The 72,089-nt window shown below is 36.7% G+C and overlaps 1 long non-coding RNA gene across 1 annotated transcript; it reads right to left on the bottom strand.

Annotated features, from left to right (window-relative positions):
• Positions 1-32,446: 32,446 nt before the first annotated feature.
• Positions 32,447-69,241, bottom strand: LOC113953841. The gene is made up of 5 exons (XR_003530035.1): positions 69,159-69,241; positions 67,402-67,559; positions 43,144-43,210; positions 37,902-38,059; positions 32,447-32,600 (listed from the first exon to the last, which is right to left on the bottom strand). It is a non-coding gene; the product is annotated as an uncharacterized LOC113953841 (long non-coding RNA).
• Between the last annotated feature and the right edge of the window lie 2,848 nt (positions 69,242-72,089).

Here is a 72,089-nt window from a genome sequence, read left to right as displayed (position 1 = left end):
AAAAACATTATATAGTTTGTCTATAGTTTGGTTTGGATTTTGTGGTTTGGTTTGTTTGTTGTGGTTTTTTTTAATGTTGATTTTAAGACTTTTTCAGCTTAAAAGGTCTCTGAGTGGAGTCTTCTCTAGAAAGAATATCTTGTTTTCTCTAATGAAGACCAAATAGAAATTCTAAATTCAAGTTTCCTCTCCTATGGTGTTTAATGTAAATATGCTACAATACATGGCATCACAATCTATGTTTGTCAGATAAAATTTGAAAATATTGCTATTTTTAAACATGAAAACATTTTTTTCATTGTCACTGTTTTATAAGAAACACCTGTTTAATGGAATTGAACTGATGCTCAACTCCTCACAGAACTGATTGGGTTCTGTGAGGAATAAAAATGAAATTTTATAATCCATTATACAGTAAGGCATCAATAATGTGTTGCATATTTTTGGTCCTTCAAAAATAACTTTGTTTTGGAAAGACAACAAAAAAACATAAAGTTAAGGAAATCTTTTCTGTCAGCCTAGATATTTTTAATATGTTTGGCATAATTACTAAATTAAATAGAACTCAGAGTTTGGGTGTGTCATTACACACTAATTCAAGAAAACGGAAGACATTTTACTCTTAAGTAATTCCTTTCAAAATCATATTTTAATTCAAGGGAAATCATAAGTGCTTTGCTAGAGCAAGATTTTATCAGATACCTAGAAAGTGCAAACCCTCAATCTAGAATTTGAAGTTACAGAGAGAGATGCAGGTTATTATTTTCAAACTCTTGTTTCATTTTCCCCTTTGCCCTTTTTCTTTTGTTCATTCAGTATGTCTGAAATCAGCCTTGGGAGTCTTTCTAATTTGTAATTAATTTCTATTAATAGCTAGTCATTTCAACTTCTCTAGAAATTGGAACTTGATTCTACACTCTCTGAAACAAACTCCTGGGTTAAGGGATCTTTTCTCATATCCCCCAAACATCACAGACAAAGTACCATCAAAAGAACCCTTATTTGCGTCATTTATTTAATTTTAGGATTCCATTTATTTCGTTTTAGGAGGCCACAGACTGACAGATATAGAAGGGAAGAGTCAGAAAGGAAGGCAGGAATTATACAGAGGCAAGGATTATACTGCTTTAAGACATGGATATAAAGCATTAAGATCAAATCCTAGCACAGTCTACTCCTTGTTGCTATCATGAAAGAGCAAATTGTTTTAAAACCTTTTTCTTACTCCAAGGAAGGCACATAGAGCTGACATAGTGAAATATCACTTAAATTATCCTATTTCTTTACCTCCCCATCCATCTTTTCATTTTATGTATCATTTGTACATACACAAATGTGTAATTAGAGATCAAGTATAGTTGTAAATAATTACGTACAAGAAACTTTTACTTTCTCACATTAAGACAAGTAACCAGTGAAAAAAAAGAAACATGTTTACATACTCGTTAAAAGAAAATCAGAATTTCCAGGGTATATTCCACTCACTTTTATCCTTTGCTGGAGGAAACGACAAAGCATTCAGGTTAAGAATCATTATGGCACACCACAGTACCCCAGGTCAATTCAACCACTGAATATGTCTAAATGAAATGAATTATGGCTTGACTTGATTGCTTTCAGAACAGAGATGAAAATGGTACGTAAATGTTACATGGACTTAATACATAAGTGCATATGTACATGTATACTGCACACATTCTACCTCTTATACATGATATTTACTTAGGTAAAGGATACAACAAACTCAGTCCCATTCATTTTAAAGCACTAAAACATTGACATATCTATTCTTTAAAAACTAACCACTGAAGAAAAGGGTTAAAACATATGGTTAATTGCTCTGATAAAGTTGAAAAAAAGTGATAAAAGGCTTACATACACCACCTTGTTTCTTATGACACAAGTGGAAGTAATTATACCATTCCTTTAGAACCTCTACAGGAGTCAAATACTCCCACTGTCTGTGAACTGAATTATTATCTATTCAATATTATTGTAATGTATATGGAATATGTTTAAAGTCAGCAAATTATTTGCCTGTTTTGAATACCTGTCACAAACTCTGTTTTCAATAAAGTTAGTAAATGATACATAGAAATATCATCATCGTAATGGAACTTCTTGGTGAAATAGTATAGAAAAAACAATTATTTTGAAGAATACATAAAAAATAAATCTATAACAAGTTATTATCCTGGGGAAAATATGTAATGATTAATCAGTTATTTGATTATGAGAAAAAACTAATTATATTACTAAGTTTTCTAGTGGAAACCCATTAGTAACTGAATAAATCTATCATCACTGGGGAATCCATCAATTGAAACTACATACACATATATTGAATTTTCTTTATTTTTGGCAAGATGGCTTAAGTAATTATGATCATGAAAAGATGAACATTTTAGGTTTCCTAAATGATAAATTATATGCCAAAAAGATTACCTGCAACCAATAAAGATTGTGATAATATATAAAATTGCAAGGAAAATGTTGACAATCCATATTTAATACATGATGACAGAATGAATACTGTATTCTCAGGAAGCCATTCAAAAAAATAAGAGCAGACAGATTTGGAATTCAGTGGCAAAAAAGCTGTGACTTTTTCTCTCTTACTTGGAATAACTTTTTACTTTCAAAACCAAGCCTGACCAAAGCCCAGTGAAGATAATAGAGCCTTCTAGGCTTTGGATCAGACTTTGAAGAATATTGTTGTGCTGGTTTTTACAGGGGTAGAGTTAATTTTCTTAACAGTGGCTGGTATGGGGCTGTGTTTTGGATTTGTGTTGAAAACAGTGTTGATATCAGATTAATTTCCTGGGGAGATGGTTAGAAGTATATGTCATTTTATTTCTTCCTCCTATTCTGAAGTGGTAAAAGTATACCTTATTCTTGTGTTCTTATGAATCCTTGTTGGGTAAAAGTGTTCTTTTCAGCTGACAAACTGGAAAACTTGATTTTAATAAGAGTATTCACACTGTTTGATACAATATGTTCGATAGCCAGACCACTTAACTGTTTAGGTGGACTGTTAAATACTGCATGGTAAAAACAAAAAAAATATAATCTTATTTTTTTGTTATGCTAACAAATATTTGGCATTATTTTTTCAATTTCCAATAAAAAATGGCTTATAGCGATCACAGTGGAGCTTAGTAGGGGGCATTAAGAACCAGAACCTGGTTAGGAATTTATTGTAGTTTCCTTACCCTAGTAAGTATGCCAGAAGAAAAATAGATTTAATGTTTCAATCATTTTAATTTGTTCAAATGAGTAGACTTACTTAAGATACACTCTTAGGTATAATTATTCTCTGAAGATATCTGTTTCTTTTTTACTTCACTTCACAAGAATCAGAGTCACTAATTTTACAAAGTAATTTACCCACATGTCTTTTCTCAGGTAAACTTAGTTTGCATTTGGAGATTAAGATAACTTTATAGATTATGTTAAATTCATGGTCACTGAAGAATTTGTGAAAGTAGTATAATCATATACATATCAAGAAATATAATTTAATTTGCACATTGATAGGTTTCTGCTCACAATCAAGCTATTGTGGAGACTTGTGAAAAGAATCAATAGATTTGTTTAAAATGGAAAAGTCATTAAAACTAAGTCATTCTGATCATCCTTAAATCTTACAAGCTTTGATATTTCAGCAAAATTTTCAATTAACAATGTTTTATATCGGGTCTGATTGAGGAGTCTGCAGCTCTTGAAAGCCTTTGGAATAAACAAAATTAATAAATAAGAAATTGGCATATAAGAAGAAATTTTTTCAACTATGTACATTTTGAAAAGTTTCTGCATGCAATTTCCCTGCTGTTCTTAGTAACATTTCTGTGCCTAAATCTCCATTCCCTGCTTGTGTGTGTACTACTATAGGGAGTATTCATCCAAAGACAGTGTTCATTCTTCTGAAAAGTGACTCTCTTTGGGCAACAGACAGTGTAAAGGTATAAGCATGCAAGGCCTTGTTTCCTTTACAGTGAAATAAATAAGTAGATGCTGCAGAAAACCAGAAATAACATTGTCACATGAGATTACTACCCATCATTAAAGCTATGAATTCTACTCTGTAAATCTAGCCATCAAATAGACCAACTCTAGGATGTTTTATTTCCCACCTATGTGGTGTGACCTCAACAAACCTTTCTGAGCTGATTGATACTTTGGTGTTGAGAATGAATTTATTTTCCAAGACTTAACTACTACAGCTGTCTGCCACTGGCAATAGATATGGATGACCATCATTCAGCTAATTAAACAAAAGTTTCTATGTCATTAATGAATCTTGCATTCTAAGAGGAAAGTAAAATGAATCTTCTTGGGTTAGTTGATTGGATGTTTTCACTAAGGAGTCAAGCTAACAGACTACCTACAGGTTTTTTGTGCAACCTTTAAACAACCCATTTTTTGAAATGGGTTTCAAATAGGACCATTCAAGTAAATGCTTAACCCTCTGTGCATGACTAAATATCACGGATTTCTGTGGACCTGAAAGTCCTATTTAATTACTTTTCCATAACGGAGGGGCTCAGGTTACTGTTTAAAAGTTGAACTCATCCAGAAGCACTTTGCTTAACGCAAGATGAGGCCAGGATTTGACAAGAAAAGTTAGTAACCACGTTCAGTTTTCAAAACTCTTGTCCTTTGGGTAACTCTTTGGGTAACAGTGCAATGTTCTGTTTCTACATTCATTTACTGTGCACCAGTACAACCAGTCAGTGAGTGGTGTTTATATAAGGATGTAAACAATTACAACTAGATGATGGCTAGAAAATTTGTGTGCGTAGCACATATGCCTACCTTGCACATGCTTTCATTGATTTAAAAATTCTTTATCTATAGCATTCTGGGAAAAGCAGTAAGGAAATAATAGAATTAAGAATAGCTAAAATTAATGCAATAACTTGTTTGTCTTCAAAATGCAAATCAGTCCAGGGATGCATTTTTTCATGTTAATAAATTAACCAATTCTCTTTAGTTGCACTATCTTCCTTTTTAAATTATAATTCTATATTCAGGGAAAAATATTCAAGCTTCACAGGCCATTCTTACATATTAGTTGATTTCCAACGTAAAAGAAATGTACTTCAGACTTCAGAGTCCATCAGGGCTACAGAGATCTTATCACCTTTCAAGAAATTTAAAGATGCTCTTGCTAGCAGCAGGTTAGATAGGTAGATAAATTAAAACTGAACAGATTGTAGTTGAAATAAGAAATTGGCAGAAAAATTATCTTAATTATGTGGACAAAATATTAAAAAAAAAAAGTTCTTCCCTAAAACTCACCACATTTGGCCAGTTTTTAGGGTCTGTACTTGTATTTTTAATTAAATGAAAAAGTCTAGTACAGTTTGAGATCAATAAATAGATCTCAAAGAACTTCATACAATTTGGGTTTTTTTAAAATGAAAATAAATTCCTTTAAAAATAAATACATAATACTAATTTTCATTTTCCTTTATACATTTTACATGGATTTAACTGGCTTCTGACTGCCAACGCCTCTAGGTTTTTATACTGCAAAACAGTACGTGCTTTCTCATATCCAACTCATTAAATAATCACCTTGTAATATTGTTTGTGATTATATTTTCATTAAGTGACTGCTGTGATACAGCATAGAAATGTTTCCTATTTGCTTTTTGGAAACCAGCTGCTTTCACAAGAGGAAAAAAGCAGTGCTATGTAGTGCTGCAGTTGCAATTTAAGTAGTACTACAGGTTTATTGTATGACTTTATAAACAGGATCATTTTTCAAGGTCTATGCCAATTCAAGTAAAATCTGTGGACATGTAATACAAAGAAATGGGTCTTCAAGAAAAAACAAAATCTCTTAATAGTAAAGAATGTGCACATTTCTTCAGCTCTGGAGAATATTTTTAACATTGGCCACATTGGTGAGTTATTGTGCCTTTTATACATAAAGGAGGAAAAAAAAAAAAGGAAGATAATGGGCACAATAGTCATCCTAGTAATACCATAATCTGAATTTCAACTTCTAAGCCTGTCTCCAAAGCTAAAAGTTAACTTCCAAAGCTTTTTAAGAGCCTGCTGCCCTTTTCAAACCACATTTCAGGTGCATCATTCTTGCTGATTTATACATGCTAAATGCTGTGTGCCCTATTCCTTCTGTGCAAAGCTGAAGAAAGCTGTGTAATTTCATTCTGTACCCTGGCAACCTCATTCAGCTCAGACTGGTCGAAAAGTCTTAAGGCTAATCATGTGAATATTGGTTATGGGCTGAGCTGGGGATAGGTAGGACCTACAGCTAGTGCCTAACACACACATGGAAGATACAGGCATACTAGTTGTCTACAAAATATTTGAGACCCCTTTGCCTTCATTCAGAACTATTGAGATAGCGCAACAGCAAGAAGACATGGCAAGAAGAATAATGGTAAAAAAGTCTAGGGCACCACTTTAGACAGTTTGAAGTAGCACAAGCAGAAGCACCTTTTTTGTTGTGTTTTTTTGGTTTTTTTTTTAAAGAACAAATTAAACCTGTTTGATCACCCTGAATTATGTTAAACATACAAGATAGAAATAATTGTCACTTTAGAGGAATATGAATAAAGCCATGGGTAGCAGAAAGATGAAATTGTTTATATCATAACATGAAACTCTGGAAAAAAGGATTAAAAAATTAGTTGACTCACCAGAGGACAATACTATATCCATCACCTCTATATCCATCACCTTCTGTGAAGAGTGCAGTTCTTAGGAAATATGTACTTTGCTTAAATACTGTTCCTTATGCTATTTGCACAGTGGAATCTGTTGCCACATCTGACAGTGTTGTGATACATTCAAGTTAAAGCCCAATTGAAGATCTTCTGAAAGAAATAGTCCTAGTCCTTTATGGTTGCAATTGAAATACAGTAATGTGACAATATTGAGAATCATGCTTCTGTGGTATTATTGAAAAAAATGCAGATTAAATTGTCAAGAGACTGCACATCCAATTAACCAATGTAAGCAATTAGAAATTAATAACTCTTTGAAATTGATATGGCAGAAGTGTGTGACACTGTTTTCCTGATTCAGCTTCAGACTTACTATGATTTTTTGAACAGCTCTTCTGACAAAAAAAGAACTAAAGCCACGAACTGTACTTTCGCCATTATCAAATGGACAACTTCTAGTCGTGTTATCACAGAATTAAAAAGAAGGAGAATAGCAGAACACTGGACCTACTGCTGGTATTTTTAGTCAGGAAAGACATGATTCCCTAAATTATATTACATATTTTTTAAACTCTAACTCTTGATATATATTTGGCTATGCTGGTCTAGATGTCAAACTGGTTGGAGGCATAAAACTATATGTTGTTGCCAGTTCTGCTACTAATCCACTATATGATCTTGGACAAGTATTTAACTTTCTCTTCATTTCCTCTCTGACTTTCTGATTCTCTCAGGTTTCTTTATAATTATTCTTGCCTGGTTTTGACTAGATAAGAACAGGTAATACCTATCGTCCTAGTTAGAACAGTTGGGACCGATTCACCACTGGATGGGTGTAGCCCAAAACTGTGCATTCTATAGCCCTCCATGCCGTTTCCCAGAAACTGTTGTCAGTAGAGGCCTGCGAGGTGGTGTCCCCCCCCCCCCATGCTCCTGTCCTCATGCCCTTTTGTGGAATTCCCTGACTGAGCACCCTCACACCCTTTTATGGAATTCCCCACTCTGAGGGAAGGACTGAACATAATTTTATGGAATTCCCCGCTCTGAGGGAGGGACTAATCATTCCTGCCTGAGCTGGAGAATATATAAACCTGGAGTTTCAGAACCTTTCTACCTCTCATGGGATCCAGAGGAGGACTGCAGCTCACCGTTCTCAGCCGGACTGAGACCACCACCCTCAACTGAACTGCAATCACCACTTTGGCCGGACTGCAGCAGCTCTCCCACCAACAGGTTTTTCCCCTCTCCCTTTGTTTTGGACTCAGGGGGTGGCCCAGGGAGCACCGTTTTGTTTGTGCCCTGGGGTGCTGAGTTGTATATTTGGGCTTTGTGGGTTAGGGCCGGTTGCTTGTTTGTGTGGTCGTACTTATTGTATTATTTTATTAAATTGTTATTCTGATTTGTAATCTGTCTTTTGAGTTGGGTTGGTTTCCCCTGCTGGTTAACTTTTAAACCAGCACACCTATCTAAAAAAAATGGCTGTAGTTTTGGGGGTTTAGTTTTTTGTTTCTGTGTTTGGTTTTTTTCTGAATTTGCTGGTTTGGGTTTCTGTTTTGAGTTTGTTGCCCATTTTCCATTTGTTTTGTTTTGTTTTGGTTTTGTTTGTTTGTTTGTTTTGTTTAATTTTTTAAACTTTTATTTTTGTTTTTGTTTGTTTTTATTTGGTTTTTTTTTTATTTGATTTTGCTCTTAAATTTATTTTAAGGACTTGCTGGCTTGATATTATACTGCCTGAAAACATTTTGATGTCTAGAAAGAGGCTGGGCACTTGGAAGCAACTGGAATCATTACCTGCAATGTTCTAACAAAACTTTTCATTTTTATATGAAACAAGAAGTGATAGCAGTGACTACAACATGGCATTAACAGTGATGTCTAAAGAAAGTGTTGTTGTTTGTATGGATGAAAGAGGAATCTACAAGCACTTAATGAACTGAATCTTGCTCCGTGTGACTCAACATAAGATGACTATCAGTATTTTTGTGTAAAGATATTCAGCTGCAGAGCCAGCAGCTTCTCAGTGCTGAATGCTGTTCTTACAATGAAAATCATAATGGAAGGTAAGCCAAAGGGACCCTTTGGAAATAACAGAGACACAAGTTTGAGAGTCAATCACTAAATGGGAATTTCTGTACAGTGGTATTTGTATATTCAATGAAAACGTCCCTACGCGACACCAGCCAGGAGATGGTTGTAATGAAATAGGACATGCTTTACACTCTGCAGTCAGCTGCCAGCCTCCTTTCATTTACAAGCAAGGGGAGATGGTAAATACCAATATTTAAGTGCTTGAACCTTAGTGCTGAGAATTTTTGCATACAAGAAACCATCTAGTGTCAACTCTAATTAGAGTCTCTAGTCATTTCCAGAAGGACTATTGGTTCCATTTTGTCTAATATGGTTGCAATTTTTAAAGTTATAGAAAGCAAGTCTAAAAGAGGAAGAAGGAAAGAACTATTTTGGCTGTGTTCTCATATTTAATTTTTACCAAGCAGCTTCCCCTTAGAAATGATCTATCTGTTATTTAAACATCTCAGGGAGTTCTGATAAACTTGGTCTCAAATACCAATTTAAGCCACCCACGTTCTAAGTAAAAGCAATTAATTAGATACAGGAAAGAGAGGGAAAGTTTTTAACAAATACACTGTTGCCCCATCAGAGAAAGGGTTGGCACATTTCTTCTCTGTAGAGCACAGTACTAAGAATTTGGAGAAAAGACAGGATGATCCTAAACTGACACACATCCTTAGGTACAAAGTATTGATATCATGGGTTCTCTACTTCAGTGGGCTCTGGGTCAAGACGTCAGATTTCACAACATGAGCAAAGAACTTTAGAAAAGGCTGAGAGCGCTGACCTAAAGCACAAGAGGAGAGAAAGTTACAGATCCCCCCTCTCCATGCAAGCCTTGTACAATTTTCTTTCATGTATAAATAATACCCACACTGCATCAAAAGTGCAAGATAGACCATCTTTAATGGCTTAAAACAGAAGCCAAAAATAGAATCTTAGGGTGTTTTTTCAAGTCCTTTTAGCACATTTTAGGACAAAGCCCTTGTCAAGAGGAAGAGACATTTTTGGACAAGCCAGCGCATTTGTTCCCATCACCTCAAATGGAAAATCCCAACCACCCGTGAAATCAAAGGGAAGACAGGTTCCTCCTACAAGAAGACATTTGTAATTATATTGCTTGGGATTAGCATTCTCTCTCTTTTATACTCCTACTCCTCCTGTTCTTTCTTATGATCTCTCACTAGGTCTCATTAGAGGAGAAAATCAGAAAGAGGAAAATAGACACAAAATATGCAGCACTTACTTAAGCTAACTTACAGTATGAGAAATCTTTCAGTTGCACAGACAAGAGAGTTAATCTGCACTTACTGAACAAATAAAAAACCCAAAACATTTCCAACAAAGTAAATATTAAAAATCAATTTCTATATGCAACAATTAACACAGTAGTAGTCAGTAACCTTATAACCTGAAACAATACATAAGTCCCACATTCCCTAGACAGTTACAGTTCATATATATTCTAATTTAAGCAGATTTCATTTTTACTCTGAGATGAAATATATATGGAAGACTGTTCTGCAGTTGAAAACTGTATTTAGTGAATACTGACAAGAGTACTACTGTTGACCATTCTTGATACACCACAAGATTTTAATCTTACATATCAAATTAATTGCATTGTTCTTGTTCAGACTGAAGGGACTTCTATACCGTGTTTCATATCACCTGGGTAGTTTAAGGGAAACTATACCTGTGTCTTGTCAGTGACACGTAGAAGTCGTGGCTCACCTGTGTTCACTGAGGAGAAAAGAAGTGGATTGTGCCTCTTCCTACAACAGTTACAGGAAGAAAAGAAAGTATCATCTGACTAAATATGGGTAAAATTCAGAAATGAAAAAGACCAACAAATTTTGTAAAGAAAATAAATTACTTGTGCATAAGCAGGTTGAGAAGGAAGTCAGCAGTATAGGAAAGAAAAAGCATTGGGAGGCCCTAGACTGGACTAATAGTTATTAGATTATAGTAGAAAAGTAGGTATTACCTTGTATTTGCCCTTCCTCCTATGTGTGTATGGAGTTATGCATGCTACCTTGTGAGTACCAGGACCCATATGATGGAATACATCTAAGAAAGACTATAAACTCTATTTCAAGTTTGTGATCCAGTATATGGCAAGGACAAGGTAACTGTTCTGTTAGTGGGATCCGAGTGTCCTTTCAAATCCCTGGATATGTGATAAGATTTGGAGGGCATATATTTCATATTTTACATGGAAAATTATACAGAATACTCCTCCCTTTCTGTATAAATCAGACTCTGGAATTTCCAGAAAGTAACCTAAATATCTCTGAAAAGAGGAAATGCAGACTTAAGGTGTTTGTCATCCTGTGAATTATGGGTAAAAGAGACAGTTCCCCACACAAGAAAACTTTCTTACCTCTTTACTGCCACAACTGACTCAACAGAGTAGGAAATAAGGGGTATCAGGTATTTCAGAGTGTACATGCTCCTTTCTTTCACTTTTCCCTTCACCTTCCCTCCTGCAGTCCTCCCAGATTCTTTTTTTTTCCTATCATAAGCACAGCTCTGTCAATCTGTTGCAACTAATCCCCGGATCAGTTCAATACAGCTGTATCTAACAAGGTGTTTACCTCTGGAGCATTTGCAGATAATTCCCATTGGCTATGGACTGCTTCAGGAAAGGCAGAAATTGTGTATTTCCTGGCTTTCAGAAACCAGCACCCTGAAAAGTCAGAAAATACACCAGAAAACCGTCCATCTGCTTAACTTTTTGGCTTTTTGTCATCGAATATATAAGATGAATAAACAGGCTTAACATAGAATCAAGTTAAAATACTAACATCAAACACAGAAGAGGCGATCATGTGTCCAAATGGGCAAAAGAGGCACCAGAAGGTTTGTACAGAGCCAATAGTAACTGCACTGTCTAGCAAAGATAGGCAATCAGAACAGCACAAACAACGCCAGCTCAGCTGTTTGGAAATTCTTTTCCTCTCCTCAGATAAAATAGGAGCATGACAATATTTTTTCATGTTTATTACAGGAATACTAAAAGGTTCTGAGTGAAATGAGAACTACACCATGTTTCCTTTTATATCTGTGTAGCCCAATTAGACAAGAAATGGGTAATTATTCTCATTTTACAGATGCAAAACTGAAGTTCAGTGACAAAACCCCTTGATTTTTCTGAAAGTCTGCAGCAAAGATAAGGCAAAGAAGTGAGATACCTTGAATCCCAGAAGTTAATGTATTGCTATTTTCCTCTGCTCTCACAGAAAAAGGAGTAGGCGATCCAATTTGATGTTTCATCCTTCTGTTTCTTCATACAATACAAATGATTCCCATGATGAATTTCTATGTTGATACTCCTACTCAAGGTTTGATACAACTTCAGTTTAATAATTTTTCCTCTATGTGTGTTTTACTTACTGAAAGTGTTTGTGAAATCTCATCTTATTTTCTTGTGTAAGATGAAATGTGTTCGGGAATCAAAGATCACCCCTTCGTTTTTTCTTCACCTTTGTGTTATCAATAAACTTCAGGATAGCATTTGAACATTGATGCTGTGATTAATTTTCATTGCGTGATGAAGAGGTAAGTTTTCTAAAATGTTAAGTGACTCCTTACTGAGGGCCAGATACCATAAATCTTTTACTGTGTTGTGAAAACACATCCTCCTTTGACAGAAAGATTCGTTTAAAATACATAAAAGCTCATAGAAACCTGAAGATTTGAACTCCTATAGCCATATGTGTTATTAAGTAGGCTTTGTGCAGTGATAAGTGAAAGTATTTGTGAGACACAAACTTTTTCAGTAATATGCAGAACAGATACTCTGATGCTTTTCATTACCTTTATGCACTGATGGAAAATCAAAGAATAAAGTTCAATGAGATTAAAGTACATGGATTTACTTCCTCTTTCTCAAAGGCAGAAGATCTGTAGTCCTGGAGCTATTCATCCCCTGGATCAACTTTCCCTGTACACCCTCCACAGATACCAGGATTAGATCGTCTGTCATGAAGATGGTCCACTTATATCCAGGTTGCTTTGTAGAGCATGAAAAGAATTAGCTTATTTAAGGCAAATCTAGAATAATTCCACTGAAACCAATGTGATTTCTCTGATTTTTTTTTTCCAATATGAATGAGAACAGTATATATCTCAGTTAAGAAAATTCTGATATCCCTGCATTTTAAGTCTAAGAGGAGATGAAATGTAAAATTTAAAGGTGAGACACCTAATGAATCCATGTTTCATGATCTGTACTACAGATGTGCTGTGAGTGCATGTTCTCATAGTTATTTTTATTAATCTTATGCTTTTTTTTTCTTTTTAAATTTCTATCACTCATTATGATTTAACTCACTCAAAAGCAGTTGAGCTGAAATCTGAGTGACAACAAAATTATTTGAAGCAGAACACTCTTTTGCTCCAGAAAGAGAAGTCCACTGTTTTTCCACACTGGAGTACGTTAATACATCTTAGGGATAGACATGACTCACCAGTTGATATTGCAAAGCAGGACTAGGAAAGAAATCACAGCAAGATTGAGTTTTGCAACCTTTATGTGGGAGAGCACTTACAGAAGTAATTCCATTCATTTCACTGTGCTGCTGTGCATAGTATGTCAGCCTCTTAAAATGGGTAGGTTGGGTATTGGCATTAATCAGCTCAGCTATATGCTTTGTATCCGGACAGAAAAGTCCAGATCCAAATTTTATGAAGATCGTATAGCATTTATGTCATAAAGTGTGCATATTTCTGACAGGGGCACTTTCCTCTCCAAAATGCAAGTGTATATGACTAGGATAGGATCTGACTTGTAGCCTGGTTCATCTGCAGAGAAATAACTGTTTTCTCTAACCCAGAAATAAAGATCATAAATGAGCTACTCTCAGTTCTTCTAGGAATATTACCATAGTACATGATGGGTTTTTTTTGGTTTTTTTCTAATTTTCTCTATAAGCTGTTGTTTTTTTTTTTCCTATGGTTGAAATTCTGGGATTCTGAAAACAAATGTCTCATGTTCACATGGCAAAGGAGCATCCCCTCCTGCAAATCCTTCATCATTCAAATAATCCACAGATATTAATAGTCACCTTGATTTCAATGGTATGATGAACATCAGCAACGTAAAAAAACCTCTTCATCTGCACCTGGCTGCAACCAAATTCTTGCTGAGCTATCCTTTAACCCATAAATAGTCCCACTGAACTGAAGAGGAATAATTATTGTGTAAAGAACTCCCAATAAGCATAAGTATCAGAGCTGGTCTTACCCAAATAAGTCCCAACCCTTTAATGAATTTTGTGCAATTGGTATCCTAGAACCACATACAACCCCATTAGCTTCAACCAGGGACTCATTGCAAGACTAGATCTTAAAGGCAGGCTGCCAAGAATGAACAGGGATGATGTTAAAATGATTTAGATTGACAGTTAAATTAAGTGAAACTACCTGTGTAGAGACACACCAGTTTAGTATGACCCTGTAATTTGCAGTTTAAAACCCCAGGAGCACCCACACACCACCTCACATGGGCTTAATACTGCAACATAACAGACTTTGTTTGCTAACAGCACTCGAGAGAGATGTGCTACCCAGCAATTTCTCCCTGCTCTGTGAATCAAGAAGTCAGCGCATACCCTATGCCTAATGATGAGTTTCTTTTCTTCATCAGGATGCTGCACCCATCTGTCCTGTCCTGTCTGCCCCTGCACTCCCCAGTCACCTTGGACAGCTGTGCAGGGAGTAGGCTGTTCGTTTCTGACTATGTTTATTCTTTTCATGATCCCATTTGATCTGTAAGAAATCAGTGAGCCTGTGAGTGTTGGTTTTTGAAATCTCATCAGAGGTATTTCTGAAAGAAAATAGACTTTTTAAATCTTACATAAATAAAAAAAAAAAAAGATCCTTTCCCAGCCTCTCAGTCTTGTACTGCATTCAGTGAACTGCCTTCCATTTCTTGATACAGTATAATCTGAAAACTACATGAAGAGACCAGTGCTGACTTCAAACCCTGTGCCAGTGATTTTACTGAGCTGTGGAATAAGACCCAAAGGTAAATAATTTGTTGTGGATATAACACAATGAAATGTTTTTCAAGTATCCTCGTTCTCTGTATTTCTCTTCTGGATTTGGCAAAAAATTCCTGGCCCTTGATCTTGCGGTCCTTTATCTGTCACAAGTCTGTGCCAGCTACACACAATATCTGTATATCCAGACTATGGTCTGGTAGGTAGCTCTGTAATATCTGTAACTCATAGATATCCTAACCTGGGTTGATTTTTTTGGTTTTGTTTTGTTGGTTTTTTTTTCTTGCTGTAGAAAAGGTTGGGCACTTCTGTGTTGAGTTCTTGAATGAATGGGAAAAAATGGCTTGAGCTAGACAAGGGGGTTTGTTTGCTTTCTTTTCCTTAACCTCTCCTTACCCCCCAAAAAAAACCCCTACAGACATATTTCATGTTGATTATAATAAATATATAGAAATATTTCAAAGTGTGAAGGTAGGACATAAAAATTCAGTGGCTTATACTGCACTCTCTTCCTCTCCTTCAGTGGTGTGTATCTAAACCATTTAGTTTCATAGTAAGTGTTCAAACTAACTAGAAGTGTCAATGAAAAGGGTTTTGTTTACAAAAGATTTAATAAACCTCTAAACATAGAGAAGTAGAAGGATATGCTTTTCTTTGAATACGGATATATAAGGTCAGGTTGGATGGGGATTTGGGAAACCTGGTCTAATGGGAGTTGTCCCTGCCCATGGCAGGTGGTTTGGAACTAGATGATCTTTAAGGTCCCTTTCAACCCAAATAATTCTATAATTCTATGATATGATTCTTTCAACCATTTTAATCTCTTCTTCATTTCTTTTGTTTTCTCTGATCTGTATTTCCACATGTGTATTATTTCCCCTTTTTGCTCTGGCACAGCACAGAAATTCTGAGGCAAACTCTGTTCTATGCAGAATGTTATACAATGTCCATTACCTCCAAATTGCACACATCCTCTCAGGGAAAACTGGATCCTGAAATAAAGGCTGGAACCTGTGGTCAAAGGTAAGTTGAGGTTTTCCTAGAACTAGAGTAAGTAAGTGCAATTTGTTTCAGAATTACAATTGACCCTAACAATGGAAGAACATGAGTAAGCTAGATGAAAACTGTGTTAATTAAATTGTATTAATATTCAATAATTTTTCATCCATTTATTTCTCTTACTTATATATATAGAAACCTATGATCTTCACATTTGCCATAAACACTTTTTAGTTTTGTTCTCTCTAGCTGACCTTAAAAACCCCCAACTCCAGAGACTATCTACAGGTCTTCTGAACTATATTAGCAGGCTTAGTTTCTACAATCTGGTATAAAATTATGCACATATTTAAGAACTTCCCTGAAACAGAGACAAAAATCCTGAAGCTGGAAGCAGTTTTCAAGTCAACAGTAATTTAACACTATGAAGTCCATGAAGTTCATGAAAAAATACATGTAACAGAAAAAGAAAAACCATATATAATATGAAGAAGAAACCACACATAGAAGAACAAAGAAAAGGTATACACATATGTAAAATCTTCTATTATCCCTATAGGAGAGGAGTCATTTGAGGGTATGAAAATCTGTGCAATCAAGAAAAGAAAGATTATAATCTACATGCTTGATGCAGTTTTCATATTTATTGAACCAGCCTAAAAAAACCCAGCAGATAACACCTGGTGTACAATTTATAGTTAGGTATCAAAAATCTTATGTTCTAAGCTTGTTTTATTTCAAACTTTTATTGACAACAAAGGTAAAAAATGTTTATAGTGCTGTATTCTTTCAGAAAAAAAAAGAATCATCTCTTTAACTCACTCATGTCTCATCTCATCAGTTGTAACCTGCATGAATAATAATAGATTCTCAAAGCTCTCTAGTTCTCTGTGACAGTTCTAATAATGCAGCGACAGATGTTTAAAACTTTTGCAATACCCAAAGGTTGCAATGCAGTGACCTCCATGATCTCCCATTCAATGAAAGTGGTTGATAAATCTAAACATAATTACAGTGTAATCCATTTATAGCAGGTATGATTGCAATATAGCAAATAAAAGCCCTTACAAAACTAAATATTTTAAATTAAATGTATTTTTTTCTGGTTATGATAGACGCTCTCTGGGTGTCTACTATTAATGCCTCCCCAGACGAGTACAGTGAAGGAGCTATGAGCATGTTTGAGAAATGGAAGAACACCAAGGAATACAACCTTTGTGCTTTCATTCACACAAGCTGTGTAAACCACTGAGTAAAAGCAAAATTTTATTTTTTTTTGCTAAGCCTCTGCAACAGCACATTGGGCATGTTCTTACTGTCCAGAGTCCTTGACAGATAACTGGAAGAGCAGCATTTCCCTTATCACATTTCACCAGCAAACTTGCTGTAATAATACGATATTCTCGCTTTCAGAATTAATTTAGTAAGCATGCAGAATTAACATACAGCCTTTTTCAAGACCCAAAGTCTGACCCAAACCAAAGGAAAATAATTCCCTTTATCCTTGATATTAAAAATTCCTGCTAAATAAAAAAATAGAGCATGTATTGGCCTGTGTAAGTGGATGTTAAGTATGCAAGTATGTAAGTATTCTAAGATATGAGAGTTGCACAGCTGGCACCAGTGAAATGATGACATGACGGCTGACTGTTGCAAACTGTACAAACAGTACAGTTTGTAATGACCATCAGATTACTGTAGTTAACTGTTCTGTCCATGAAAGCAGTAAACACTGCATCTATTGCTGTCACATTGTTGTTACAGAGTGGAACTGAAGAGACATTCTTTTGGTTCAATACTCATTGCACAGAACAGCAAATGCCAGTGTATGTTACGATGGTGTTTCGGCCACCCCTACAGCCTGACCACAGAAGAGTGGAGGGGCACCTCAGAGGAGGCGATGCAGTAATGTAAAATTGAGGAAACTGGTAGATTAGTGGTCAGGGCAGGTGTTCCCTTAACTGATTCTTCTTATCCTCCCTTTTCCCTTTATGCTTCATGAAATTTCTGTGAAACTACCAGTTGCAGTGCTTTCCCAGAGCAATTCAGCAGATTATTAGCTGTTCCCCCCAGCCTGCCTTCTTCCCTGTGGAACTCAAGGGGTTAATTATTTGATCTAGTGAAGTTTCTCTTACATTCTAGTGGCAAAGTTCCCATGATCACACTTCTAAAATGTTGCCCTTTCATTTTTCAAGGGCCCTCATTGACTTTCAATGTTGTATTTTCCTTTCAGTCCCAACCAAGGACAGTGTTCAGACCTTTTTCTTCCTCCCTACTTTAGTTATATTGCTAACACCATGACTCTGAGGGACTCAGGAGAACACCCTGCCACCTCCACTGTCTACCTCATTGCACAAAGCAATCACTGCTGACCCGGTAACCTCTATCTTTTAGACATGATGTGCTCTCACTGATCTACCTTCCCCACCTTGCCATCTTCTCTCATTTACAGCCAAGTTAGCCCAAGCAAGGTCTCAGAGCTGCCTTCACACACACATTTTCATGACTAAGAGGAGCATTTTGCCTCTTTCTGCTGTTCAGAGGCATCTGAAGTGCCTATCATATTGCACGCAGAAACAGTGACTCATCTTTTCTCACTATGAAGTAATTTGATATCGGGGTACTTCTTGGGGCATCAGTTTGTGTAATTTTCCCCAAGAAATCTAGCTTTTATTGAGCTTCCTTACCACAGAAGGAAATTAAAATTCCATTCTGTAGAAACTTTCCAAACAGCAAAAAGTACTTCATGCTCCTCCACCATTCCCTCTAGGATCAAGGTCTCATTGATCAGGTTTTCCTGTTTCCAGATGTGATCATAAAAATTTTGTCATAGATAGCTGCCCACTTGGGTTCAGGGACAAGTTCACAAATTCATCAAAAAACCCAATCTCTCATGGAGAGACAGACAAATTTTCAGATACTTGTGCTGATAAGATACTGTGAACACAATATGTGGATCACTCTAAAGCCAAGTAACTTTTACTTTGTAGAGTTACGGTCATGCTTTCATAGATATGGGGCTATACAATATAAAATGGAGTGTTGTTTTTACATCACTGAACTATTTTGGAAAGCTAGAGTTTGAGGAAAAAATGTGTTTGTTTTTGTTGTTGTTGTTTTTTTCAGATACCTTAATAATCTTCCATTTAATTTATATACCCACAGCTGACAGCTACCTCCAAACCCTCTTAGTGCAATGATATGGAAACACACTTTTACTAAAAACTATTCAGGAATACCTCAGAGACTTCACATTCATATCTATTTAAGTGAGTAGAAGAATAGAATCTACCTAACCTAATTGGGGTAGTGGAAAAAAATCAATAAGCAAGCTTTCTTCTTATCAACTCATATCCTATTTCTTGTTGGTTATTGTTTGCTCTGTAGATTATTTGGAGGAAACCTTTGGAGTTTAATTCATTCTGCTCATTCTGTAGTCACGTCCCTTGGATATAAGGGATATATACTTCTTATATAACTAAGAAGTAGTATATGGAAATAAAACATTATGAAAGACATTTGATGACATAGTACATCCACCTAGCAAACAGCTTCATGAAGTGTTTTGTTGTAATGGGAAAAATGTTAATTCTTCTGTTTAGTTAATTAAAGCACATCAGAGGAAATTCAACCTAATGTCATACAATAGTTGTTTGTTTTGGGGTTTTTTTCAGTATTGCCACTAAATATGTTTGTCTTTTTCTTATAAGATCCTGCGTAGCGCATGATATCTACCTATTGACATTCATAAAGTCAATGAAGGCCCTCACAAGCAAATGGGATGCATTATTCCTGGAGGCCACATTTTCTATAAGGATACATAAGAGGAGGAAGTGTCTTAGCCTTGGTTTTGGAAAAAATTGGTTCTCTGTGTTATAAAGTTTCTAGAATAATTCCACCAGATATAAGTTACCTAACCCTGTACCAAAAGAGAGGGATTCACTTCTGTGAAGTTGAAGTTTCCATTGGATCTGAAGACTATCAGCTTCTCTGTTATCACCTGGCTTCTCTAGCTTTCTCCTGATAGTGTTTTTCTGGCTACTGTGCAAATCATGCTGCTGCAACATCTTCTTTTGAGGCATTTCATTTATGAGTCTTCCTGAATGAAGGTAAAAGTCATATAAATGGCAGTATCGACTCTGTATGAAATATTCTACTTTTGAGTCATCCTGCCACAGCTTAGAGCATGCAACAACTAGCTCATCAGCTTCTACTATAGCAAAGGAAAGGAATACACTGCACTTGAAACTGCAGATCAAATTCTAGGATAATGACAGACAAAGTAGAAAAAGCAGTATTCATCATGCCCTGCTTCCCCAGGTCAGATCCATGATTCTGGGGGGAAAAAAAGAAGCAAAAAAAAAAACAAAAAACAATCAAATCAGGGGCCTCAAAGAACCTGATATAATCTTTGATTATCACAGTCACAGGTGTTGCAATGTGGAATGCAACATAATGCTGCATAGAGAAATTGCTTCAAGGAAATACCTGTTAGACTCATGAAGTATTGTCTAAGTGATGACAGAAAACGTATCTGGTTTGTTATTTTGAACTAGACTTCAAGGAACAGGATGGTATTCCAAGACTGGTGATATGCTTGCTGTTGTGGATACGAATTCCCAAATAAACATAGACTGACACAGTGGATGAAACACAGCAGATCATTCCCTAAATGCTCCCAGTTCCCTCTCTTGCAGTAGAGTGCATAAGATTTAGTGCACTTTTATTGCCTGGGAAAATAAAATAAAATAATGTAGAAAAAGAAAAGGGGATACAAAACATCTCTCCTTGTGCATTGTTGAGGGAGAAAACTTGGCTAAATGACTTTAGATTGTGTTGCCATCAATTTTATGAATGAAGTTGAACAATCCTTTTTCATAAACATATGTAACACATTTAATTACAAAGATATTCATTTGTATGTGTTTTTTCTTCTTCAAAAAAGAGAGTATTACATCCATTTAAAGGTTTAATATAAAATAAAAAAACCATAAAATTGATATAATGATAATCCTTTGTGTTCCTGTTAGGGGAAAGTGTGATGAATAATGGTGTCTACTTTATGTCCTGATGTGTTGCCATGATACAACTGTCCTTATCTCCATGTATTTTAATTTTCAATGCATAAGCAATTCTCTGGAATGAGTTACACTTTAGTTCCTGCAATGATATTTCCTACTTGGAGAAATGACTCACTCTGCCTGATTTCTATATGATTTTTTTCTATCACTTGTTGCTAGGCAAAATCCCATAGGCACTTTGGAGAGCAAATCATAGAATAAAATAACCAGCACTGCAAATCTTACAGACTTCTTCCCTAATTTAGAAAATGGGGTATTTTACAAACTGTACTGTATTTCTATGCCTATTTTTAAGAAAGCTGCTTGTAAGCTTATCATAATATCTAGCAGAGTGTAGTTAAAAGGACCTAAGGAGATTTGGTAACATGAGATTTCTGATAGATCTCCATTGTGAATTCACATTGCTTAGAAGTTATCTGAAATGATCTATTTTTATAGTAATTTGATTGTTTTTATGCTGGTCTGAATTCTGCATCAAAAACAGGCTTCATGGTACTGTTAGCACTGCTAGCACTGCTAATTCTTCTAAAGATTTGGCTGTATAAAGTTACTTGTTCATGCTATCTGTATAATGAATTGTCCTTTTCAAGGTGATAAATTATGTATTAGTCTAATGAACAAATCAATCAGTAGAGCTGGATAACTGGAACACACAGCTTTTGGCAAAGTAAGGTCTGAATGTTTACATTTATCACAGAAAAGCCTTGACTTTGATGCAGACCTTTCAGAGGGGTTTATTAATCATGATCTCATTACAGTTTTGGTAGACTAATAGCTTTTTATTTGTCAGAATTGTTTCTGATGATGTAGTGCTGTTGTCCTAAAAATACAGATCTATTTACACTATTTAACCTTCTGTAAAACTCTTCAAAGGTAGCTTACTTCTAACATTGTACTTTATAATAAAACAAATCAAGATTAATACCTTAAGTCAGAGTGATTTCAGAGCTGGTGTCTGTGAAATGTTGTGGCTCTCAGGTACCAAAGTCGAAAGCACCTCAAGGGTTAGCTGCAGAACATGGTAGTGATTCACTGCAGAATTGAAAATATTACTCTGGGAACAGGTCCAGTACTTTTAGAATATGGCAGGGAGCCTCTAACTGCAGAAAGATACATATTGGGTACATTAAGCATATTTTAGTGTTTATTAGTGAGAGATTTGGGATTTAGACTAGAATGTGCTCTGAAAGTAATCTAAATACACATCTTCAAAAGGGTGAAATGGCATGTACTGTAACTCATGAAAATAATGAGTGTGAATTAGCTTCTGAACCGCAACTCTACAACTTATTCACATCAGATTTGGTAGGAATTTGTTAAAAGGACATATAATGAAAGGAGTTCATTCAGATCTATGTAAGAATTGCCACTAAATCAAGTGTTGTCTGATGAAAAACTTTTTAGCTGTTTTGGAACTTTGCAACCAATGAGTTCTATGTTTCCTTTTGTTCATTTATTTGGTTTTGATGAAAAAAATTTCTGGAAATGCCATTTTGTATTGCTATGGCAGAAGATGATAAGGAAAATGAAATATGTTGGGAGGGAATCTTCTGAAGTCAAGCTTTTAATCTGTACCATGACATTAAATTTGCAGACTGGTTAACTATGAGACCATATATTAGACATGTGAAATTAGTCATGTTAATGGGTACAACTTTTCTGATGTCTGTGTTTAGCAGTAGAATTACTTGGTTAAGCAAAGTTGCCTTAGCAAATAAACTAAGATACACTTAGCTGTACATACAAATAATTGCAAACATACAAAGTGATTACAAATTGTAGCCCTCGGCATCAATTCATCTTGGTGGCACATATTATTGATGATGAAATGCTGTTGATATATACCTCGCTTTGACCTGTATTTAGGTGAATATATGGAACAATCTGTTTCCTTCAAGACATCTTACTGCTGGAGTTGAAATCAAATTGAAGTTTTAAGTTGGAATCAGGACATCTAATGAGAGTTCATGGGCAAAGCTCTATCAAAATGAGAAATGTGGGCATAAAGCATTGATCAATGAACTGTTCCCTCTTGAAAAACTAAATGCTTTAATCCTGAGGCAGAATATGCACTTTGTGTTGGTCTCATGCATATAAATAGCCTCTTTTGAGTCCCAGTTTAATCTGAGTGAAAATGTCTCCACATAACTCTGAATGTGAAAGTTTCCCTCTACTCCCTTCCCCACTTTAGTGTGATCAATTGGGAATTGACTTGAGTGGAAGAAGGGTCTGACCTACAAATTCAATTAAGCAAATTCCTGGTTGATTGGTATGGCATGCAAGACACCATTTTTTATGTTGTTTTATTTTAAACCAGTGGTCTAAGTGAACATGTAAACACATTTCTACAACCTTGAAGCACTAAAGTAAAAGAGGACTAAATCTGCACATCCATTTGTAATTTAGGGATAAGGTATAAGCAAACTTTTACCTTTCTTGATACTTCTGGCTAAATGTATATCCTTGTCTGACTTCTTTTGGTGCTTCTGCTTCATTTTGGTGCAACTTCCCTCAGAATTATGAAGTATACAACACTTATCATCACTGCTGTGTTGTAAGTGCTGGTAAAGCAAATAATGAGTTGTGGTCTTCCTAGGCTGATGTGTAAAGGTCTTTTAAAATAAAGAACTCATTTATAGCACTTTGAATGAACACATAAAATAGTCTTGGATTGGCAGAGCTCACATTCATGTGGACAAATAGTGGAACAGACACAGCAGCGGAAAGTATTTGTGTGTGTGGTTTTTTGTTTGGTTGGTTTGGTTTGTTTTTTGGGGGGTTTGTTTGTTTCTTTGTTTCTTTTAACAGGGAATCTGTGTTAAATTGCATGACTCACATAGAGAGTTTGTAGCAGATATCACACAGTAAACACCTTTACTTGACTGTCTGTCCTTTTATTTTTAAATTACATGTTTTTGTGTCATTTGTTTTTTCAGCTACGTGTAGTTTCCACTCACTGTACCTGAAATTAGTTGAAGTGGCAATGTCTTCAGAGAATCCAACACCCTCAAAAGTCAGGTTGACACGGTAGAGCTGTAGATCGCAGCATTAGCATTTTATTTTCCAATACTTGTGAACCATAGTCTCACATATTCATTTTAGATAGTGGCAGTCCCTTTGAAATCCTCACACAAGGCACCATACTGCATTTTAGCCTTTTATTATCTCATGCTGCAGTCAATTAACATCCCTCTTCTTTGCAGACTACTTGATGATCCCTGTGGGTGCCTTCCAACTCGGGATGTTCTATGATTCTATGGGTACAAGAAGAATTAAATAAGAGCATACAGGATAGGAGGGAAAAGAACCAGCCATATTCTCATGCCACTTGAATTCTGGGCTTCACAATTCTTACTCCCAAATACTATAGATATAACAAATTCTAGTTCTCTTATTAGATTAACATTTGCTGGTTTATTTTTTCCTTTCTACAGTTTCATTAAAACACTGTGATTTACATGATGCTCAGGTTCTCAATCTGCTTATACAGGAGAACTGAATAAAATGGACTTTAAATTATTTGCTTTCCACCTCTCAGACTTCACCATCTTCGCAGTATCAGTGTGGTTTTTTTCCTGAGTAATGAGTAGTTTCTTTTTCTCTGGTGGTGAAAACTCTCTTAGTAGTTCTCCCTTGATTAAACTCGATGTCTACAGAAACACATCCCTCTGTTATTTTCCTGAAGTGCTCAGAATATCAAATATTACCTGGTCAGAAGTAGTAGAATAGCTACTGAATATAACTCAGAATACTGAAGTATTCTGAGTTATTACTTAGCAAGGATGGACATATTAGTAGCTGACAGGGAAAGGTATGTTATTGTGTTACTGCTTTTCAGAGCTGTAAGGGGAAAGGAAAGGAGAGTGTAGGAAAAAACAAGTCTTTTGTGTGATTCTACTGTATTAGTTGGCTGCGATGTTGCTTAGAAATCCTGATACATAGAGGTAGGTTCATGACACCAATGAAAATGTGTATGAGGTGCCTATAATTAAATCAGACATCTGTTAAGCAATGGTATTGAACTACACATAAACCAATGTATGCACTGCCATCATTCTGCTTAAGTACTGTCCTGCTGAAAATACTCGGTAATTAAGAAACTACTAACTTCAGACTGAAAAAAAAAAGAAGCACATTTTTCGTAAAGTTATTATTAAAGTGGTAAGCTGGAAGACTACAAATTACACAAGTGCATAAATATTTGCAGGCTCAAGTTTTAGTACTTAATGATTAAAATATAATACTCTGTTACAATGGAATATACCAGATGTTTACATCCATGAACATATTATTATAATCAATATTTTTCTACAATTTCATACTGGATAATCAGTATTTCATAGGATAATCAGAATGAAGGCCTTTATGTTTCAAATTAACCCAACATAAAAAAATGTATCAAAGAAGCATAAGATTCTGACTCACTTGGGTGAGATACCAGTTACTCAAAACCATACATCTGTCTGTAACCTTTAGTTAGGCATATAAACATATGCAAACATACAGGTTGGAAGAGACCACTAGAGATTTTCTGATCCAATCCCCACTATTCAGATTAGATCCAGTCAGAGGAGTTGCTCAAAGCCATGTTCAGTGATGTTTTATTATCTCCAAATGTAGTAATACCACCACCTCTCTGGGCACCTCTTGCAGTGTCTAACCACTACCACAGTCTAAAATACTTTTCTTGCACTTATTAAAATTTACCATGTTTCAGCCTGTGCCTGTTGCCACTCATCCTTCTATTCTGTACCTCTGAGAAGACTCCATCTTGGTTTCATCTACACTCTCCCCTATGTAGTAGAAGACAGCAATAAGATCCTCCACAGTTTTTTTCTACCTCAGATTCTCCTCAGGTGTCCTGTGCTTCAGCCTGTCTCCTGACTGTCTTTGTGGTCATCGTCTAGTTATGTCCATATCTCTTTTCTACTGGGTAACCAAGAAATGGACGTAACACTCCATAAGTGTCTCACCAGAGCTGAGCGGAGGGGAAGGATCAGCTCCCTCAACCTGCTGGAAACACTCTCCCTGATGCAGATCAGAACGCTGTTGGTCTGCTTTGCTGCAACCGTGTATTGATGGCTCATAGACAACGTAGGTTTATGGAACCCCAGGCCATTTTCTATAAAGCTTCTTTTCCAGCTACTTGGTCCATAGTCTCTGCTGGTACACAGGGTTGTTCCTTCCCAAGTGGAGACCTTGGCAATTCCATTTGAAATTCCTGAGGTTCCTATCAGGCTATTTTTCCACCTCACTTACATCCTCACTCCAGCTCTGCCCTCTGATGATTAGACAGTTTGGTATTGGCTGGAAATGTGTGGAGTGTAATGTATTCCATCATTCAGTCATTAACTAAAAAAAACCATTAAAGAGAAGTGCCCTCAGTATCTACTGGAGAGAGCAGCAATAGCCAGATGTCTGTCAAATTTTCCATGGTTGATCACCACAGTTTGAGCACAGGGATACAGTGAATTTTCAACCCATCTTATATCTCACAAACTTGACTCTAAGTACATGGTGAAAGATTATGTTAAAACCATTTCTTAAGCAAGTTATTGAAATATACAAGCAGGGAGCCAGCTCCAACCCCAAATCTGATGAGTGAGATAGAAATGTGAGAAACTGTTGGGCACTGCAAACCCAAAAAAATGGGAAAGAGGTTTGTGTACCACAACTTGAAGCTAAAAAAATAAGAATGAATGTGAGAAATTACAATACATTATGAATGGTGAAAAAGAATACCAGGTTTAGATTAAATATTAGGAAGAAATTCCTCACTGTGAGGGTGGCGAGGTACTGACACAGGTTACCCAGAGAAGTTGTGGATATCCCATCTCTGGAAATGTTAAAGGCCAAGTTGAAAGGGGGTTTAAGCAACCTGATCTAGCTGAAGGTACCCCTGCCCATTGCAGCAGGGTTGTAACTGGATGATCTTTAAAATCCTCAAACATTCTATGACTCTATGACTGCTTCTGGGTGGAAGATGTCAAAAGACAGGGAAGCTCAGGTTTACCAGGGTCAATGTCTAAGACCAAAATCAACATATAAGGGTGAAAAATCTGCAAAACCAGTTAAGCAAACAAAGAGTAAAAAGGACAGGTTGTTTGTTGAGAAAAAGGAAAAAAAAAAAGAGAATATTGAAAAGCCCCATTTGCTTGGGCTGTCTTAGAGTCATGTTAAAGAGAAGCAAGGATAGTTCTGTTGCAGATAGGAAGGAGAACTGGGAGTTGAGACAAAGCTGGCAGGGCTGTACCCTCACTGACAAAGGCAGCCCCACTGAACCTCAACAAGAATAGCAAAGCGGAACTAGGGATGATAACCAGCCAAGTGTCCAGATCACCAGATATGTCCATGGTGACAAGCCAGATCTGAGAACAAGCTGGAAAGTCAAGACTGTGGGTCAGGATCAAGATGAACTGGGTACATGATCAGGCACAGATATATTGACAATACAGCTTGGGCAAGAAACCCTCAGTGCTGCTCCAAACAATGGGCAAGAAACCCTCAATGCTGCTCCAAACAATGGGAGAAGCAAGAACCTTGCTTCTTTCAAAATTATCATCCAGATCTTTCTCAGCAATCTGATCCAAGATTCCACAGCTGCATTAAATCAGAGTTGGCCTTGAACACTGGTAGCCAAAGCCTTGAGAGGAGAGATGAAGGAAAACATTGTAGATCCCATTTTGCACTCAAGACCTTGATGAACCATTGAAGAGCCCTGCAGCTTATCAGTGTGGCCAGCAGTAGGACAGCAAACCTATACTGACTGTACCCCAGGTGCGCAATTTTCTTCCCTGGTTGTTGGACCTAGTGCAGTGCCAAAAGGGACAGACTAGATGCCCTAACACAAGATAAACAGTAGCCACTGCTTTTCTTGTGTACACAGTCAGTCATCTCATATATTGAAAAAGAACTTCTTCAGAAGCAATATGCCTAAAAGCTTCCCCTCATCAAATAATGCTTGCTTTCCCCTTGCATCCTTCCTACCTTCCAATAGTCTCATACATATCCAAAGACTTCTCCCTCTATTGCAAGAGACTTGGTATTTCCATTTATTTGCAGATGTGTAAAGATACCTGTTATCCAAGGACTTGCTTTCAAGCAGTGCTTTTTTGAAGGGTGAGGTTTTATCTTTTTTGTTGTGGTTTTTGAGGGTTTATGTATAAAAAGTATGCTAATTTTATTCTTAAATCACAGGAAGTGTATTATAATTTTAGTATATTGACCTGAGAATGTCAGTGTTGGGAATGTCAATACTATAGATAAACTGTGTCTTTGATAATATTTGCATGATAACCTAATCAGAAAAGATAATGATATTAGAAGAGCACAGAAAGTCTTTTTCTTCACATCAATCCAGTCTACCCAGCAGTTTTAGGTATAAATGCTGTTGTATAAGTGAGCTCCACAACATGTCCTTCACACCTGCTGGTCTACAAAAAAGGGGTGTTTGTGTTCTGAGGATGTCATCAACAGACTTCCTGAGGAGACTGCTGAATCCGTACTGTGATTTACTTTTTCTCTTCATTTAATGTGAAAAAAATCGTGGTTGCTGAACTTCAGTGTCCATATTCTCCAAAAGCACAATTCCTAGCACCAGCTCAAATTCATATAGCCTTCCTAAGTGTGCAAATGACTGGCTCAGATTCACCGTTCTCTAACAAAAAATCAGTTGTTGATGAATTGTACAAAGAACTAAATGCAGTATTTTTTACCTAACTTCTCTTTTATGGGATTTTGTGTAGTACAAGCACCTTCCTTGAATTTATACCATCAATATATATGCCAATATCTATGTAGGTTAGTGTATATGTAAGTATATATATTTGATACTGGCATTTCTTACAGATGAAAGGTGTATCTGTTATACAAGTCAATACAGAATGATAGTACTTCCAAACTCTGCTATTGCAAACTTTATCCCACCTGTCACCCCTACTCTTACTACAACAAAAATATCTACTAACACCAACCTTTGAGATACAAAGTGTCCACAGCAAGGCAGCTGAGGATAGTCTTTCGCTGCAGCAGAGGAGGGCGCAAGTATGGGATATGCACTGCCCTATTGAAATTGTTTTTCCAGAAAACCCCAGAGAAATCGTAAAGAAGTAGATCTGTATGTTGGGTGCCTAGTTTCTTTGGCAATAAGTTTTGTTGGAGCTGCATAGTTACTTCCATACTTCAAGCTATCATAAGATTTTCTGTAAGATCACAGGCCTGGTCTAGTTTGGACAGGTTAGTTGGTCTCTCTTCACCTAATTTTTGGCAGGGATTAAGTACTATATTCTATGCAAAATGACAGGATAGTCTCATTTAAGCTTACTGTTGCACAGGTCCTGAGCTGCACAAATCAGAATCACAGAAACAGAATGGTTTTGCTTGGAGGGGACCTTAAAGATCATATAGTTCCAACCCCTCCTCTGAGTGCAGGGACACCTCTCACTAGACCAGCTTGCTCAAAGCCCCATACAGCCTGGCCTTGAACACTTACACGGATGGGGCATCCACAACTTTTCCAGGTAAGCTGTGCTAGTGTTCTATCACCGTCATAGCTCTTCCTTACACCTAGGGTGTAGAGATGAGTAAACAGTGCTGCAAAGAACATTTCTATGCTGACCGAGACAGAATTACTTGTGGATAAGGAAGACAAAGAGTGTAGAAGGAAGAAACAGGGAGGTGAATGACAGTGACACAAGCTGGTCTTACAAGCCCTATTCATGTAAACAGCTCTTAATTGGTCAAGTAATCTTAATGAAGTAACTGGAAATTCTGGCATGAATTAAGATCATCTGTGTCAGGACTACACACTTGGGTGTATATAACAAGTGATGAAAGTAATGATTCAGAGTATCAGGTCTTTAAAATAGAATAGAATTATAGAATCATAGAATAGATTGGGTTGGAAAAGACCTCCAAGATCATCAAGTCCAATCCCTGATCCAACTCCAATTACTATACCATGGCACTAAGGGCCACGTCCAATCACTTTTCGAAAACCTTCAGGGATGGTGAATCCACCACCTCGCTGGGTAGGCCGTTCCAATGCCTGATAACCCTCTCTGTAAGGAATTTCTTCCTAACATCTAACCTAAACCTCCCTTGGCAGAGCTTGAGTCCATGTCCCCTTGTCCTATTGTTGGTTGTCTGGAGAAGGGACCAACCCCCATCTGGCTATAACCTCCCTTCAGGCAGTTGAAGAGAGCGATGAGGTCGCCTCTAAGCCTTCTCTTCTCCAGACTAAACAACCCCAGTTCCCTCAGCCTCTCCTCGTAGGACTTGTGCTCAAGTCCCTTCACCAGCCTCGTTGCTCTTCTCTGGACCCGCTCCAGCACCTCAATATCCTTCCTGAACTGAGGGGCCCAGAGCTGAACACAATACTCAAGGTGTGGCCTCACCAATGCAGAGTACAGGGGAAGGATCACTTCCCTGCTCCTGCTGGCCACACTGTTCTTGATCCAGGCCAGGATGCCACTGGCCTTCTTGGACACCTGGGCACACTGCTGGCTCATGTTCAGCCTCCTGTCGATCAGCACCCCCAGGTCCCTTTCCGCCTGGCTGCTCTCCAGCCACTCTGTGCCCAGCCTGTAGCGCTGCAGGGGGTTGTTGTGGCCAAAGTGCAGGACCCGGCACTTGGCCTTGTTGAACCTCATCCCGTTGGAGCCAACCCATCTCTCCAGTCTATCCAGATCCCTCTGCAGAGACCTCCTGCCTTCCGGCAGATCGACACTCCCTCCCAACTTGGTGTCATCTGCAAATTTGCTGATGATGGACTCAATCCCCTCATCTAAATCATCGATAAAGATGTTAAAAAGGACTGGGCCCAGCACTGACCCCTGGGGAACACCACTGGTGACCGGCCGCCAACTGGATGCAGCCCCGTTCACCAGCACTCTCTGGGCCCGGCCCGCCAGCCAGTTCCTGACCCAGCACAGAGTGCCCCTGTCCAAACCATGGGCTGCCAGCTTTTCCAGGAGTATGCTCTGGGAGACAGTGTCAAAGGCTTTGCTGAAGTCCAGATAGACCACATCCACAGCCTTTCCCTCATCCACCAGGTGGGTCACCTGATCATAAAAGGAGATCAGGTTGGTCAGACAGGACCTGCCCTTCCTAAACCCATGTTGGCTGGGTCTGATCCCTTGTCCATCCTGTAGCTGCTGTGTGATTTCACACAGGATAATCTGCTCCATATATGAAGATGGGAAATTAAAAGAGACCTTAACCTGACATAAACTGACTCCTAATTACTTATAATTCTGAAGAATCATATTGACTCTCTGGACTAATGCCCTGATTTAGACTAAATAACAAAGTATTTGGGAAATGGTAAAAATAAATTAAATTAACTATGCATTTTTATGTACCTTTTAATTCAAACCGAAGGCACGATTCCTAGAAAAATTATGTCCTGCTAACAGCCTGATTCATTTTAACCTGCAATGCGCAGAAGGAAAACAACACTACCTTTCATCAAAGAGTTGAACCAGTATTTGAAAAGCAGACATCTGTTGTCTTGTAAGCCTCTGGATTTTTTCTCATCTCAATGTGACTAAGTAAACAGAAGAAAACTGTTTGCTTTGTGTAAGAAATAGAAGGATTGTAAAAATGCTTTAACTTTGCTTGGAATTCATCCAAACTAAGGAAATTAAGTTTCTTTCTGTAGCAAAACTGACATTCCTCCTTCTTTTACCCGTTACCCTTTGTCAAGAAATCTTAAAATGTCAGCTTGAACTGCCCACCCTTACTCTTTGGAACTTATTAGGTTAGTTATCAAAACTGCCTTCGTTTGTATCTGCTAGATAATTCCTATGAAGGGCATATGCAGTCTCCTCAGCTGCTGTTCACAAGAGGTGATGTGCATTTTATATAAGAAATGATGTTCCTTGCACTCCCACAACTTGAAATATGGTCCTTTGAAATTTTTTTATTACCAAGGTGTTGTTGCTTCTTTTCAAGCTTTTGTACCCCGTGGGAACACCCTAGTGTTTTTCTTTTTTTTTTTTTTTTTGCTACAAGAAGTTAAAGTAGAAGATCAAAGAGAAACAGCATGAATAGAACAGTCATTAATTTATGTTCTCTATTTTAAAATGCAAAAACCAAACCTAACCCAAACAATAATATTTTCTTATATTTCAAGAAGATATTTTAAAGTAAGTAAATAAAATTAATAAAACCCCAAAATTTAGCATTCAAAATTTATTTAACTGTAATTCTACAGTGTTTGAAGGGAGCCTACTATAAACCCAACAATTTTCATATTGTTCTGAAGGGGAACTTGGTTGAATTCCCCTCTAAAATGTATAAGAAAATATCACTGATCTATATAAACAATGCCACTGTTATTTCCTAATTATCCCTTCATTTGACAAAGCTGATCTTGGAGGAACCCTGCCATGACAAAGTCACAGAGATGAAATCTGGTCTGTACAAGTATGTGTGCATTAATATAAGTGTCCTTTTTACCATTCAAAAGTGTAGGAGATTGTCAATTGTGTAATAGTTTACCTGTACGACCTGGAACAAATGAGGTAATGAAATGGAAAAGAGAACATTTTCTCCCATCCTATATCTTTATTTGTAGCAAGGTATGTGACTGTACAAAGAAACCAGAGGGGGGTGATCGATTTATTGTTTCAGTCTTAGCCCTTATGAAGCTTAGGGTTTCAAATCAGGCTACTGTGAGCTGTGCCATACTTCTGAGCTGGCTTTATGGTCTGTCATCAACAGCACAGGAAGAGTAAGACGCTGAACTGTAAAAAAAAAAAAATGAAAAAGTGTAAACATGTTAAGTAATACCCATTAAAATGCACTTCCACCCTTTCAAGCTGTTGTTTCCTCTGTTTTGGTTTAAAATGTCTTTAAATGCTCTGAGTTTTTCCTGCCTTTATTTGTATCATCATTCATGTGCTCTGTGCAGCAAAGGCTCTGTCATTTTTAAACTACTGCTAATCTTCAAATAGTCAGCCTTGAAAATTCATTTCAGGCAATGGTTTTGCATAAATGATCTTAGCTTAAGAGGTTAAAATGAGTTGCCTAATTGTTGCATCCTCTTTCCCCCCCTCCCCAAGAAATTCAGTCACACACACTTTACTGATTGAAGGGATTAGGTTTACCATGTTTTCATATTTTACAGCTTTAAGAGGGGAAAATCTAAAAACAGTGTTGAACATAGGAACTGCACAAGTCTTCTTTCCAACTTTTATCCTTAGCTGCTTCTAATTTCTCCAGTCAAAAAATAAAGACTATAATTTGGATTTATTTTTTTTTAGCTGAATGGCTGTTTAACATACCCTCAATCATTTAGCTGAGTATCTGATAATCACTATACTTGCCCCACAGCACTGGCATCTGTGCTTCTCTAAAATTTTTGTACTGTTTTATATTCTGCAGTATAACTTAGCAGATAAATAATTTCTTGCCAGTGAAACAAATAAACCAACCAACAAACAGAAAATCCCCAGACCAGCATTGTGACTACTTCAGTGCCTCTGCAACTTTTTTGCTTGAGAGGAAGAAGAAGGTGCTTGAAAGAAAGTATTAGTAGATTTGCTCCTCTGATTGAATATTGTTACAGAACCAGAATTCTTCTTCACTTAAGACATAGTATAAATAACAGTGTCAAAAGTAATTTTGTCATGATATTCGCTAAGTATGTTAACTTTTTGTCAGCCTGTTAAAGAAGACTGCTCACAAGGGAAAGTTCATTTGAGTTTGGGTTTCACATGCCTTTAAGAAAGGGTTGCTTGCCTAAGAAAAGTTAAACTGTGCACATTAAATCACTCTCCTGAGTTTATGTTCCAGAAGGAAGTAAGGAAATACTTTTCTTAATATGTTTGTGTCTACAGTGGAAGGTGTTAGTGGATTTATTTCTTTATTCTCAATTTGTTCCCAACAGAGTATTGATAGGAGGGAAGAAGAGATGCTGCTGACAATGAGAGGGAAGGCAAATGCCCCTCTGGGAGAGGACGTTCCGGCTTCAAGGAGTGTTAAGAAGAAAGAATCTCATCTAGGACTTAGGAACCTGGTTCTTACAGACAAGGACCTTGGCAAGGGGATCACAGTTGCATCTTGGAGGGGATGAAAAAGCTTTTTTCTGGGAGTAGAGAGCACTGAGAAAGTTTGTTGTAATCTGGAAATGCTTGTTAAATCTGAAAGTAAGAACCTGACTTTGAAGAAGAAAGAAGGAAGGAAAAATGTGGTTTGTAAGTTTTCCTTTTCAGATTTTTTGCCCTGCCTCAGCTACTCTTTATAAGTTCTCTCAATGTAAGAATTTAAGTATTCCAGGTTATGTTCTAATTAAACCTTGTTTCTTCACAAGCTTCTGCTGTTCTTTAAGGAAGTCCTTCTAGAGAGAAGATCAGGGAACATAACTTGCAAAGTCAATTAAATCTTCTCAAAAAAATCTGCGTTCATCAGTACTAATTTTAAACTTATCTAGAACATGTCTTAACATATTTTACCAATCTGGGCATGTATACATTCCAAATACTTAATTTGCACGCATGGTCTCTGTAAGAACATACACAATTGGACAAGTTCTGTGTGAACAACTCTGCAGGTCTCATTCTGGAAAGAAGGTCTTAAAATTTTATATTAGAAACATTTGTTTTCTGTATTTTCAGTGTTCCCTTCACATTGCATATTTGTTCAACACTCAATGTAACAGGTTCCAAATTTGGACTCTTACAGGCTATTTATATTCTGAAGCAACAATAAGTATTTTGTTAAAGTCAAAAAAAAAGGGTCGATGTTAATAAACATTCATATTATTTTATAGTTATTGTAAGTTGTATGGAAGAAAAAACAATTTTCTGCCATATTTGCAAATAAAATCATCCTGGGCCTCTCACCAGGTCCACACCTCTCACAAGTGTTTCAGATTTCTTCCAAAACAATAAGGTAGGGTATTTGTTGTAGTGATATGAACAGAGAGATGTCTTTCATTACTCCCAACCTTACCATCAGACACAGCCTAACCATGTTAAAAATGTTTTCTTCCTTTACCACATAAATTCCTTGAGCAGGGCTAAGGATATTTCATGACAAAAAGGTATAAAACCATGAATGGAATGAACAAGAATTGCAAGTCCCTGTACTTAAGCTTATGAAGATCTAGTCAAGGTTACACTGGTATTTGCTGGATATGAGCTAGATTGCCCATAAAAGTCACTGTGAAAAAGCTGTGCATGTAACACAGCTCATCCTTTTTTTTTCAAATAGGTATGAATTAGATATAATAATTTCTTTAAAGTTGCTCTTGTTTGACCACTTTGGTATTATTCATAGAACTGTACAAATGTCTGTAAAAGGCCAGGGAATCAGCCAGATTCCATACAACACTACAGAAATATATAGGCCAGTTTGTACGAGCAAAATGTTTCAGGCTCATAGCTTCAGTGAAATCATCCTGAGTTTAGTATCAGCTTCTGCTTCAAACTGTCCAAAACATTATTTGGTAAAATTTTCAGTAATCTGAAATATCCAACCAAAACAAGTAGGGAGACAAACAAAGAAAATCTCTTTTTCTTTACCATTTTTTTTTCTGAAGGCAACCTGTTGCTATGTGATATAAAATTTAGAGGTTAATTTTGTCTCAATCTTTTTGAAGAAAGTGCAAGTCTAAAACTATAAGATTTAAAATTGTGACAGGTGAAGAAAATGGCAAAAACTGTCTTCTTTTTAGTTCTCCTCTGTCCTTTCCCATATTCAAGAACACAAGTAAAAGTAAGGTTGGACAAAGGAAAAGAGTGTGGGAACGGAAAAACCACACACTGTAAGTAGAAATAAGCACAGATTAAAAGAAAAAACTCTAGCTGTAACTATTCTCTGGCTTTGGACAGATTTACACAAAGTTAATTCCTTTATTTATTCAAGGGTATGAGCTGAATCCAAGCAGCTGAATTGTACAGTGTGTAATCCAAACATTTCAACTACTCAGGTCTTCTTTCCTATCCCAAAAGGATTCTAGAAATTCCCTTTCAGCTCTGATGATTTCCAGAAGGAAAGGAACTTTTTACTCCTTATTTAGCTAGTATCTTACCTCCTCTCTGTTCCTGACCTTTCTGTGTGTGATGATTTATGAAGCAGAGAGAGGGTAAGAAAAGAATGCCAAGCACTACTCAAACACCAGACGCAAACTTCAGCTGACCTTTCCTGTAAATGGGCAATGTGAGGATGGCTCCTTTCTTTCAGTTCACATAAAAGAATATTTGTAAAATCTAATTATTTAATAATAAAAGCCCAAAGTTTGGACATCACTTTAAGACATTGCAAATAGTATGTATCTCTGCAGGTGACAGGATTTCATAACTACAGAAAATGTAGTTTTACTTAGATAATGTAGCATAATTTCCTTACTTTGTCAAATGCAAAAGGTTGTTAACACTGTCTCAGCCCAGCATATCATCTGAAATGAAAAGCATCATTGCCTATCTTTTCCAACTATAATAGTCCTATCTGCTGAAGTATTACCTTTGTATGAGGAAGCCAAAGTCATCATCATCCATTACTATGGTGGCTGATATTATATTTATCTCCACCAAAACGTTGGATTTTTAAACCAGTGAAGAGACTTCAAAGGATAAGTTACGCCTGGAGTTTGACAGGATCCACCTGTCCTAGTGAGTAAAATGGATCTTTGGGCATAAGCTGTCGGGGCTGAACGAGTGGACTTTAAGCTGGATACTGAGGATTGCAGTAGGTAGGCCAAGGGCTGCCATTGCACTGCCCGGGGGTGTCAATACCACTGGGAACATTCACACTTCTGGGAGCACAGAGGGCTCAGGAGCATATCTGAAATACTTGTACACCAACACATGCACCATGAGAAACATACAGGATGAATTGTAAGCATTGGTGAGCTTCCAGAGCTATAATATCATTGGCATTAGTGAGACTGGGTGGAATGAGTCCCACAGTTGGAATGCTGAGATGGAGGGTTACAGGCTGTTCAGGAGGAATAGGCAGGGCAGGTGAGGTGGAGGTATCACACCATAGTTAAGGGAGAGGTTTGATTACACAGCCTTTACAGTTAGTGGTGATGGGGTTGAGATCCTCTGGGTGAGGATTAGGGGGATGGAAAACAAAGGAGGTGTGGTGGGTGTCTACTACTGATTATCCAGCCAGAAACCATTTTCTCAACCATTTTCTGTTGAGAACTAAACAAAGGAAAATGTGCCTTTTTTACTTACATGTTCGCTTTAAAATGACTTGATCTCCTTTTGAATGGAGAGGTTGCATTTGCTGCATATGTAAAAGACTAGATGTCTGGTGTAGGTCCTTTTCAACTGAAATAGTCTATTCTATTTTAAATTTTGTGTTGATATTTAAGTGAAAATATTTTGCGTGGGGTAGCTTATTCCTTACCCCTTCCTTCCAATCCAGTATCTGTCTGACTACATTTCCATGAGTTCTTTTAGTGGGGTAGATGACCACACTGCAGAGTAGATTGTAGTTGCCACAAACATATCAGAATATTTCATGCTCATGCCCTTCCTCTCTTTTACCTCCCTAAAAATAAATATGGGCTGCATTACTCCAGTGTATATTGCTACCATTTTTGCCCTCTTGAACACAGAAATTCTAGGAATACAACCTCAGTAAATATGTAATTTCCCATCAAATAGCAAAAGAAAAGCAAGGGAGAGAGAGGGGAAAATGGAATAAAGTGAAGACATTGAAAGTTCTCAGAAAAACTTGACTTTAATGATTTAGTCTTCATTGCAATAGGCTGGGGAAAAAGCTGTGGAAACAAATGGACTAGCTTTACACTGTTACAAAGTAGGAGCAATGTGGGTGATGACAAGTTTGCAGAAGAAAACTCACAGTGGTCACTGAATTTATCGTTATCTACCAAGATGTAATAGGTCAACCAGTCTTTTTCATATCGACTCTGATAAGAGTTGTGGCATTTTTTTCATTTTCAGTTCTCAGGTACAATAAGAGACATGCTTACCACATATATTAGGTCATTATTCTGTTTATTTTATAACTGGTGAACAACAGAAATAGTGGAACAATTTGCTCAGATCCATTTCTCTTGATTTGCATACCTTGACTAATGCATTGGTTTGGATCCACCTTAAATCGCCTAGTGTTCTCAAGTTGAATGTTACTATTAGGTCTCCAAACTTTCATAAATTCCACGTTGGAAATACACAGTTTGCTACTCATTATTTCTTTTCCTTATACCACTATTAAAGATTTAATTCTGCAATAAAACATCAAAACTCAGCCAAAAATTACTCATTGAAATGAACAGCATGATAGTACACAATGCAACAAATAATAGACTTTATCCTGGAGAGAAAATCTGATGATCTTTTTGCAAGCCATTTTTGAGATAAAAGAGACGCAAAATATGAAAATGTGATTTTAATCAATAGCCATACTTATATAAATATCAATTTTGTATCTGAGTTTGCTGAGAGGTATCAGAGAAGACTTATACCTTTACCTCATATAAATTCTGATGAATTTGTTCTGATGGAAAATTGCTACCTTAATATCATAAGCAAAGGCTAATTCTTTATTTTCCAGCTGTCATGGAAAGTTTTACAAAGTGCTTAAAAATTTATAAAGTATACTTAAAAATTCCGGCAGATTTTGGAAAGCATTAGATATTCAAAGAGAGCATCTGATTTAGAATTTATAAACGAGACAGACTATGACTATGAAGCTTCTTGACATTTCTTAGTCACCCCGACTTCTCTCTGAGGGAGGTGCAAGTTATCATGACTCTGTCATGGGTCTGAGAATCTTTCCTAAAGTTTAAAACCTCAACCTTCCCCAGACATATCAGGATTTAAGATTGTGAACCTGAACCTTCTTTCTGATATGACACCGTGTAGCATAAAAATATTGTCTCTACTTTCTTTTTTTCAGTATTGTTCATTGTCAGCTTTTAAGGAAGAGTCAATGAATCAGCTCAGAAAACATGACTTTCCTAAAGTTGTCACATTATCTTTTTGGCCACCTGGCCTAAAATTCAGACAGAACAGACAACATTTGAGTTTCTCATTTTAAGGGTAATGCCATTGTTACTTCAAGGTAATGTAAGGCTGTTTCTGAATTTTGGGAGGAGATGACAAAGAAGAGTAAATTCATCATAGTTAAAACTCTAAAGACAGCATTACTCTGACCTTGACTACACATTTCATTAACCATGAAATATTTTCAATTCACATGACTTTCAATATCAAAGCTGCAGTTGAATATTGTTCTTCCTCCTTTCTTTTCCCTGGGGGGGAAAAAAAAAGATACAGTTGTTATTTCTTACGAACTCTGACTTTAGGGAATCAGTTTTTATATGGAAGTAGATTAAAAGTAAACATTTAGTTTCATTATTATCAGCATATAGGGTGAAGGAAAATTACTTAAACCTCTTAAAATTCTTGCTTTGGAAAGTTGTAGCTTTGACATAAGAAATATGCGGCTATGTTTGTTTGATTACACGTGTTACATGGTGTTACTCCTGCTTTAGTTTGGCTGAAAATACTTCAGCAGTATTTGTATTGATTTCCCCACCGTACAGCAAGGGAGAATACCTCTATAATTATGCTATTTCTTAGTTGGATTTGGGATTTGGGGAGGGGGTTAATTTCTTCTAAATTCAAATTAATGCAGAATTATAATTCCTAGATGAATAAAATATTATATTTAAATAAGTCATATAAGAGTCCAAACCGACATCTGTTGTGGTGTATAAAACTGAAATTAAATTATGTAAAAAAAAGTATTTTTATCAATTTTGATGGCTTTTAAATAAGTCTTCATTCAAATGAATTAATCAAAACTACATAGAATGAATGGCAGTCTGCGAACCCTCCTTATTTTCCAAGAAACAGAGTCTCTCATATTTTCTGTCTTTTGTTACGAGGACTAAAAGTGAGCATGCGAGGAACATAATTTTCATGTCGATTCCTTATGAATTACGTATATATACATATAACTTAATGCTGACCTAAGAAAATTTGAGTGCTTTTCAACCGAAGTCATACATTTAAAAAAAAAAAAAAAAGTAGATTTACAGTTGGTAGTAAAAAGTGTATGGTCATAAAATGATGTATTGATTCAATACTGCTGGCAATGCACACACAACTTACTGGAAAAGAAATATTCAAAACACTGATGAGGTATGTAATGAAAAATGAAGGAAATATGTGAGCATGGTATTTAGTAAAATCAGACAGAATATTCATTAAAATAATTGCCTAAAAACATAGGGTGTCATTAAAATGTTGCAGTATCAGCTTTCCAAATGGGCTTGGATATAACTATTGACTGTCTTAATAACTGGCTTCTTCAATTTTGATGCATGGACATGAACAAGATAAACGTAACTAGCTAATTGTTAAGAGAAGAAAACTGGAGTGGGGCATCTGTTTGTTTGCTTCTTGTATTTTCATACACTGTTGCTAGTATTTGTGAAAAAGCAGGGCTGAGCTATTACATCTTTTACCAGTCAAAACCACAAGAAAACACATGGGTATGTGAAAGCAATTGGAAACTTTCATTTTGCACCATGAAAATTAAGAAGAAGGAAGTAAAAGGTGTAGGCTTAAGAATACCTCCTTGGCAAGATTCATCAGTGATTCTGTACTTTGCTTTACTTTGCTTTGATTTGAGTATACATGACTAGCTTTCATTTTTAGGACACTAGAGGAGGCTCAGGAGTCAGGATTGTTTCCTTTTTTTAACAGACTGAACAAATTAATAAAATAACAACTGGATGGTGTGCTGGAAGAATGTACCTATTGTTCCTTGATGCAACTTTAGGGCCTTCAGCTGAACTGCATCAAGATTAATTCTGATCTTAGAGGACTCTGCTCAAATATATGAATAAATACTCTGCAATAATTTTCATTTCCATGAAAAATATACTCCTTGGCTTTTTCTCTTTCTGCTGCAAAAGGCCTAGGAAGGTGTTTGGCATTGGTTTAGTTTTTTGCTGTGTTATTTTGTTTGTTTGTTTTTGTTTTTGTTTCTGTCTCTGTTTCTGTGTTATTGCAATGTTGCTGGTTTTCGGGTTTTTTTTTTCGTTTTTAGTTTAACACTTTCATCTATGGCTCCGTGTTTTAAATTTTTTATCACCCTACTTTCTTGTTATGCCTGCTGCTTGTAATTTTTTTTTTTTTGTAAAACATCATTTAAGACTAGATAGATATATTGTCTCCACAGGGTATTTTAACAAATATATTTTATACAGACACTACCTTCTAGGTGGTCAGCATTCTGGAAGAGTTTAGCAGACCTTAATGTCATAAAGGTTTCATGCTATCTAGGTATCTAGGAGTTAAAGAGATGCATTCTGCTCAAGAGAATTATGATATATAATCTGTTAACTGTAAAATATAGATAAATTTTACAACAGAATTCAAGTAAATCTATACCCTACAGCACAATTACCACCATGACTGTTTTCCTTAGAATATAAAGTTTGTCTTAAGCATTTCTATATGATCACAGGAAAACATAGGTTGGGAGGGACTTCCAAAGACCATTTAACCCAACTTACCCCACCACACTATGATCAGGTTACTCATGATAGTGTGAGGTGAGTTTAAATTATCTCCAACAGAAGAAATCCCACAGATTATCCAGGCATCTGCTCTACCTGAATGACCACCACCTTTATGATGAAAATGTTTCCCTTGTATCTAGTTAGAATTATCCTGCTTGTGTCTGTTGCTTCTCCTTCTTCCACTGTGCACCTTTGAGAACAGCCTGGGTCTATCTTTCTATATTGTTCCAGTGCTAGGTCAATGTTTTCTATCAAAGAGCCCCAAGCTGAATACAATACTTTGATCACATAAGAGTGGGGCACAAAATTTACTGCTTGAACTGTTGGCTGTCCTATTTCTAATCTAGTCAAATATGAGGGTGGCCTTCATTGATGGAATGGTGCACTGCTGACTCCTCCAGTTCATCTGTTTTTTTGCCTAGAAACCCGGGTCCTGCATTCTGTGAAGCTGCATTCTAGCCAGATGACACAGTCTGCAGTCTTGCATGAGCTTAGTCCATCCCAGGTGCAGAAATTTATATTTACCAAAGCTGAACTTCAGTCAGTTCTTTTCATCCCTTTTCTCTGGATTGTGTTGTCCCTTGAACAGCACACCCATATTCCAGCCTTTCTTCAGGCCCCTGTTGTCCAAAAATGTATGGAAAGTGTACTCCGCATAAGCATCCAGTTTGTTAGTGAAGACTTCGTAGGACATGAGGTGAGGCTGACAGGCCTGTAGTTTTGTGGATCTTCCTTCTTCCTCATCTTCAAGATGGAGTATCATTTCTCTTTTTCAAATTATCAGCAGCCTCACAACAACAGCAGCTAAGTCCCCCAGCACCCTTGTGTCCCCGTGACCTTGTGTTTGTCTGTATGGCTTAAGTACATCTTCACTTGATCTTACCTCTATTGTTGGTAATACTGTTCTCCCACAGACTTTGCTAACAGGCCTGAGGACCTAGAAGGCATGTGGGCAAATCTAACCAGTGGAAAAAGTGAGGTAAAATAGTATTGGGTACCTTGACTTTCTCCATAACATTTGTCACTATCTTTCCAGCCCCACCAAGAAGTTGTCCCACATTTCTTTCACCTTCCTTTTATGCCAGCCTTCCTGGCTGTCCTTCACATGCCTCACAAGTTCCAATTCCAGCTAGCTGAGCTTTGGCTTTCCTAGCTCCATCTCTGCATGCTTAGGCAATGTTTCTGTATTCCTACCAGCTACTGTATCTCTGCTTCCAGCTTTTGAGTTCTTCCTTTATCTGGTTAGGCTCAATCAGAAGTTACTTGCTGATCCATGTTGGCCTTCTGCCATCCTTGCTATGATAGTCCTTGAAATATCAGCTCTCACATTACACCAGATTCTCTACATCTCTTTTAAATTTTAGCTCTTCACAGTCCTTTGATTTCCTTTTTTCATTTTTTTTTTTAAATTTTGCTTTCATTTTAATTGCAGCTAATTTAATTTGGCTACTGGGTTAGCTACAGAGAAATCAATAGTTACGCAATTATGAAACAGAAGTAAAACTGGAACAAATCAGCTAGCACCACCTCTTATGATTGCCTGACATTTCTCATGATGTGTTGCTTAGCAAGATAAAATTTGTCAAACCTCCAACCTTTCAACCTTTGGTGAAAGTTTTGGGGACATTTTAGCTATTTCTAAAAATGAGGCTAAGGTTAAAAAAAAGTGTAAAAAAGAAAAAGTAAAAAATAAAACAAAACAACCAACAAAAACCCCTCAACCTTTCCTAAAAAAGATATACATGCAAACTTCCCTTTGAATGACTTACCACCACTGTGGTAATATATGTGGTTTATCAGCTGTCAGTTTTACTGCTCCCTCCAAAATCCATTCAGGTACTGTGAAGAGTGACAAAAACCAATTGCCAGTAGTTGCGTGGTATGTACCGGAACTCATAATTCAGGCTGTCCCTTCCGTTGTTAACACCTAGCAAAAGCTACATAACTGAGACAAGGAAAAACTCAAGTTAAATGTGTTTCCAAACACCTGGGTACTAGAATCTATCACATTATTCAGAAGCAAGGTATAGCTTCCCAGGAACACCTTCTACAAAGTGGTGGTGTCATGCGAAAGGTGGGAGTTTAGATTTTGTCTGTTGGCATCCCCAGGAGAGTTGAGAGCCTGGTGCCCAACAGTCTCCCAGTGAGACCCTTCATCAACTGATTTACAAGATTGCAGGGTACCTCAACCTCCCTCGTTAGGGGGAGCTCAACAGAGCCAAGACCTCTCAGCGGGTCCTACGCCTGGTGTTATCTGCTGCCAATGATTACAAGGACTCACTGAACAGTTTACAGAATAACACTTTTTATTAATACAATTTATGACAGATTAATAAGGTTCAAAGGTTGTTGGCGATAGCGTCCACTGCAAAAATATGTTTTAAAGCAATCTACTGATACATATATTAAGTAAGTACAAGCTCTAATACGAAACAATTTACTAATACACTATGGGGTAAGCACAAGCAAAAGCTCTAGTTCTAAAAGCAGCATTCAACATGCAGAGAGTATATTTCTCACCCAAGGCATCCCTCTGGGAAGGGAAAAGATGGACTCAGCCTATCAACTGATCCTAGCAGTTCCAGTGGAGGTCTTCTCCCACTTTCCCCCTATTCCCAATTTACTTTTATTCTATTTTCTTTATGTTTGGATGAAGTTTGAGTGGGTCTAGTCATAAATATCTTTTATTTATGATTGGTGCATTTAATGGGGGGGGGTGGTGGTCATGGTTTGGCACCTGAGTAGGGGGTTCAACATGATTGTTGGCTTCAGCAGAAGAACATCTAGATTCTCTCTTGTCAGACAGGTACTGTATGGTCTCAGGACCACAATATTCTCCCATTCTGCTGGGATTAGAATGGAGGGGGGCAGGTAAGCTTTGCTTCATTCCACAGTCCATTCTGTTTCTCTGAGCAGATGTTTATCATTGTACTGGGGAGCATGTTGACTTCAGTCCATCCTGGGAGTTGCAGCTGCTTTTTACTTTAAAATTCTGAATCGCCTCTAGCTTTAACTCTATCCATCATCCCACAAAGGGCCTACAAAATTCCATAGTTCCCTGTGGCTAACTGCCCTGCAGGTGAGATGTGAGCTACCAACTTTAGCAATGATACATCAGGATCCTGTTTCTCACAGATTCTGCCTGCCAGCTCAACTGGTCACTCTGTAGTGCTGGGTGGAACTCAGGGGAAGCACTTGTTTTCCCCTTTGTGAAGCTGGTAGTCTGGTTAGAACCCCTGTTGGCATTTCAAATATAAACATTTCACAGAAATTGAAAGTGTCTCACCTTTATGTTAAAAAAACAAAACAAAAATCCCTCAAAACATTAAAAAAAAGTGACATGAGCACCTTCAGTCTCAGCACTGCTGGTACCTTTATAATCTAAAATAATATATATGTCAAAATGTTTATTCTTATAGAGAATTAAAGTCATCCCAATGTTTCACAATACAATATTTCTAGAATGTGGTAAAATTTGTTTGACTTCTCAAAGTCCACAGCAAGGAGGATTGGTAACATCCTGTTTAAAAAAGAAAAACTCATCTAGGTACTGTGCCTTTAAGAGAATATTTGGAAATATTGGTAACATTTAAATACCTGAGAAATTTCATCGTCATATGCTTGAACCATGGTTCAGCATAAATACATGCAGATGCCTAACTGTAAAACAGCAGAGGTTATTATTGACATCAGTGAGGTATTATTTCCAAACTACTTCACCACACAGGTGGTGGGCGTAATTTTGAAGGCTACTGAACACTGTGAATCTTCCAATACATCACAATTTCACAGAAACACCTGTGTTAAATAACTCTGTACTGATTCTGTATGAAAATGCATGGTGTTCAATAGTCCTTTGAATTAAATGCCTTGCCAACAAGCCACAGGTGTACACCACAGGAGCACATGATAAAGTAATTGTAAAGGATATGATGACAGCTCTCCATCCATAATACCACCTCCCCAAGATGCACTCATGCATCTATTTAATATTTAGGTATTTTCTAACTAGCTTCAGAGTCATCTAAGCAGTCAGTATCAATCCCAAAAGTAGCACTAAGTAGGAAAAAAACCAAACCAAACCAAAAAACTCCCATGTAAATCACATTTAAAACCCATTGATTCCAGTCCAGGAAGCAATAAAATAAAACCATCACCCACTCATCCCCCCCAAAAAACCCCACAAAAATACATGGTAATACTTAAATAGATAGGATAACTTTGAATTTTAATATTTTAAAATTTAGGTTCTGCAAAATGTTTCCCTTACAGAAAATGTTACTACAGAAAATGTTGACAGGATAAATACTTCAAATCTGTTGAAATCTATAGACAAATTTTATTAATCCTTTAAAATCTACAGGTTAGCTTAAAAATTCAATAGCTATTGTACATTTCTATTGCACAAGTAAATTGGCAGTGGTTTTTAAATGAATATATTTGGGTTCTGTAGACATTGACTGATGCTAGTCCTATTCTCTGAAATAGAATTTTTGCAAATACTTCTAGCACCTAAAAATTTTTGGAGTAGTTACATGATGTGAAAATTCCAGAAAAATTTAGACATTTTGATCAAACACTTGTGTTTTGCCAATCTGTTTTGTCCCCGCCCCACCTCAGGCAATGAGGATGGGTTTAAGGAACACAGTCACCAGCTTTAAAGAATAAGTGTATAAGTTTATTATAGTGCAAACAAGTAAAGAATTACAAAAGAAGCAGTGGCTTATGAAAGGATACACTTAGTAATGCATCTAATCATTACTACAAAGAAAGTCTTATAGTGATTAAGAAAGAGATACATCATCAGCTACCCTAAGTAATTATCATCATTCATACAGCACTTCAGTTGGGAAGGCCCCTATCACACTGAAGGACTGTAGAACCTCTTCCCGGTAACTGGGAAATCCTATGCGGTGTGTCCACCCATAGGGGAAGCCTCCATCTTTGCTGAGAGAGGGTTCAGCTTATATAGTGTTAAACCAACCAGCTTACATCACTCAATTGGTGTGGAAAAACAATCTGTCTTTATTCTTCTCCTTGGTTTTCCCCTGAGGCCTGGCCAATGCCCAGAGGGAGACCAAGGGAGTCAGTTTGGACTGACTATTATCAAACACCCCATGGCCTTGACTAGTCTCTAAATACAGAATTATGGCTACATTGATATCTCAAATATGAACCAGCTGCAACCATGTGAGGCCTACTGTTTTCACGGCCTTGGCTGAAAAGTCATATTTATAACACATACAAACCTTACTAATTATTAATAATATGCTGTGCTAACAAACATGAATGTGTATTCTTAAAGAATTACTAAGGATTATGCAGCGTCTTGGTTAATAAGCACATATATGGCTAAATGCAATACTAGGTTAAATATAATATTAGGTTGCAGGGTCTACCTATAGGTCAACTTTGGCTCAGAGCCAGTTCTTCAGGCCTCAGCATTACATTTTGTAAGAAATCTGAAGAAAAAATCTAAGCACAGCAAGTGCTCAGAACCTCCTTCTGAAATATTTCACAATTACGAAAAAAAGTACATATTATATATGAAGGTTTTTATCAGCAAACAGAAATTTAGGGTCTTAAAATATCCTATAGAATGATAAAGCTCTCAGTAGCAATTGTCAAAGCATAGAGCCACCCATATTCACAAAAAAGTACTGCCCTTTGTTTTATTGTGTTCAGCAGAGCACATAGCCTAAAGGTTAGTCAGGAAGAATTAATTTTCTTATGATCACAATTAAAAGATCCTACACTGCCAGAGTGGATGACTGGACAAAGCCAGGCTCTACAACCATCGATTACTCAGGAATGGATGTGAGTTTGGCTAGAACTAATAAGAGGAAGAGCAAAGTCAGATGGACTAAATCTTATCTTGCTTCTCTCTGCTTTTGGTATGACTTTTGATTTTAATCTTCTCCACAAGCCTAGGCAGTTCATGGTTATGTGTACTTGCATAGCAGCTAAACTGTACAAAACATGTTTATAAGCTTGTGTGTTTTTGCTTTGTTTTAATTACAAAAATCAAGATTAGCATCATCCCAAGTAGCTACAAATTTGGGAAAAGTTCAGGCCAGGTTTCTTGTACTACAGTTGAAACTTTGCCTTTAGTCCCGTCCCTTGTGTCTGCCTATTTTCAGTAATGATGACATTCACTCACCTTTTACCACAGCCTAATTATTAAAATATTGAATAGAAATTCTGTGGGGATAAGAATGAGCAAATCTCTCACTCCCCAGTCTGCAAATATGCTAAAAGAGTAAATCATAGAATCACAGAAGAAACTTTTCCTGTCCACAGCAGCCAGTCTGTCAGATTCATGTCATTTAATTACCACAAATGGGAGTCAATAGCTCCTTCCATTAACTTGTATCTAATTGTCCACTGAATTCGGATGCAATCTCTTTCCTCAAAGTGCTGAATACTGAGTAGGGCCAAGATTTTTTCCTCACACTACTGCTGTGTTAATGTCTCCCCTTCTGCTTTTCTGTCTCTCCTACATAAGGAGCAGTTAGAGACAGTCCTTTTTAACTTCTCTGTGCATATATACACATACCACAGACACGTGTCTCTCTCTCTCTCTCTCTGTGTCTTCTCAACAAAAGAATTCAGAGCATGTTTTAGAAAGAAGTATCTACGATGTCATAATCTTTAAGGCACTATGGTTTTAGTAGCTATCAACAAGATTGATAATTGATACCAATGCTTAACAGTGGAAGACTTCAAGGGATTACGCTATGAGATTAAAGCTGAAAATCCAGGGTCTCTGTTAAAATTACAGTAAAAGTCACAATCTCTGATGGGCACAGTGGTGGCAGATAACACAGACTGACTGATGGATTATGCAACTGCTTCCTGATTTCTGTGGATGTTTTTCAGAAAATTCAAACCCACAAAATATATTTTCCCTTATATTCAGCTCCACACATGGTGGATTCATCTCCTCTTCAATGGATAAAAAAAAAATGATGTCTGTACCAGGGAGTGGTGGCAAATGGAGTTAAATCCAGCTGATGGCTGGTCATAAGTGGGGTTCCCCAGGACTCATTACTGGAGCCAGTTCTGTTTAATATTTTTATTAATGATCTGGATGAGGGGATCGAGTGCACCGTGTCGGTTCACAGACAACACCAAGTTGGGTGAAGGTGTTGATCTGCTGGGGAGTGGGAAGGCTACACAGGGGTCTGAGCAGGCTGAATTGATGGGCTGAGGGCAATTGTATGAAATTCAATAAGGTGAAATATTGAGTCCTGCACTTGGGTCACAACAATTCCATGGAGCGCTACAGGTTGGGGGAAGAGTGGCTGGAAAGCTGAATGGAGGAAAAGGACCTGGGGATGCTGATTGACAACCAGCTGATTATGAGCTGGTATCATGCCCAGGTGGTTACAAAAGCCAGTGGCATCCTGGTTTGTACCAGAAATAGCGGGGCCAGCAGGATTAGGGAAGTTCTAGAGTCCTCCTGTACTCAGCACTGGTGAGGCCGCACCTCAAATCCTGTGTTCAATTTTGAGCCCCTCGTTGCAAGAAAAGCATTGAGGTGCTGGAGCCTGTCCAGAGAAGGGCAATGATGAGGAGAGGCTAAGGGAGCTGGGGTTGTTTAGCCTGGAGAAAAGAAGGCTGAGGAGAGACCTTATTGCTCTCTACAACTACCTGAAAGGAGGCTGCAGTGATGTGAGGATCAGTCTCTTCTCCCAGGTAATAAGCGATAGGAAGAGAGGAAAAGGCCTCAAGTTGAACCGTGGGAAGTTTAGATTTTATGTTAGGAAGCATTCCTTCACTGAAATGATTGTCAAGCACTGGAACAGGCTACCCAGGTAAGTGGTGGAGTCGCCATCCCTGGAGGTAATTAAAACACATGTAGATGTGGCTCTTGGGGACATGGCTTACTGATGGACTTGAGAGCGTTGCATTAATGGTTGGAATTGATGATCTTAAAGGTTTTTTCCAATCTAAATGGTTCTGTGATTCTATGATCCTCTGCTCTGCTTTTGCAGTGTTGATATTTTCATGTAATACACTATATTTCTCAGCCCAGCTTCTCTTCCAGCTCAGTCTTGTATTCAAACCCTCATCCTGATCTTTTGAACATCACAGTCTAAAATAATTCAGTGTTATAAATTCCTTTCCAAGTTATAGAACAGAATAAGACAGGTCATGAAGAAACAAATCTTTGATGACAAGTAAATATCTTTTATAATCTAATTTCCAAATGTCACAAAAATCAAGAGACACATGGAAATTGACTTAACTAAGTATTAGATCATTTTTTGCGTGCTTCTGATCAGTTTTTTAATAAGATTATAGAATAATAGACCAAAGTTTCTGCCTTGGATGAGATTAAAAACCAGGCCCAGCTATGAGGACAGAAATTCCCATGCTTAAATGTAGCTGTGTTGTAGTTCCACATACTTGAAAGTCCATGGTCGTAAAGGAGAAAGCTAAGCACATGCCTAAGTCCTTTAAGGGTCAGGGAATCTTAAAAAAAAAAAAATCAATGGCACTTTGAAGTGAGTGCACTGGCATCAACTTTATCCATATTATATAGAACATGCCATGAAGATATTCTCAAAGAGCGATAAGATTTTTAGACAAATAATGTACAGCATACTATTAAAATTTCAATGGTTATAACCTATATTGAAAAAAACCCAATACTCTTTTGGGATCTAGTTAAAATATATTGAGGAATATAACCTATCATCAAGAATATAGCTGTCATGAAATTAAGTGTACACTTAAAACACTTATGAAAACCAGATGCTGGTTAAATTATTGGGGGGGTTAATTTGAGAAGTATAGAAGAAAACAGAAGCTAATGCCTGAGTGATGATGAGGTAAGCCAATCTTCAAGCAAATTGACTTACTCAGACAAAGCTGTTTTCTTGGTGTTCAGAATTCTTGGTTGTATCAGGCAATTCATCCATCCATCTGTCCACTCATCCATTCATACACCCACCTGTTGTCCCACTTACTGTCCCAGAACAAGGGAAGCAAAAGTACTGTTGAAATTTAGGATCATTTCCTTTTTTCTCAAGTAGATGAGTAACAGACAGAAGCATGGGGACTTTATCACAAAGGGTTTTAAATGTTTTTTTAAAATTATGGTCCACTTCAGGTCACTGTAAAAGATTCATCAGTTTAAAGAGTCTTGTGTGCTGTCTCTTTCTTTGAAATCACTTTTGTCTTCATGCTTTCTTCACTTAAATACTGTCTGGTTAGAAAAAGTTTACTAATCACTACACTCATTGATACCCACAGGACTCCAAATATGAGTAAGTACAGTAGATATGCATGCACTGTGTTTGAGATAATTTCTGGTTTAGGACCGGCAAAAGACTGAAAATTGGTGCCTCAGTAGATGTGCTTACAGAGAACAAAAGGACAACAGCTGTGCAGCTAGACTTGTATCATGGCAACAGTTAAAAATTAATTCATTCTATCTACCTTATTGAAATTCATTTCCTGTCCAGGGACAACAGTGTTAAATGAGTTTCATGAGATGGTTACATGTACTGTTGAATCATTTTAGGAGACTTATCTTAAAGTAGTGGGATAGTTTTGGGTATTTCTCATGTGTATAGAAAGATAAAAGTAACTCTACAGACTGTACTCTGTAGTTCATTCAATACCATATCAATTGCTTTGATATTTTCTGAAATATTAGCTGCATAAAATTAAGGTTGCTTTTTTCATATTCCCAGTAATCTAAGGCTACATGCAACTGTTTCTTGGAGGAAGAAAACATAAGCACTACACTGGTGCACATGCTCTAAATACCTTCATATTGGCAGTATGACCAATTTCTATCACCAATACCCACAGCAGGGCTTATCATGATCTTGCTTCTTATCTGCTTTCCAAAGAAGCTTATGAATGCTGATATACAAAAAGAAAGATGTGTAAGTACAAGAGTTCACACACAGTCTGAAAGATGTTAAACAGAAGACAAACACATTAGCTTTTACATTCTGGATATCTATATTCAGTTTCTGCTAGTGATAATCAGTTTGATGGTTTCAATTTACTATTAGTTGCAGCAGTCACAAAATATTGATGCTGTTGGCTGACTCCCTTTAATAAATGACCAAGAGCATCTTTTGAGGATCAGGATGGAGATATGTATTCAGAGCTGTGCAAGAAACTTTTGAACATTGCCATTTCTTCTATTTCATGAACGCTAAACCCATGTAAAGTTATCTTAAAATCTCAAATAAAGATTCAAACCTCAGAAAAGAAAAAAATTTCTTGCTGCTGCATCTACAGGCAGCTCCATCTTCCTATTCTCATGACAAACTGATAACTCGACAAGCCTGGCATTTCTTCTGTAGGAATTTCTCTGCACTTTAACTTAAAATGATAATGTAACAAAACTTAAAGTCTTCTCCAATTGTGAATGTGTCTTAACACTAAACTATTTTCTGTTATTAGAACGTCACAGACAATGACTACCAGTGAAGTATGAAGGTTAGCCGTGTAATGGAGACCCATCCAATTTCCCACCATACTCAACATACCTTGTGTCATCTGGTTTGAATTCCCAAGAATTATATGTAAATTTGTATCTGAAGTGGGAGCCCACACATGCAATTCCCCATCCCTCTACCTCTGTATCCCTGTACCTTGGCTTTGAAAGTTTAAAGGAAAGCCTACCTGTCAAGACTAGAAGGGAACAGCAATGTACTCTGACAGCTTCCTAGTATTAATCCTGTGGGAACCAAGGTTCTTGCATGGGCCAAGGTACACAGCTGGTACTGAGCATCAACTTAATTTTTCTGTAGCTAGGCAACCCTCTTCAGATATTAATACTTGCTGAAGACAGAAAAATCAATGTCTATGAAGTGTTCCAGCATCACAACAGCACAATATTTGAGCAATTGGACTCTTACTGTTACACGCTTCTGTTTGTTAATGCAGCATCCAAAGTTACGTAAACCATCTCTGCATACAGTCCAGTTGCCATTTTGTGATGACAAGCAGTGCAGAACATTACAGGCTGTGATACAGAAGGAGATTTACCTCTTCTCCCCTTTTTGCTAGTGCACAAGAAAGTCCTTTAAAATGAACGTATATATCTGCCTCTGCCTCTGTGTTTGTGTGTGTGCATGTTCATAGAAAATTGTAATATGCACCTTGGTAACCTTTACATGCTGTGAGATTTAACAGGATTTGCATGCTGATCTTGTAATTGTACGCTTTTAAGTCTTGATGTTTTTCTTTGTAAGCAAATGGCCCATGATTTCAAGAACCCAAAACTAATGGTACTGGGTTATCTGTTGATCATCCTCCAAGTTAACTTGGGGACAGTTATCTGTGTATACCAAATTAATTCCTAGGACACCACAGATAAATACTGCGGATTCACTTGTTATGTATAGTAACCTCAAGTTACGGGTCTCTAACATTCATTAAAAGTTTTCAGTAGATACTGAAAGACAAAGCAACACTTCCAGACTGGAAAAAATTCCCTCAGGTTAAGGATACAACTCAAGTTTTCATGAGAAATTAGATTAGACTAAACAGAAGACATAAGAATGTTTTACTGTAAACTAAAGTGTAACAGGAGTAGACAAGCTAATTCACTTTCATAGCTAATATTTATAGTGCTAAATCTGATACATAATCACAGAACCAAAAGCCTATTTATTTTGGTAGAGACAAGAAGGAATTTGTTCTTAATGTTTGTAGTTTCTTGAAAGCTCCTTTACATCAGATTTCTAAAAAAGGATGCTGCCTGTTACTGTCTGATAATAGTTTGGGGAAATGATTTAGCAGGGAGTGGAAGTTGCAGGGCTTTTAAGTTACTTACAAAATTATTTGAAAAATTCAGTGTTCCAAAGATATTTCACTCCTGAGACCTGATGTGACCACTGACAAAGAAAGGACAGACAATTTAACACAAAACTAGCAGTAGAAGAAGATGGGACAGAGGTCATAGCAAAAAACCCCACAAAATAATCTGTGAAGAGGTGGCAAGGTGGGAGGTGAGTAAACTCTTTTGTGAAAGGGTGAAAAAATACTGAATGGTATGTTTAGGATTCTGAAAGTTAGCTGAAGAGGCTGGCATGTGACAAAGAAAAGAGGCAGCAAAAAATATTCAATAAGAAACCGCAAGAGGAGAAACTAGGACAAAAATGCAGTTAAGAAAAAGGATTTCTTTGTCATTATTTTCTAATTATTGTCGTTTGCTGAAACTTTCCCTGTTTTAAACAAGTTGGAAGGAGACATTTCTTTTCAGAGAAAAGTAGTGCAGTTTTTTGTAGCTCACACTGACTTTCCTTTTCTTGCTGTTGACAAGAACTAGATAACATTTATCAGCTCTCTGAGAGGTTGATCCAGCACCACTTGAGTCAATAGAAGTTCTTCTAGTGACCTCAATGGGCTGAAGATCAAGCAGTGAATGAAATGTCTTCCGTGTATGTGCCAATAATAACAAATTCATCCCATACCCTGCGAGTGCGCCTGATCCAATATCCTTCCCCTCCCCAAAACACAAATTGAGGTGAAAGAGATTATAAGAACTCAGTTGCAGCTGTGACATCTTAATGGATCTCATGTTAGGAGGTAATACAAAGCTATTAAAATGTCCCAGCATAAGTAATTTGTTACTAAAGGAAACACAACATCACTGTTTATACTTTCACAAAATCTTGTAAATAATAATGCTGACTGTGACACACATGCCTGTCCATTTTAGGGTATTAGACTTACCATCTTAGGAACAGGAGAAAGTAAACATAATCAATAGGTAAATGTTTACTAAGTGGAAAACAGCAGCCAAGTGCAAAAGGCTCTTCTGAGGTAACTACTGTCCGACTTTGTCAAATTTAAAGGAGACAATTAGAAAGATACATTAATAATGACCAGTTCCTTAAACTGGCAACTCTGTTAATTTGTGCAAATCAGCATGGTAATTGATTTTGTTCTTCAATTTTGCACATGATCATTGTATTTCAGATGGAACACAATATTTTGCTCTTTGAATTTTAGAATATAGCTGTAAACAGATAAAGAACTGTTCTTATTCTTTATTAATACAATTCCAATTCTATCTTACTTTTTCCAGGGCTATAAAGTTTTCATTTTACTTCGCTTTTATGTTTAAGTTTAACACATGTATAAAGACTTAGGGCATCCACTCTGATGTTATTTGAGTATAAAAGTCTCAATTCAACCCAAAATATATTCTAATAAAAAGTATCACATTGTGATAACCTCTGTGGGTGTAGATGCACGCTGTGTGTTAAATTCTTCAAAAATATAGTCACCTACATAAATTATTTTATTATTGTTCATGATGCTGACAATATTATTAATAGATACTAATGCACTGCAGTGTCTCTTTAGTAACCAAGCATAAGGTTATAAAAACCTACTACTTATTTCAGAGATGAGAGCTGTGTTTTATCTAAAGAGAAATAAACTGACAGCGTTAAAGGCTTTAGATCATCATTAACTATTAATTAGATTATGCTGATTTGCACAGTAGGATTTAATCTAATATTTTATCTTGGACTCCTTCCTAATCTTAGTTTAAACATGTATAATACAGTTTGAAGTCTATTTGTGAATTTCATACTGACCACCTATCAAATGCTGGGCAGTGTAGCTGAAAAACTGCTGATATATCATGACTTTAACCTGTCTAGATGCTACATTTTTTTACAGTTTTTAGGAAGACTTTCAACTGTGAACTTCCTTAGTTCACAGTTGCAGGTAGAGGCCCAGGGGTGGCTGTGGAGGGGTGAATATCACTCACTGTTTTCTTACCCTTAGTGTACAATAGACTGAAAGCTTATTATCCTTTCTCTCTTTATTGTTAACTTTCTACACAGAAGCTTTCATACTGGATTCTGTTTAAACAATGCATCAGCGGACAAACCCACGGAAATTGTATAAAAAGGAGAAAATTCATGAACTAGTCTTGAGTTGCTTTAAAAGACCATATATATATATATTAAAATTCAGCCCAATGATAATCTGAGAGGGGTAATGGATCAAATAAGGGGATGTGACTCCACAGATAGTGATCAAAAAGATATATAAGATGTGAAAAATAGAAAAAAAATAAAAGATAATGAAGATAATATGCACATATGCATGCCTATGATCATCTACACAGAAACACACATATTTTCAGGCACAACAGACATTGTTTTGCTAGAATACTCCAGGCGTTTTACTTCTGCCCTAACCACTTGTGTGTACAGCAGTCAGATCAAAGCATCAAAATGTCACGCACTTCATACCTGAAGTCTCCAACATGTTTTTCTTTGCTAAGGGTAAACAGGCCAAGGAAGATGATATGCTAGTTAGCTTGGGAAAAAAAGAAAAAAAAAAAAAGCTTTCTTTATTCACAGAACCATTGAACTGACATTGCAGTAATTAAAGAAGACAAGACTACAAAGCATATCCTTGGACTATACCAGTTTAGCTCCTGATGCAGTCTGAGTCCTTGCATGTTAGGAAAGTTTTGTATGAAAGGTCAGAGTTTAACTTGCTTTTCATTAGTCATTTACTTTAATCTGCTGTTTATGACTATCTGTGCATGATTGATTTAGAAGCTCAAAACATACAGAGATTTTCATGCCCTTTGGTTGGTTGTACTTTTCCCAGTACTTTGATCATAGACAGAGAGAAGTTATTTCTTCTATAACTTCCTACCCAGAAAAGACATCCATATTCAGTTTGCTCTTTATCTTAAAATATTACTGAGGGGGAAAACAGGAACACAGGAATGCATGGGCTCCAAAAAAATCATATCAAAGGATCGGTATTTGCTCCCATTTCCACTATGTCTGTGACTGCCATCCAGAGAGACCTTGACAGTCTTGAGAGATGGACCAATGCAAACCTCATGAAGTTCAACAAAGAGAAGTGCAAGGCCCTACACCTGCATCAGGGCAATCTCAGGTACACCTACAGGCTGGGTGGAGAAGTGACTGAGACCAGACCTGTGGAGAAAGACTTGAGGGTGGTGGTTGACAAAAAACTGTGAGCAGTATGTGCTCACAGCCCAGAAAGCCAAATGGGATCCTGGACTGCATTGAAAGGAATGTGGCCAGCAGGTCAAGAAGGTGATTCTACCCCTTTAATCTGCTCTTGTGAGACCCCACCTGGAGTACTGTGTACAGTTCTGGTGCTCCCAAAATAAGAAGGACGTGGAACTGCTGGAGAAAGTCCAGAGGAGGACCACAAAGTTGATAAGAGGACTGGAACATCTCCCCTACAAAGACAGGCTGAAAAAGTTGGGGCTGTTCAGCCTCCAGCAACCTTCCTGTATCTGAAGGGGGCCTACAGGGAAGCCAGAGAGGGACTCTTTGTCAGAAGCTCTGGATCAAGGACAAAGATTTATGGATACAAATTGAAAGAGGGAAAATTTACCTTAGATATTAGGAAGAAAGTCTTTACTGTGAGTGTGGTGAGATACCGAAACAGGTTGCCCAGGGAGGTGGTGGATACCCCAACCCTGGCACCGTTAAGGGCCAGTTTGACAAGGCCTTGAGCAACCTGGTCTAGCGGGAAGTGCCCCTGCACATGGTAGGTGTGGGGACTAGATGATCTTTAAGGTACTTTCCAACCCTTAACATTCTATGATTACATGATTGTATTCTACATGTCTCTAGGGCTGCAAACTAAAAACTTGACTGATTGCTGAGGTCTTCTGCAATAACTGAAATCAACAAGTTGAAAAACTCCACCAAATAATCAGAGTCCTGCTGGAAGAAGTGACTTATAACTCCAAAAGTAAGCAGAGTGCTTGATCTCTGGTCTTCCATGAAAATAAACTTATTTACTTTTATGATAGTAAATCATTTGTAATACAGATGTGAGTCAAACTGAAGTTTTAGACTTTCAATAGAAAAATATCCAGTCCAATATTGAGGTATTAAAGATCCTTAAAGCAATTGAATTTTGCAGTTTTTATCCATGCTCCCTAGTTGATAGAATAGTATATCTCAAAGCTTCATACATAATCGACAAAAAATTTTCTGTCAAGTTCAATTCTGCAGACTGAATTATCTCTCTCTCAAAAAGAAAAGACAATCCCTGTAGATCAGGTTTGAATCATGGGTAGGATAGAGATGTTCTCAATCTCCCTGCCATCTCTAGTAAACCCAGGGATAAATATAAAACTTCAATGTCCAGTGCTTTTATAACACCAAGAATTTTGCTCTATTCTTTAAGAAGGAGTCAATCCACTTTAAAATAATGTTGGAAAATATGTGGTAAGGCCTTGGGATAATAAAAGGAGTATGCTAGGGAATCAAAAATTTTGCATAAGCGATAAAAATACTTTTGATAGTTTAATAACATTACTTAAACTGGAATAAATCTTCCTGAATTTGAAAGACACTGCTTTATTCTAGTGCAGGGCAATCTGTATCCCCAGCAAAGGCAAAGGGAAAGCTTCTTGCTCCTGCACAATTTCCTCTCCATCACAACCAGTTTTAATTTACACACCTGTATATAGTCCTTACCTAACGTAAGTAGTCAGCACACTTTATTTTGTAGGTAACATCAAAGAAAAGGTTGCATTCCACACGGCAAATAAACCCATGTCCATGATTTACTGAAGCCATGCAGCATTTCACGACAGAGAGGGAGGCACTGTGCTGGACAAGACAGTGTGTTGGCACAGTCTTCTCTTGGATTTACCTGTGTCTTCATTAGGGTACAGCAGTTAATCAGACTGATATTCCATGGACCCAGGACTGGAAAAACCCTAGGGACATTGCTTACCATGCCTCACAGGTTTTTTGTTTTTGGTTTTTTTTATATATATGGGTATACTCAGTATACTTCTTCTATATATACACATGAGCACAAATGTTCTTACCTAGTCTCCCAGACCTCTACTAGAAGGAAATAGGAAGATCATTATTAATGAGCAAACACATCATCTGTTGTCAAACATTATTTTACCATGGTACTAACTTTCTATCTAGCACAGCAGCTTATCATCCTTTGCCCTTAATACATGATAATTTCAAATAATTTAATATTTTTGTCCAAGGTAGTGAAATTACAGAATGCTATTTTTAGAATTCAGTATAATGGCAGGAAAGTTTAGAATTAATGAGAATAGCTATGTGAGATACAGAAAGCAACTGAAAGCAGCTATGTAGCGAGGTCACCCCCCCAAAAAAAAAAACCAAAATGAGTGGTGATCCAAGAAATAGAATGGTTTTTAATGGGAACATGGCAAAGAGAGATGTGAAAAAATTGTTTTAAAAATGTATATGCAAATTCCTCCTAAAATTTTTTAAACTCCTAAAATCTTAAACTAAGAGGAATTGTAGCATCAGTATAAGTTTTAGGAATGTTGCAGATGAGCATTTTTCCAGATCACTAAAGCCATAAGCATATAGAGGGGACAGAAAGAGAACAAAGAAAACAGAAAGAACTGCAAAGGTACTAAACAGAACAAATGACAGAAGTAAATGCACAGGAGACAAAAACCTGAATGATAGTGAAGGTCAACAAGATACTATATTTCTTTGTGAAAAGTAACTTGAGGGAGAAATAAATACTGAGACACAGATGAGTGTAAACTTGTCTGTTACAGAAATATTGTATTGTATTTTATTAAATGAATTAACTGTATTAAAATTGTATTAAAAATAATTCTGTCCCCATTAGACTAACAAGAAGTAAGAAACATGATGTGAAAGAGTCACCTGATTAAAGAATTGGCATAGACAGAAGGGAAGAAAGTCAATATGTTTATCACCCAGAAACAGATGTGTTCCTATGTTTGGCTCCAAAATAATCTAAAAAATAACATAAAAAAGGCATGGCCTTTCAAACTTTTCACTTACGTTCTCTATGGGAGTCAAATGTTGTTGCTAGTGATAAAAGCATAACTAGACAATCTAATGCCATGGAAATATGACACTTGATTATACAGATTTATTATTTTAAATTACATTAAACAATTTAATATGCCTCAAAATTCATGACTATTAGCAGAAATGAGGAAAACTGAAATACCATTTTAGGTGTTCACTTTTTTTACAGAACAGTTGTTTTTTTCATTGTGGTGCCTCAGCTGAAGATCACTTACAGTGGTGGTAACAGCATTAATACTATTGTACCTCTTTTGGCATGACAGAAGCCCTGCCTGAGGAAGAGGAATCAAACATGGCTTTCAACTACCTTTCTGTGTGTTCTTTTTTTTTCTGGCATGAGTTCAACATATAGATAACTTTGAGTAGGTGGAAGCGCTTGACATTACAGCTGATAAAGACAGCACAACGTAATACCTGTATGCAGACTGTATAACTGCTAGGAGCCATTGGAGGTGAGGAAGCTATCCCTAGTGCTTAATGTTGCAATCATTTAGGAAGAAAATAAACATTGCATTTCTCAGTTCTCATCCACTTAACATCACTCAGGAAAACTGATTTCATGTGCTCTACTAAGGTAGCTACAAATCCTAAGTCTTTTCTCAAATGTGGAAAACTATCACTGTTTCTTAAAGTTAAGTAGTTTAAACCTGTTACACCTTATGAGTTTTGGCCCTTGCAGGTAGTATTTTTTTCAAAGTCTGTATCTGTCTGTTAAAATCTCCAAAACTGTCCAGTATGGGCTAGATTAAGAGTCACAATCTGTCTAAGGGCAGGATACAGACGTCTTGCCTCTGCTGGAGCCATTAGGGAGGAACAATTTCTTTCAGACCGTTCCAAGTACATGGGAAGTAAAGGAAAAGTAGTGCACAATATTTCCCTCTTCTTGCATATTCCCCTAAGAGGCACAGTCTTAAGAAAAATACTAAAGAACAAAGAAAGTTTAGAGTGCTCTGATTTCTCCTGCCTTTTCCCCAGTCCTGTCCAATGTCCTGCTCTCAGAAAAAGCAGAGTAAGCAAGTTGTCTAGAGACTCCAAAAGCACAAAGTATCTGGGGAGAAGCAGCCTGGCTAACCAAGCTGCATCTTTCTAAAAATGGCTTATGACTTTGAATTTTGAGCTGACTCACATTCATCTGCATTAGAAAGCACCAGACTACATGTATCAGCATGCAGAGGACTGTGCAGATATACCTTTCTTTCTCATTGTTTGGTGCCTTGTAACGACCATCCATGACTGGAATGGCTACAACATTTTTGAAACCATACAACACTGGAAAAAAAGCCTTAAAACCCAACAGATTCACTGGTTAGGTACTCCTAAACACGTAAAATTGTTAGCTATTTTTTGACAGCAGAATAAACCTTAACCTCCCTTACATGCCCCTGTGACATTAACATTTCCTTTCAGTTTTCTCTCATTCCCTTCTTGATCATTGCTGAAGTTAACTCCATTGAACTTCATTTTGAAGTTAAAATGAACGGGTTTTCCTAAGGGAATTGAGTTGTTGTAATTATAATATCAGGCTCAGATACTGTAATTATAGTTTAGTGTTAAAAGAAAGAAAAGTCCATTTCAGTTGTGGTAGATTTCATGTATGTTGGTTTCAGCACAGGGGTTAAAGTGAGTCATTACACAAAAGTGCAATCAGTGTGACACATGGCATACACTCTCTTCTTCCTTCTATTTCATTTAGAACACATGTTGCTGACTGGGTTACTGCTGAGAACAACATCAATTTTCCACTGTTGCTTCAATAATATGAAGCAAGGTGCTTCCCACAGGCCAAGCCATTCTTATCCTCAAGTGCTTCATGTGTGCTTCTGCAGCTTGAGATATTCTTGAAGGAAGACTTGACCACAGAAGATTTATCACATAGATGTGATTTTTTTGATCATCATCTTGATTAAATATTTTGTAGGAAAGACTCCAAATTAATAATTATGATTTTTTTATTTGATTAGTGCATGCATTAATTCCACAGTTTAAATTACTTACAATTTAACTTTATTCTAATAAAAGTTTATTACATTAATATACAATACTGTATAAATAAATAAGGTTTAAGCTTGTCACAAATGAAAACTCTTCATGCCTTCAGCAAATGTATCTCTGAACTTTTAATAGATTTTTCCAAATCCTATCTTTTCATTCTAGTTCATAATGAAAATGCATTTTGAAATGCTGAAATTGAAGCTATAAAAAGACTGAAAAACAACAACAACAGCTAAATGGCTGTACTGCACTGACAGTTACTTTTTGCTATTTCTGGTTTTCTTCTTAAACATTTATCAAGTTCCTGACCACCTCTAATAAGCAGCAGAATAAAGATCTCTAAATGCTCAGAATTTCGATGGCGTTTATGTGAGGAATAAAAGCCACAAATTTTATTTTTTTCTTTTAGGAGATCCAATTTATCCAAAGAAATATTAAAGGAATAAACAGAAGTTTTGGTCCTGCTTGTTTGTTTCAGTTAGACTATAAATAGGAAAATAGTAGAAATACTAAGATATATATTTGGATACTGGAATATAAAATGATCATATTTCTGTTAACTGCTGGAGGTCATTTTTATCTAAACCAGTGTTCTTTTACTTCTTATCTGAATTTTAGGAAACTCAGGACTTTTAGTAAATTTAGAAGCTTCTACATAGTGCAATTTTACAAAATTGTAAAGAAAAAGAATGGTAAGTAACTCCAACCATTTCCTCAGTCTCAATTAGTACATATTAAGCACCAAAGCACTAAATTATTAAAAGCCTTAATGATCTCTGATTTGTATTGCATATAGCACTTGAAACTAGAGAAAAGTATTACAAAGTAAATGTACAGTATTTAGGCTTATTGTTTTGTTCTCTTTTGGTTCTGTTTTCAAAAATTCTTAGACAAAGGGTATCTACAGATATTTACTTAGAGAACCAGTTGCTTTGAGCTTCTGAAAATTAAATCTAAAGTGCATCAATGTAAATTATTGCCAAAAAATATGGCACAGTGGGGAATCATTCTCTATGTTTGGCACTTTTGTTATGTTTTCTTTCTTTTTTTTTTTTTTTCCTGTTTTTTATTTTTATTTTCTGTGTGTGTTTTATGCTTTGCTTATATGCTGCACTCTTGAGGAAAACAATACCAGCCACCTCAGGACTCCTTCTGACAGGACAGGACAAGTTTAATAGCTAAAACAAAATACACACATTTGTTCCAGATAGTTACTGGGTTTCCAACTCCACTACCTCAGTACCAACGAAGCATACAGGCATCTCTCTGATGGAATACTCCCTGCCTGCAAAAGCTGAGCTCATGTAAAGCCACAGGCTTCTACATTGTCCCTTCAGATGGAGTTTAAGAAGCAAAGACAGGGTTATCTCCCAAAAGGCAGAGCTCCCGATAGCACAGGTTTTGCTCAAAGGAACAAACACATACTTTTTCATGTTGCCCTTTCCTTGGGTTGAGATAAAAAGACCTTCTCAGTGTTAAAACCATCCACAGAGTAAGATCAAATAAAAAGTAGTCAAAAGGAAAGGGACTTGTATTTTAATAACAGCCTCCAGTAAAAGAAAGGAAAAAAGACAAAGCCCATATCTCCAAAACCTCAATGAGTTTTGTTATTAATTTTCTGAAATTTTGGGTTCTTATCCAAAGTACGCTGTCAAACAATTGATTTGCACCTTTTTCTGAGTCTTACTTTATATCGAGCGCAGGTGTCCCGGCGGTGGCAGCAGCACTGGGGACTGTGCCGGGATGTCCCTGTGTGGGGCCGCCGGGGCTGCCCCGCCCGGACACCGCCGGTTCCAGCAGCTCCAGTGGCCCCAGCGCAGGGCACGGCTGAGCCCCTCAGCCACGGGTGCGTGGGAGAGAGCCCAGGCGAAAGCCTGGGCAAGGGAGGGCAAAATGCTGCCCGGCAGCATGGGCTGAGGGAGGGGAACAGGGTGAGAAACAGCTCTGCGAGCTGGGAACTTGGGAAAAGAAGGAGGGGAGAGGTTTCTCACTATTCAAACTATTTGAATTGGCAAAAAAATTAAATTAGTTTTCCCCAAGTCAAGAGCTGGAGGATCAGTCAGATGGCCTGATTCAGATATCCACATTCTTTCTCTGTTCCACTGTTTCTTAGCTCTTAGGTTTACTCCTAAGAAGTTTAGACAAAAAGAAGCATTAACACTATATATGTAGGCTACTTGAATATAGAAAGAAAGGTTCATCCCTTCAAAGTACAAAAATGAGAATTGCTTCCATGTTCTGTCACAATTTTATGTGATTTATGCCACATTACAAACTGCTATAGGAATTAAGAATTCCTAAGATGATATTTTACCAGTTCAGGTACAGCTCATGCTGCCCTAGTTTTTGCTGATGTCAATCTATTTCCTTTGCTGATGTGCACGAGGTCATTTAGTTCTGGAAAGATTAAGTCCAATGATAATATGAACTAGTCAAATGGCTGGCAGGGTTGTAAGTAGGTTTGTATGGCCTGTCTACAGGGAACTCAGGATCTAGTTAAAATTAGGATAAATTTTAGTTTTAATGAATCAGTAACCAGGCACTGTTCGTGATTATTAATTATTGATATTACAGCTCCTTATATAGGTCTTAGATGATAAGTGAGTTTCATTGTGCAGTGTAACTACACCTGTCATGAGACACTACTTCTCCTAAACCTTACAGTTCAAATGGAGAGGGAGATAAAGGCTCAGAAAAAAAGAAAGGAAAAAAAATCAACACTCAGAGACGAAAGTTACATAAGACCATGCCCCAAGGTCAATGACAGAAGAAGGGAGAGAAGCAGCTTTTTTAAATCTGAGCTACATGGTTCTCACCCTGAGCCCAAATGTCTTTGCCATATTTGAACACAAGAGGGAACAGAGATTCCTTCCTGCCTCAACCATCAATTGTATTCTGACCCTGCAAACTCAAACGATTCCAAATGTCCCCAGAGCTTCTTCAGTTTGCGTCCACTTCCTCTGCTAACTCCAAGTCATTATGCTGTTGATGGATTTTCCCTGTAAGAAAGTATTATCCTTTCCATAAGACAAGACAGGCAAAACAAGCACATAGCAACATAAAAAGAAAATAATGCAAGTGCTTCAGCTGCTCCACCTTCTACCTCCATCTCCCTGCTCTGGAGAGGGGAAAAAAGCATATGTGTCATGGATATACTCTCCCTTGGTAGGGACAACGAGAGTTTGGCACAGAGGACAACAGACGTATCTGTGTATGTCACATTCCTCTTCTTTCCTTGCACATCCATCTAGACAGATCTAAAACAAGCCCAGAACACACCATTTGATGCTATTGAGGAAACTATTGTGATATCATGCATCAAATGTATTACCTTCTAGAGTCAGAATTTTGCCACTGACTTTCGTAGGAAATGGATCTAGTGTGGAGAGGGATGATTTGTCACATAACATTGTGAATAGCTTTTAACCAGATACTTTGCAATTTAATAAAGCGTCTGTGCAATATTTCTAAGTTGGTGAGGGCAAATCCTGTAAGGATTGAATTTTTAATTAAAATTGTTACTGCCTCTTTCCCCTTTTGGTGTCAAATAGATCATTTGCATATTAGAAATAATTTCCCTTAATATCTAAATAAATGTTCCACTTAATGAAAGCATTTAAGTAACTTTTTAATGAAAAAATGAAATATAATATATAGGACTGAGACTAATTTTCTTGAATTTTTACACATGTGGAACATGTTATGAACTAAGAGAAATACTTTTAACCTGATGGGCTGTAAATTACAACCCTTTGTGTATATTGAATTTTTAATTAATTTTCTTAGTCATTCTTCATAATCCTAATAGCTTCCTGAAAAAACCTGTAGATGCCTAGGGGCGGATGGGGAGGGGGAGCGAGGGGGGATCGTATGTTTTTATTTCTGAGATGTTTAACAAAAGACTCATAGCCAACAGTAATAAATAAATAACAAAATATTTCAATTATATATTCAATAGAAAGCCTGTTCAGGATGTACTTTGATATAATGCAAATGCTCCATGAATATAGTTATTTATTTTTTCTTAACATTTTAAAATAAAACAGTAATGAAATATACTCTCTTCCATTGTATTTCTCGTTAAAAAAGCTTATGTTTAAGAAATATCACTGCAGTTATTAGAGAAAGAATATATTATCTACATAAACAGGCATATTACGCCATAGGAGTGGCTTAGGTGTTTAAATGACTTGCATACCAAGCCACAATTAGGGATAATTTAGGTCTTTCTTTTTCTGCTCAGAAACTCTGTCTCTATTAGAGCCTATTCAAGTTCTAAAGAGGCATAGTTGCCTGATTTATGAAGAAATATAGTTTTTTGGGGTTTTGTGTGTTTTTGTTTTTTCTCCCCACTGACTGACGTCATATATGCGTTGGACTGAATATTTTTACTAGCTGTTACTGTCTAATTACATTTTACAAATGCTGTTTCTTCAGAATTTTGTTGTAAACTGATGTTATTATTTATGACAAAAATAGCTTGTTAAAGAATACAGAGTATTTTTTTTCCACCAAAGGGCATACAGCATACAGACATTTCTAAGAAACAGCACTGTAGGTTAGTTCCCTGCATAGTATAACTTAATGTGATATATACCTTCAAATGATGGTTTTTTAATGATTCAGAGCTTGCTAGCTAGAGTTCACAACCTGTACATTTCACCTAGGTTTTCAGGTTCACTTTGCACAAATATCATGATTCCAGATGAACTGCAGTGCAAACAAGTTCCACTTCATCTTGATTAGTGCAGTATCATCTAAGGACCAATTAAATTTACCTCTATGTGATAAGATTAAGGCCAGAGTTTCCTTTTCCTTTGACTGTAAGATAAAGATGTGAGTGGTCAAGAATCTAATTGCCGTAAAAACGTTCCCTTTGGGCATACATAGGAACTGTATGCATAATAAATGGAGCTATCAAGAACATCCAAGACTCTTAAAGGAACCAAAAATCATGTTGAATTTTAATATGATTTCATGTTGTGAGACCTGAAAAATGGTTTTTTTTGTCCTAAACATCTTAAGTAAAGGGAACTATTCAGTTACTCACCCTGGGGTCAGGAGCAAAGCAGTTTGCTCAGCCCACCTCCAAGTGCTCATAAGATGCCACAACTGCCTGAGCAAAGTTGTTGGGTTTTTACCTTAAAAGATGATACTAGTAGTCAGCCAGCCTCACTTTTGCACAAAAGTAGCCTTTGCTGCAAATAATCTGCAGGATGGTTTGGGTCCTCATGTTTTTTAACACCCAATTGTGCAAAACTGACTAAGACTATTTTTAGAGAAAAAAAAATACACTGTGGATGATATTTTATGTTGTGGGAATGTTTTAGAAAGGTTAGAGAAACGATCTTGGATTTTAAGAACTTCTTTATTGAGTACCCAGAACTACAGAACAAATGTTGAAAGAAAGAATCAGTAAATGACAAGCGGAACAAAAAGCAAACATGGTTTGAGCACATGTAGGTTGTGACATTTGTCTGACATCTTTCTTTGAAAAAAATCTTTGATAAGGATTTGTGAGACTAGGAAAATCTATTTAATTTAGTAAGGGAACAAAATAAATGAAAGACAACAATAGATGACATTAAAAAGTGGTATATGGGTTCAAAGACAGTTACAAACCAAACTTCTGAAGGGTTGGTCTTAGGTCTGACTTAAAAGTTCTCATTGAAGACCTTGGTACTAAATTCAGCCAGATAATTCTGTTGATTATGTAATGTAAATGTACTGTCAGTGCAGGAAAAGATCAGAATCTTGCTCTGACCAAAAAAAAAAAAAAAGACCTTGAGGACTGAAACAAGGAAATGGAATGAGATTTCATAGCAAAGTGCAAGGTCATGCATTTGAGGATTAATAACAAGAATTTTCTCCTTTACGTGGAAAGTCATTAGTTGGAAATGTCAGAGGAAGAGCAAGATCTAGGTGTATTAGTCAATTATAAGATTGCTATGAACCATCTCCGTGAAGTAGCCATGAAAATGTCAAAAGCAATCCTAGGATTTTTCAGGCAAGGTATTTCACAAAGAAATATGGAAGTATTAATGTCATTGGAGCAGGCACTCCTAATATATCACCTGGAATGCTGCATATAATACAGGTCCATCATGTTCGAGGAAGATGTATTGAATGTCAGGTATATTTCTGCTGAATGTTAAACCTGAGCTCACTACTAGCAAGCCTACTTACCACTTCTGTGAAATCTTCAGTCAGAGGCCACTGTTATGAACTGTGAGGTTGAATTAGTTATTCCCACTCTCCTCCTCCTCTTTTCCCTTTATGGAGATGATCTAACTGAAGTGTTGTTAAATGCAGTCACTGTTCGTAAAACACTACATAAGCACAACCTGGAATGGGAGCAGAGAAGAGCCACACTGATGATCACTAGAGTAGAGAGCTTCTCTTGCAAGGGGAGCCTAAAAGATCCTAGGTCAATTAACCTAGAAAATCTCATACTGTGATGGGATATATTAATTCAGTTCATTCATTCATTCATTTATTCATTCAAAATAACAAAATTAATATATTTAGGGCAGAAAATAGAATACATTTCAGTAACACAGGAGGACGGAGGGAAGCATGTTTTAAATAGGAAAGTGGTCTTCCTTACAGAATTTGAGATTTCTGTTTTCAAACCCCTCTTTGCACATATGTTGCCCCCTCTCCCACGCTGTCATACACACACTATTAGTGTGCAGACAGACACTAGGCTGCCTTGTAGTTTTAAATTTTAAATTTTGACATTTATAAAGCTTTCAGTTGTACATTTGACTCGACATAGGGTAAGTGCTGCATTTTCCAACAGGAGTTTGCACTATCACACAGCATAACAGCTGGCATTAAAATGTCACCATTGTTTTCTTTATTCAGTGTCTTCCTCCAGTCTTAAGTCTACACAAAGTACAAAGAAGGTAAACATGACTGTATAGTCTCCACACAAAGTAAGTAAACGTGACTGTAAAATATGAAACTCATTTTAGATTTTACCTTTGTACATATTATTTCAAAGGAATAATAGTTTCCCCACGGAAGGAATTCACAGTGTGATAGTATAACATTACATTAACTTAAAATGTTTGACTTCTGGAAAAATACCCACCAACCAAAACATTTGCCGCAGCTGGAGAGGTGGATGATATCCGGGATGTTCAGCTAGAAGGCTAATCTTCACCACAACATAGACCCAGCTCAAATAAAATAGCTGGGACTTGTGTCAATGTATTTTAGGAAGAATTTAAGTGAGATTGCGTAGCATTTACTAACAGTAGCTGTTAAATTTGAATAATTTGTGGTACCTCAAATGAAGGCTACAAATCTTCAAGTGATATCCTTGTGAATTGTGCTGCTTTAGTATATGTATTGCACTGATTAATCTCTCAAGACTTTGTTCTTGAATTGGCACAAGACATTAAAGAACCTTGGATGAACTGTTTCAGAAGCACTTTTTTTATTGTCTCCAAAGTCCTGAGCTGGAATTTGGAAGAAACTTATTCAGGTTTGCAGATAATGCTGATGGAGGTCAATGCAACAACTGACATTCACAGATCCTTATGGCTCAACACCTCAAAGTCCAGAACAATTTTTTGAAAGAAGAAAATAGCCCTATTCCCAATATACTTTACTTCAATGAGAATGGACTGAGAAGACAAGATAATGCTGAATTGGAAATGAACAGTGTTTTCTATGTGGCTTCTAGACTTCCTGATGAAAATGTGAGTCACTCCCTTTTACAGGCCCCAAACAAACTTCTGTTCTTAGGTGTAGTTGCTGCTACAGCAAATTACAGCACAAGAGCCTTAAGATGTAGGAATCACAACTGTAATTTGTAACATATTCTCATGATAGATGGACAAAATATCCAGAATAACAGAGTTCCATCAAAGTTTATGGAAGAATAGGGTGAAAAAGAAACAAGAGAAACAGGAGGGTTCTGCAAACAGTCTTACCCTGTAGTCCTATGATGCTTGGTGTGTATTCTTGCAATTCCTCAAGTTGGACATATGTGTAGGGCATAAGTGCGCACACAAGCAGAGGTGGAAATTTAACTGGGTAGGTGTCAATGACATTACTATTAGTAGGCCTAAGGAAAAAAAATGATTATGCATGTAAGAACTGTTTTAATTGTGCTCCTCTGTAGTGCAGATACATAATTACCAAAAATCCCTTCTATTAATGACTCACGTCAAAGCATTTAGCAGCAGTATTTTCCATATTCCATTCCTAGTCACTAGTTAATAAAATCTCCTCTGATTTTCTTTAGTAAACCAATCTGTGGACCTTCAAACCTCTTTCAGTATTAATACTCCTTTGTTTTCTAACGGCTGACTTTAGTTTTACTGCTGATATTAAAGAGACAAAGGTAATAAACTATTTAATAGAAGAGTGAAGTCAGATTATTTAACTTTCTCATTGATTTTTTTTTCTTTTCAAATGCAAGAAATATCGATAGCATTAATAAACAGGTTATATTGTGTAATTAGGTTTAGAATTTGCTATGGAAATATTAGATAAAAGAGGATAGAAATACTTCCAGTAGTTTAGCTTGTTCCATTGTAACAGAACAGAAGATTATGCAGAATCTTCACAAATGTACTCCATGCAGGCTAGTGTTTTTTGTACATAATCTCTGCTTCAATCTAATTAGAGAATTATGCCAGTGAGAAGTTCTCATCTATTTGTGTTTTCAGCATTGTCTAAATTTATGCAGCATCTATGTGTCATTAAATGGTAGGCCTTGCCTGAGGTTAAATTACTTCTTTTTATGATAGAGGAAGCTCTGTTTTAAAACACCTAGTGGGATTTTGGCAGGAACAAAACATGCATGAAAAAAATAGACTTCTGGTTCTGTTATCTAATCATATTGAACGTAAAACTTATTTCTGTAGACTCTTGTTCTGGTCCATTGTCATTCAGACAACAAAAACAAAGACTGATAAACCAACTCTTTTTTTAAAAAAATGATCCAATCAGACCAACATGTTTTATTTTATCAAAGGTTTGGAAAGGAAAGCATCAAGAGAATGTCATCAAAACACATACCTACATTAAAGACTGAGATTCCAGCAACACAAAATGAGGATTAAGAAAATACAACTAAACCAAACTTCCAAATAGGTAATTAAAAAATAGCTTCTATTGCACAGTTTGTTTTAGTTACAGTTTGACTGCCTTTTACAAAATTACTGTTGTAATATCAAATGTGCAAAACAAGGAGGATTTAATTTTGAGTGTACTCTTAACAGTTAATTTCACTTGAGTTCAGATAAGCTTCATGTAGCCACTTTGGAAGATTTCTATTAAATGTCATGCATAATTACATAAAACTTGTAGAAATTTATAATCATCATACTTTTAGATGCTTTCAAGATTCTGGAGAACCTCTCAAGCAGTACTAGTCTGATACTTAGCTTTCCTGTTAAGCAGCCAGCTGTCTTGAAATTCAATTTACAAAATGTTTTTCATTCATTTTCTGAGTAATCAATTTAAACTTGACCAAAAATATTGAATTGACTCTGAAGAAATGTGACTGCTACATTCTCTAATAAAATATGGTAATTTAGCATGGCCTTTTATTTGCGGTTGTTGTTCTTTAATAGCATACTGCAGAATTTTCATTTGAGAACAGATTATTTGGCTTTACTTTCTTTTTGTGGGACTAAGAACACCACTGTATCTGATATTTACAAAAAAAATTTTTTTCAGAAAAAAAAATTACCAACATCGTCATAGTATCATCTCTCAAAGCAGTTATCCTAAATTTCTCATCTGTCCAAACTGATCAACAGCTAGTTCCTCTGGTTTTGGTTGATATGTAATTAATAAACTGTGTGTATGAATCCAATTTACATGGCTGAATAAAGATTGATCAGGCTACATTTCAAAAGAAGTGTAAGGCTCAGTACAACTGTACAAAAGTACAGTACAATGCAGGAAAAAAAAAGTATTAATTTCTCTCAAAATACCTCATCATTTTCCAATAGATTAGTAATATACTACAGAGTTAATATGAGAATGGGTTTTATGAAGTCTTAATGAAATTAAGAATAACAAAGGGGTTCTAAAAATTAGGTGAACTTGTTGTTTTAACCTGAGTAAAAACTCACCTTCTATTCAGTATAAGTGATTATATGTATGCCTAAAGCAGTGATCCCTTCAAAGCCAGAACATTGACATTTGTGATGCATATGTAAAAAGTAAATAACTAATGTTGCAGATATATTAAAAACCACAGAGGGAATGTCTTTTGGATAGTACATAGGATGATCAGCATCCTTTTTTTTTAAGAAGGAGTAAGACAAGTCTCTTTCTTTATTTCTGTGTATAGGTCTCTGTAGTATTTTCCATATTTAAATATATTTATTTTATAAATAAACTATACTTTTACGCTTAATTTTTACATTGTGCTACACTTACTTGCCATAACAAGGTGACACAATACTAATCTGAGATAACATATTTATAGTAGTCAATGCATATGGGAGTACTTTGTCTTCACCCTTCTTTCTTCTTCATTTTATCTCTTAGTGTTCTGGTATATGCTTTGTAGGTGCCTTATCTTCATCAACTATTAGAAGGCATGAGAATGTATACATTTCCAATATGCATATTTTCATGCTACCTCACATACTATAAAAAGCTATTTTATAATTCAGACCTGGAAGTGAAAACTATGTAACAGGTACTACCTCCAGTTTTCAAATAGTGGCAGTAGTAAACAGAGCTTTGTTTTATATGAGTAAGTTTTTTAACTCAAGTTTGTCACAGTTTAGCACTATTCACAAAAAACCTTGGATTTCAATAATTGGCTACACATGTAATTGTATTTCTCACCATATTTTTTTTTAAATTGAAATAGCCAGACAACGAAGGTCCTCAGC

The sequence above is a fragment of the Corapipo altera genome, unplaced genomic scaffold, assembly GCF_003945725.1.
Source record: "Corapipo altera isolate COAL_440 unplaced genomic scaffold, ASM394572v1 66, whole genome shotgun sequence".
Taxonomy (NCBI): Eukaryota; Metazoa; Chordata; class Aves; order Passeriformes; family Pipridae; genus Corapipo; species Corapipo altera.
This window is presented reverse-complemented; position numbering and strand designations above follow the sequence as displayed.